The sequence below is a fragment of the Rutidosis leptorrhynchoides genome, chromosome 10 (assembly GCF_046630445.1).
Source record: "Rutidosis leptorrhynchoides isolate AG116_Rl617_1_P2 chromosome 10, CSIRO_AGI_Rlap_v1, whole genome shotgun sequence".
Lineage (NCBI taxonomy): Eukaryota > Viridiplantae > Streptophyta > Magnoliopsida > Asterales > Asteraceae > Rutidosis > Rutidosis leptorrhynchoides.
In genome coordinates, this window is record NC_092342.1 from 43,206,921 (window position 1) to 43,279,009 (window position 72,089).

General features: G+C 34.9%; 2 protein-coding genes across 2 annotated transcripts; both read left to right on the forward strand.

The window, feature by feature from the left end:
* The first annotated feature begins 1,337 nt into the window (after positions 1–1,337).
* On the forward strand, positions 1,338–10,173 carry LOC139873430 (uncharacterized). The gene is made up of 2 exons (XM_071861359.1): positions 1,338–1,766; positions 9,825–10,173. The coding sequence occupies exons 1-2, from the start codon at positions 1,478–1,480 to the stop codon at positions 10,058–10,060; spliced, it is 525 nt and encodes a 174-aa protein (XP_071717460.1). The 5' UTR covers positions 1,338–1,477; the 3' UTR covers positions 10,061–10,173.
* Positions 10,174–13,485: 3,312 nt separating this feature from the next.
* Positions 13,486–14,430, forward strand: LOC139870222 (uncharacterized). Its single transcript, XM_071858057.1, has one exon. The coding sequence runs from the start codon at positions 13,486–13,488 to the stop codon at positions 14,428–14,430; it is 945 nt and encodes a 314-aa protein (XP_071714158.1).
* The last annotated feature ends 57,659 nt before the right edge of the window (positions 14,431–72,089 follow it).

The window sequence follows — 72,089 nt, forward strand, 5'->3', positions numbered from 1 at the left end:
ATATGTAAGTAAGGCCATATTCTTAATGTATCAAGCATGTAATTTCATATGGTATTATCTTAGTCTATCATGCCTTTATTCAAGTACATTTACTCGTGATAGTTTCAATAAGGACATGATTTAAGACCGTTACAAGTTATCAAACTATATCATATGATTTGAATGTAAATCCATGTTGTTTGATTTTAGGGTGAATATTCATATGATTTTAAGAATGTAAAAGTCATCAAATATTTATGTGTTTTTGTAATGATTAGTTTTAAATCATATAGTGACTAATGGTGATAATTATGTTCAAATATGAAGGTCATTGAACCTAATTAATTAGTGTTTGGAAACCCATATAATATGCATTAGGTGAAGTTTCAATCATTAGTAATGTCATACCCTAATTGATCATTAGATTGAAAAACGTATGTTGATCAGAGAAAACTACGCTTGATTAGCGGCATAGCCGTGATGTTGACCGTATGTTACAAACCAAGCATGGACGGGTAATCCTGCGGTCCAACCGTGATGTTGATTGTATGCATGCTCTTTGTTAAAGCGACACGTTTTGGTTTAGTCATTGTGTGTTTTGGTTATTTGCTAGAGAAAATGTAGGTTCATGAACACACGTTTTTACGTTAATAATATCATTACTCAGGTTGAATGTCATCATTAAAACATCAAAACATAGATTAACGTTAGATTTTAACCAATAAAAATTGTATTTTATTACATTTTCTCTGAAACTAAACTTGAAACAATTAACAAGATGTATTTTTTTTTTTTTTTTTTACAAATATAAGAATTAATGTTGATTTACTCCAAGACCTTTAGTGAAAAAATATTAGCCACTTGCTCTTTAGAAGGCACGGTAACAATTTTAAGAACACTAGTTGCACATTTTTCTCTTACAATATATAATCAATTTCAAAATGTCTAGAAATTTTATGAAAAACTGAATTACCAGCTACAAGTCATGTATATATTCCAAAAATAACAAAAATAATATCCAGCCGACACAACTGAGATATACAGGAAGACCCCTCCAACTTTGACTATAAAGCATCCAAGCTCCTTTTCATTCAAAAAGACAGCAACTAAAGTCCAAATAATAACAGCAACAATCAACCAAACTCTACACTACTAGTCCTACACTCACGTAGATATGAATACGGATGATAAAATAATTTTCAGGTTTAGATTGTATTTCATAACACCTAGTAATATATTAATATAATAATTTACAAAAGTTGACAAAAGATAAAATACAACATATTAAATATAAATAATAATAAATATAAATATATGTCTCCTTTCCCTATATTGATTACACTACCTTTCCACTTTTCTTTCGTATAAAGTGATCATCATTATTTACATATATGGAATAACAGATAGGTCTCATATATCATCTCTCTCTATCTATATATAGCGTATCTAATTCCAACAATTTTAATGTGAGTGGGTGACTGTTTGAAACAAATTGGTTATGAAGAGTTTAAACGATGAAGGTTGTTTCTGTTATTTTCACCCAGATGAAGTGTTTGTTGGGGTGTGTCCTTCATGTTTATACGAGAGGCTAATTGTAGTTGCTGCTAAACGACGTCGTCTAACAACAACTGCCCGTCTTCGTTTTTACAAAAGTAATATTAATAGCTGCAAATCACGAATTAATCTCCCCAAGATGTTTGCTTTGATTCATCGGAAAACTAAGAAACCGCTTCTGGATCTCAAACTCGATGATGATGATGATGATGATGCATCAACCAATCATGATGGTACATATATATATTCCTACATCTTTAACATTTCATTTCTATATATATATATATATTTTTTTTGATGAAATACTATTTCAAAATCTGATACAAAGTAAATTTGATATAAATAATAGTTGGTCAGGGTCCGAGGTTGAAGTTATCTTTTAGGATGGTTGTAACTATTTACTTTTTGATTGTCTTATTTGTTTATAATATTGTTATCTTGCAATAATAAAAAAAAAATTACTCCCGTATTATTTTGAATAGTAACAGAGGACGTACCATAAAAATATATTGTTACTATGCATACTATTTTTCGCGTTTCAAATGCAAATAATTACACATACACCCGTCACAATATAAAGGACTTTTATAAGTGTTAACTTTTGGAAAAAAACTTATTTTCCAACTTTAACTTAATTTCATTGATAGAAAGAAAGGTTGAAAATTTAGCTAAAAAGGACTTGAAAGAATTAAAATTCAAAAATTTCTTAACTACATGCTCTTATATTTGATGATCAAAGAATTAAAGTCAAATCAAACTATGAAAGTATTTGATTACGCCATATGTTGCTCCCAAAATATCTACACTTTATTATTGAAAAAAACCAAATAGTAGTTACTCTTCATCAGCTAATGAACAATACCATATATATGAATATGACTAATATAATATTATAATATAACATATAAAGTATATAATTATATACTGTAATAATAATTGAAATAGAGGACATAAGTCAAAGAACAAATCTCAAAATATGATTAAAGATTATTAGCATTTTAATACGATATGGGGGGTATCAGGGATTATGATGAATATAGTAAAATCCAAGTTTCGTATCTTGTAAATCTCGTCATCCAACTCCACTCGATGATTACGAGACGGTACTCGTATACCAAATGCTAGTGTAAGATTGCTTGTCATGATGTCTTTTTTAAAGGAGTCTAAGTAGCAACTTGACCAATTTAATATTTAATGTGCGACTTCATATTAAATCCACGTAAAACGTAATTTCTTACTTTACATCATCAAACTATAATATACGATCTTTCAATTGTAATGTTAAATAATGTTAACAATTAACAAATTGCTCTATTAAACTTTTGTTTTAATATATAGTATGATATGATATGATGATATGATATGAAGTATGAAGTATGATATGATATGATGATAAATTATAGGGATGGCAATGGATATCCATAGATATGCACCCGATCCGATTCATTTGTAGTGGATATGGATGATGTAAATGGACGAATAATGGGTATGGATATGGATATGGATGATATAAATATTTCGTGGAGTGGATATGGATGACAATTTATCATCCATGGATACATCAATTACCACCCGAAATACAACTATAATATATACATATACATCTACATATCGATATACATATACATATACATATACATATAACCTATAAATTCTTAAATTATAGACAAAAATAAGAGTTATCGTAGCCACAAATATTAAATTATTACTAACAATATTAGAAGTTACATATTTAGATTAGTTAAAACGTATATTTACTTATATTATAAAGTATTTTGCTTAATTAAATTCACAATCGACGACAAATTACAATCAAAACATGCGCAAAACATGTGTAACAAACCAAAAACATAACGATTGAATAGTTATATTTGTTATAATCTATAATTAAATTGTCAAAAACCTCGTTAGATTGACATTTAGATTGATATCCAACGGATATCCATTAACCCGCTAAATTCAACGGATATGGATATGGACGGATGAACTTAAACTAAATGGATATGGATGATCGAAAATTAAATGGATATGGATGTGGATATGGCATCATCCGATCCATATCCGATCAATTGCCATCCCTAGATAATATGATATGATGGATGGGAGAATGACTAATTTGATTCTATTTGTAACTTGGTTTTCTATTTTGTTAAACATAGAGGTAGAATATCTATTAGTTAGAACTCTTAGTTGTTTAAACCTTTGTAATATAGAGGTAGAATAAACCTTTGTAATTATCTATTATAATTCTTTGATGGAGACTTTTTATATATATGTTCACTGTTAAAAAAACACTTAAGAGAAAAATGTTCATATTCTAATAAAAGTGAAAAAGTTCAAGAAGTAGGTTAGGCTTGATGGTGACAATCAACAACTGTTTTTTCTTTCTTATTTTTTAGCTTGTATTATCCTACTTGTTATAGTTATGATATTCTCACATGAAGTTCTAGGCTGAAACTTAACTAGTAATTTATCTTACTGTAATACTGAATGCGTAAAAAATGATCACACAATAATTGAGTTCGTTTGTGTACATTAGAATAAAACTAGAAAAAATCCGACCGCGCGTTGTTGCGGTTGTATTCGACGCGCGGTCCAATTTGGATATACGATGTCCGTTTCGCGTATAGTTAGTCGTTTTGTATATGTATATATATGTATGTAATATAACCCGAAATATTTTTTTTAACGATGTCCGTTTCGCGTATAGTTAGTCGCGTTGTGTTCGTAAAATTATTTCGAGTTGAACGGTGGTCTCGGAAAAATTTAACTCGCACCGAGCGTGAATATAGGGCCCGTTATTTAGTGTTTTTTTAACGATGTCCGTTTTGCATATAGTTAGTCCCGTTGGGTTCGTGAGATTTTTTCGAGTTGAACGGTGGCCTCGGAAAAATTTAACTCGCACCGAGCGAGAAGATAGGACCCGTTATAAATTCGGGTGGAGTAAGGTTTTTTTATTTTAATTAAATTATAAATTTACGTTTTTTACCCCTGAAAAAGTGTAAAGTTGAAGGGTTGTTGTGTAATTTGTGCGAAAGTTGGAGGACCATTTGTAGTGTGAACGCAAACTCAAAACGACAACGAGGTAAAACTGAAACGACCAAATTTGGGAGGAGGTTTAGTATGTAGAGGAGGTTTAGTATGTAGGAAAATTTGGGAGGAGGTTTAGTATATAAGATTAATAATAATAATTAATAATACTCACCTCCCCAAATAGTATGAAGAAAAATAATTATATATATATATATATATATATATATATATATATATATATATATATATATATATATAATGATCAATGAGGAAGTAACCAATCGGGGGGAAGCGGGGGGAAGCAAAAAAAAAAAATTTCGTTTTTTAAAAAAACTTTGTTCACGAACATTATAGATTGGATGAAAATAAGAACATTTAGAAAAGACACTTCGTGATGAATGTTATTATTTTGGCGGGAAAACGATCGACAAAAATAACATTCAAGATAATATTGTTCGTGAAGAATGTTAACGTTTTTTTTCTTCATGTTTTGTGAAATAAAATTTAGCCCGATTTAGAGTTTAGGGTTTAGGGTTTAGGGTTTGGTGTTTTGGGTTTATTCCATAAACCCAAAACACCAAACCCTAAACCCTAAACCCTAAACCCTAAACTCTAAACCGTTCGTGTTAAAAACTCAATCTAAATCTTAAATCTAAACCCTAAATCTAAACCCTAAACCCTAAATTTCTAAACCCTAATATCTAAACCCTATAAACCCTAATATCTAAACCCTAATGTCTAAAAGCTCAACATACGCTCGAAAAATACGATAATTGTTATATATTACTTCTTCGAGCGTTTTCCCGCCAAAATAATAACATTCATCACGAAGTGTCTTTTCTAAATGTTCTTATTTTCATCCAATCTATAATGTTCGTGAACAAAGTTTTTTCAAAAAACGAAAAAAAAAATTGCTTCCCCCCGCTTCCCCCCAAATGGTTACTTCCCTCTTGATCCTACTACTATATATATATATATATATATATATATATATATATATATATATATATATATATATATATATATATATATATATATATATACGAAATAATATATTATATACTTGAAATAATAATTAATGTAACAAACCTATCAAACATTTACTCATAAAATTCGATCAAAGATCTTTGTCTACAAATGCCACTACAAGAAAATCATTTTTTTCCGACACTGCTTTTACCGGCGATGCGATATAGTTGGTAAAGGTTACACTAAACGACAGAATAATAACTTTTTTACTTGCAGTTGGTCAAATTTTGACTGAAAAATTTCCCGATGAAACTTCCTCGGTAAATGATTTCATTTCGTAGAAGTTTTTGACTAAAAAGATGCCTCCAAACTTTTCCCGACGATTTTTCGTGAGAATGTTAACATCGTAGGGAAAGAAGTCAATAAGGTAGATTTAACAAGTCAAACAGGACCTACATGTAAGGATGGCAATGGATCGGATATGGATCGGGTGACGCCGCATTCATATCCATATTCATTTAGTTTTTGTTCATCTATATCCATATTCATATCCACATACATTAAATTTCAGTTCATTTATATACATATTCAGTGGATTAAGCGGGTTAATAAATATCCATTGGATATTAAAAAAATATTGTATCCTAATATGCGATGAAAAAACAAAAACGTAGTATATTAAAAATAAAGATACCATGAAAGGTTTAAAGTCTACCCACAAGAAAGTGTAAATCTTTATCGAAGATAGAACACAATTTGTTGAATTTACTATTAAACATAGATTATAAAAAACTAAGTATGTAATTTGTATGTTTATTTTGTTATATATACGTGTTTTATTGTAATATATCATAGTGATTTTATTATAAGATTGAAAGAACAATGTAAATCTAAAGGTAAATTTATTTATAATAGTAAATATGTAAGCATATATCTATATTTATATATTTGTATATGTATTTAGGGTATTAATGGATATATCCATGTATGAAACTTTTCATCCATATCCATATCCATTTAGGTTCATCCATATCCGCATCCATATCCATTTAAGTTCATCCATATCCATCACGAAGCGGGTGGATCAGATGGATATCCACATGATCGAGTGGCCATTGCCATCCCTACCCACATGTTATTGCAAAAACTAAACAGTGTCGTCGAGAATAAGTTTCCCTTACGAAGTTTTGCAGGTAACATATTACTGAAGACTTAGGGTTAATACCGACAATTTGTCGCCGACTCGCCGGCTTCTGTTGGTAAAAAAAAAAAATCCCCGTCCTTCTAGTGTGCTTTTCGTAAATAACCTTTTTCTTTATATTAATAAACGAGAAGTAGGCCCTACGCGTTTCAATACGTCTGTTGCAGTTGTTATTGACGGGAGTTTGTTGTCATAGCTAATTAATATATCATGTGTTTGCATACAGCTACAAACCATTTACACTCCATTCCATTCATTTACAACCCATTCATAATCCATTAGTAGTTACGAGTTATGGCTTTTTTAACAGCATTTTGTGATCAATCAGGGGGACTAAAGCACCTACGCGTTTATCCCCCGCAGTTGCATAACCCGCATCCAACTGTTGAATCAGGAGGAAACTCGGCCCAATCCGAGGGCATGGGAGGTAAAAGCCCCCTCCCCTACTGCCCCCGCAACGCGATGTGCGAAAGGCACCCTTGGGTGGAATTCAAGGGTTAATGGGCAACTTATGTTAATCATGGATAATTACAAAAGATCTAATCTCCAATTATTGCGCGCATAGCTTTGTTAAATTTTATTACGCGAAAATTCACTAAATTGTTTTAACTTTTTTACTCCTCAAATTTAAATTTAAAAAAGAGTTACTACGTATTAGTTATTTCAACAAGATAGGCAGGTAATGTAGATTTAATATTATGATAATTATTGGATATTTAGAAATAATCTAAGGATATAAGTCGTAAAATAATAAATCACTTCATAATTTTTGCTCAAAAACAAAGCTCCATTAGTAGCTCGTGGAAGCTCCGTTTCGAATATAATTTGTTGCACTTAACTCAAAAAATTATTTCTAATTCAACGGTAATGATGGTAAAACCCAACTCGTGACGAAGATTTAATCCCGGCAAAAATTTTCGTGAGTTTATTTAATAGGTTTTATATTAAATAAAACAATTACATTTAATACTCCCAAATTTAAGTTTTATACCCTTGAAAAATTACCCCTTACACCTCTAAAATTACATTTTTAATCCCTCAACTAAGTCATACTTTTTGAAAGGTTCCCCTCCTTAAAATAACATGCAAAAATTCCATTTTAATCCATGCTTTCCCTATGTTACAGGGAGTGTTAATTATATTGTGAAACTTATTAATGAATATTTGTAGTTAATTTATTTAAAAGACTAAAATGATATTAGATTTATCATTCCCTGAAATGATGCGTATGATCAAAAAAAGGACACGTGATGTGTTGGTTGAATGATGATTTTTTTTGGTTATATATACTTAGAGTAATTAATATTAAAATAAGAAATGTAAGAGTTAAAAAGTTTTTTAAGGAACATTTCTGAAGGTTGATATATTAAGATACATACGGGTGTTCATTTTAAGTTTAAGATATTAAAATTTCAATGAATGAAACATTAGAAAGATCAAGAATACATGACATACACTTTCAAAGTTGAGATTATGTGTTCTGATCCATAAAGTTGAAAAGAAAATTCCCCTCTTGGCCTTGAAGATTCACCGGCGATAATTTTAATCATTCGCAAAAAGAGTAGTCGCCCTAAAATTAGTCGGCTCGTAAAACAATTCGATACACATGTAAAAAGTATAAAATATAAATAAAGACGTTATTTTGACGAATATAACTGACGGAATATGGATCAAGAAAATAAGTAATGACATATGATGATGTTATAGAAATATTATGTTTTTTTTCAAGACTTAAAGGGTTGTTAGTATTGTTATTTTTCAATTTATATATATTGGTGTTAATATTATGTTTAAGAAGATATAAGTTGTTTTACTTCAAAAATGATATAAGAAATCGGGATTTATAGAAATAATAGATCCAGATAATTTTAGTTAAAAGGAAGATGTTATTGGATGAAAAGGAAATATGAGTAAGATAAAGTTGTTTTGAAAAGGAAGGATGCACATGGAGAATGAGTTGTGATGTGGGGCAAAAGAGAATGGGAGTGGGAGGGGTTGTGCTGTTGGGTGTTAGGAAGGGTGGGGCTAGTCTTTTAATCTAGAGATCAATGTTGTGAGCTTTTGTCGTTAAGGGCCCTATGGTATGGGGGTTTTATGTATTATGTATTATTATATTATCATTTTAACTCAGATAAAAATATTCTTATAATAAAATATAAGATATAAGATTTTGTTAACAACTTTTAGGATAGTATAACAGGGACCCCTCTCTCTTATTGAACAATGTCTACTCTGCTTACTTCGATTGTAAATACAGTTTTAGAAAATCTTAACGATCAACTACAATTTATTACCCCTTTAGGTGAAGAAGAGGATGACTTTGAATATACGGTCTTGTTAGTGCATATTTATAATCTCTAGCTCGATTGTAATTCAGTCATATTATGTTGAACTTTTTAATGGGACTTGTGAGTATTAAATGATTGATATTGTGCGTGAATGTGTTAATCAATAGTTAAACTGATCAGACAGTCGATTGAATGACAGAGTCAGTCGATCAACTGAAGACATTGTCAGTCGACAGTACAAGGTCGGTGTAAGTTGATCTTTGATCGACTAAACACGACAGTCTACCGACTGTCGCTGCGGACAATATAAATACGGGTTTCGTGTTTCTTTGTTAGTTTACACACTCCCACATAACCCGTTATTCGATTGAGTCTAGGTCTAGTTTAGTGTTTTTTCGTATCTAGATCGAGTCTAGATTGATTCTAAGGTCCAGAAACAACGTCTACACGAAGATATATATTTCATACCTGCGATGCGTTGTCACAACTTTTTCTTTGTAAAATCGTCCGAACCACTTATGTGGTACTTTGAGATGAAATGAGATTCTCTCCTGTAACATGACTCATTATTATGTTACTTTTTGTACACAAATATAATTTGATTTGAAAATAAATAAATAGAATACATGATGGACCGTCTATTTTTTCTCTCACAAAATCTTCTAACATGACTAGTCATGTTAATCGTAAATGGAGAGAATGTTTAACCCTTTGAGATTACTGTTATTCTTATTTTAATAATATGAAATCTGAAATCAGTTGACAACACATAGACGATGTCTTGTGGGCAATATTTGCAGACTCGTTCATTTCAATAAGGTTTGATGATAACAAAATTGTTGGTGCTTGGGAGAAAAAGAAAGATTGCAAGAGTGTCATGGAACATACAAGTCAACCACAATGGTCTTCGATTACGTGGCGGAAGCATATTGGCCATGTTTTTCACCTCATTAGATGGAGAAAATCAAATAGACAAGTAGGAAGAAGTGAAAAGGTGGTGAAAGGAGGTCATCCACTGAGAAACCTAACTGGGTAGTGAGTCATTTGATGATATAGATGACTTTTTAAAGTAAATTACGAATATGCATTACTCGTGGGATTTTAAATATTTTGAATAGAGATTTTGCATATGTTTTGTACACGTCATATGTTTTTTTTTTTTTTTTTTTTTTTTTTTTTGAAAGGCAAACTCACACAACCACCTAAATCTAACTCGAATATATACACCACGAATTGTCCTAAACATTACTCGAACCCTCAACCTCAAGGTTGTAAGGGTGACCTCGATACCGTCAAGCCATTGGCTCTTTGGTGTACACATCATATGTTGTTGGTATTAAGATTTCATTTGAACCGTAGGGAACACTTACAAGATAACTTAATCAAAGTGCATACATTTATATAAGTAAAAAATTCAATATTCTTAATAGAAAAAAAAAAAAACTATTTTATTTAACCATTTTATTTATGATTCACTTAGAGTAACAACAATGATGTTAAGGCATGTTTGGTTAAAAGCTTTTTGAATTTTAACTTCTAACTTTTAAGACAAAGTTAACTAATACGGAGCAAAAACTTTCATTTGGTTAAAAGAGATTGAAGCTTTTATAGAGAGAGAAAAAACTAAAAGCTAACTGAAGTAGCGTTTGAGAAAAAACTTGTAGTTTTTTGTCATTTACTATTTATTTTAATAGTTCAGCTACCCTGTCAAAGACATAAATAGATATAGCTTTTGGTCATTTACTCTTTATTTTAACAGTTCAGCTACCCGTCAAACACATAAATATATATAAAAAGCTAACAACTACCAGCTAACATCTACTAGCAACAAACTAGTAGCTACCCGCTAACAAATAAGGTGCTGTTTTTTTAAAGTTGTTTTTCCTGAAGATCTGCAGATCATGTCTGTAAAGAAGATGTGGCCTACAAGTCTGTATGATGAATAGTGAATAGTGAAGACTGCTTGTTTTAATGTCTACAGAATAACTTAATATTGTCTGCAGCACCTAGAAGCATATTTCTAGGTCTGCGAGTTCACAGACAGAATAAAACATTATTTTATCTCATGTCTTCAGAAAAACAAATAATCTGAAGTAAAAATGTCTGTGAGCGCACATACATAGACATAATAAGATCTGCAGACTAAAAAAACAGACGACGCCTAAAAGTTACTAGCTAAAAGCTACCAGCTAGTTTTACCAAACATACGCTAAGACATTCATAGTCATGTTAATCCAATAATGATTTAGCTTAGTACATCTATTTTATATGGAAGTTGATGAGGTGGGCTTAATTCTTTACGTATTTAAAAAAAAAAGTCCCTGGCGACTGCCGACTGTCGTAATCTATTCGTGCTTTTCTACTCTTCGATCTGTTCTGTGGTTGTGTAATCGGGTCTCCTCCCTCATGGGAAGAATTCTGGGGGAAAAAGAATAAAAAACCTCCCTCTACGGCAACGACATCGTCCTCTAGGGTTTTACGAAATCGTGTACTTGGTGGAGATATAGCCGATGTGGTGCCTAACGTTGGTATTCCTGATGATTCTTCATCGGAATCCGGAGAGGATCAGGTTTCCAAGCCTGATGTCGCTGATGCGCTAAAGGATGGATTGAATACGAATGATGCTGCTATTTACAAAATCGATGGGGATCATTCCACGTAGCCAATTGATATAATTGGTGGTGGTAAAGGGCTGCTGTCATCGTCTTCAAGGTCCATGAAGGTGCCGGATGGTAATCAGGTTGTAAACCCTAGTGCAGATGCTTCTTCTAGGATGGTAGATCAGAATGATGATCTACCTACACCTACTGGTCATACTTTACTGCCAGAAGGGTATCATGATCGGTCCTTATTTAACACGATCGTTTATGCTTAACAACGTGAAAGTAACCATATCTGATTGAAAAATGAGATACTTTGATGTGGTTTTGTGTTTTATAGGTGAGAAATGAAGTTAGTGCAAAAAGGTGCGAAAAACGGCATTTGAAGTCGAGTTGTGAAAAAGTTGGAAAAATCAGAATTTTTACACTGGAGAAAAATACGCCAGCTTTCAAGTTTTTTACGCCAGCTTTTACGCCAATGTTAATATGGGCGTAAATTACGCCAATGAAAGTTGCAAAATCAGGGAAAAAATCATTTTTGGGCGTACAATTACGCCAAGTTTTTACGCCAGTGCAAATATGGGCGTAAATTACGCCAGACATGGCATAAATTACGCCAATCCAATTTCGCTGATGCCGGATTTTGAGATATTTTTGCTTTGGGAACAAGTTATCCATTCCCTATATAAGGGAAACCCTTAGCCACGAATTGGGGATCTTTTTCCTCAGTTTTAGAGCCCTAATTACATACAAAAACATCACACAACATCATCAATCAAGGATTCAAGTCAAGATAAAAGGCGCGTTCATCATGATTCATCCTCCTATCATCATGTTCTTCATCATCATCATACTCGGCTAAGTTTTATTCTTTATTCCTTCCATTGAACAATTGGGTATTTATGATTTCATTCAAGTATTATGTAATTCATGATTTGTAATGAGAATTGATTTATGATTTATGAATTGATTAAGTAATTGTTTAATGCAAGTTTATTGATCTTTATTATTACAAGACAAGTTATTGTGATTTCATAATTGTTCTAAGTCCACATAGTGTTAATTTAGTTAGGGATAAAGACATTTGTATAAATTGCATAACTTGTGCTCATGATAATGTTTTTAATGAACCTAAGAACTCATGTCTATGTGACTTAAACGAAGCTTGATAAACATAGTGCTTGTTTGAATGAATTATACCAATTGGAATTTGGAAGGGATAAAGTTCTTTACCTATTGATCACAACACATCACTTTTAATTACTAGTTTCAAGCTCTTTTCTTAATCTTCATAAAGTTTAAGTCTTTTTCATTTAAAGTCTTTTAATTAGTTTGAATTTAGTTTTAAATTGCAAAACCAACTCCTGAAAATTGCTTGCTTTTAACCACAATCTCCCGTGAAACGAACCTTACTTGCCCTAACTAGTTTAAGGTAATTAAGTTATTTTTGGTTGGCCCTTCGACACCGATCAAATTTTGGCGCCGCTGCCGGGGAGTGTGCGCTTGATTGCAAGCTCTTATTTTTAATTGCTTTCTTTTAAATTTTGAAAAAGTCATAAAAATTATTAAACTTGAAAAATCCAAAAATATTTTCTTTTTGTATTTTGTTTACTTTGTTTACTTTAGTGCTTTCTTATTTTGTTCGACTTTACGCGTGGTATCTTTTGTTTTTGTGCTCGCAGGTTAGTGTTTGCAAACTCTAACGATGGCGGAAGGAGACACACGTGGGGTGGATTCGTACTACCAACCGGGTGATTACTAAGATCACTTGCCAATTGTTTATCCCGCTCCGAATGCGGATAACAACAGAAGATTTGAGGTTCGCCCTCAATTGATTTCTATTTTTCCAAACTACCGAGGTATGGCAACGGAAGAACCTTATGAGCATATCACCGAGTTCAATGAGATTTGTGCTACAAATCAGGTAAACGGGTTCACGGATGAAGAGGTACGCCTTCGCCTATTTCCTTATTCTTTAAAAGATAAAGCAAAACGTTGGTTTTTGTCTTTACCCGCCCGGAGTATCACTACTTGGGCGGTGATGAAAAAGAAATTCCTTGAGGAATTCTACCCGATAAGTAAAACTTCGGATATGCGTATGCAAATAAAATCTTTTAGACAATTTCCAGGTGAACTTTTTCATGAAGCATACGAACGTCTGAAGGAATTACTTCGATCTTGTCCTCACCATGAAATACCGAAATGGGAGCTTGTTAAAGTTTTTTATGATGGTCTTGACTCACAAAATAGACAATTCCTATTAGCGTCTAGTGGTGGTGTGTTTATGACTCGAAGTAGTGAGGATGGGTGGGCATTTTTCGAGCAATTGAGCAAGGGTTCAAAAACTCAAGCTTCGGTTGCACGGAAAACTCACAATCCTTCCCATGTTAACCACGTTTCTAACTTGGGAGGTTTGACTAGGAATTTAGAACAAGAATTAGATGAGATAAAGATGTTTCTTCCCATGTTTAACAACCCGAACCAGGGCGGTAGTGTTAATTCTGTGCAGGTTCGGGATGTGTGCTCAAATTGTGGAGATCCATCTCATTATGCAAACGGTTACAAAAAGGGGATAACATTAGGGATGGATGAGCAAGTGAACGAGTTTCAAGGGCGAAAATATGATCCATATTCCAACACCTACAACCAAGGATGGAGAAATCATCCAAACTTTAGCTCGGACAACAACCAATTCCAAAGGCAAAACCAAAACTTGTCTCAAAATAATCAACAAAGTCAATCCTCAAGCACGGATGCTAGGATGAAGTCATTCATGGAAGAGATAAAGAAGACTTTGGAAATTTAAAATAAGTCAATTGCGGCATTGGGTAAGCAAATTGGTCAAGTGGCGGAGGAAAAGGCAACACGAGAATCAAATACAATTCCGAGTTATACATTGCTTAACTCCAATCATGAATCACAAGGAAGAGGAAATGAAGTGAACATGGTGGGCACTTTAAGAAATGGAAAGGCATATGATAATAAGGTAAAAATGCCCATGAAATCAGAAATCAAGTATGGTCCAGGTAAGTCTCATACTTTACATGATTTGAGTAATAATGCTAATGAAGTTCCGGTGGATTTTGGGGTTGGGTTAAATGTTGAAAAACCGGTAGTTGAAAAGTTTGAGGAAATGGATATGGAGCCTGACACTATTCCATTTCCTAAGACTTTGGAGTCCCCTCACCAATTCCCTTATGGGAAAAAGGGACCAAAAACAGATGATATGTGGGAAACGTTTAAACAAGTAAAATCAATATTCCACTTATTGATGCAATCAAACAAATTCCTGCATATGCTAAATTTTTAAAAGATTTGTGTGTTCAAAAACGGAAACTCAATGCATCATTGCCCAAAAAGGTAAAATTAACTGAAAAAGTGAGTGCGGTCATTTCTGGTTCACTTCCACCGAAGTTTAAGGACCCGGGGACACCATTAATTTCGGTTACGGTGGGTAATGTTAATGTCAAAAAGGCTTTATTGGATTTGGGGGCTAGTATTAACATACTTCCATCAAGTTTTGTTGACCGGTACGAGTTGGGAACTTTAAAACAAACTGATATTCTCATCCAACTTGCGGATCGATCAATGAGAACTCCAAGGTGTATGTTAGAGAATGTGATTGTGAAAGTTGAGGACTTTTATTACCCCGTAGATTTTATAGTCATGGACATTGAGACCACTTTTAGGGAGACCCAACCAACGATCATTCTTGGTCGTCCATTTTTTGCCACAATTGATGCTCTTATCAATTGTAGAACTGGGGTTATGGACATTTCTTTTGGTAATAAGTGATCACGGATTAATATCTTTAATTCATTACATACACCGAATGTCCAGGATTGTTTTGTGTTGGAAACTAACCATGAACAGGTTCAAAAGTATGCACCGGATGTGAAAGAGAAAGAGGAGGTAAGAAAATTTAGTGAAGAGAGTATGACGAGTGAATTCATGGAATCTCAAATAAGAACTAATGTAGAAATTTTGATGAGTCAACAAGAGTCGATCCAAAATCTTGAGCGCGAGTTGAAAAATCTGAGTCAAGTTCTTGAAACCAAGTTGAGTTCGTCTATTACTACCACTTGTTCATTGCCGGTGAAGGAAACCGTAATGGCAGTATCCACATTTATTGGGGTAGATGAAAAAGTTTCTAAATGCGAAGAGGATGAACAATTGGTAACTCTGAAGACGATTAATCAAGTATCTAGTGATAATAAAATGACGAATATGTGTGTTCGGAATGGGTTTGTTGGTGCACTTGAAGAATCTAAAGAGTTCGATGGGAAGGTAGTCAAAGTAATGGGAGGAACCGTAGAAAAACTTGTTGAAAGGTTTGGAGGTCAGAAGATAAAAATGTATAAGAATGTAAAGGTGAATCCTCAATTTGATTATGAGGTGTCTTCCAAATTAGAGGATCTTGAAAAGCATAAGTGTGGGGGAGATAATGTAAACCCCCCACATAGTTCTGTGAGGCATGATAGTGAGCGTAAGGAATATGGGGATGACCAGGTGATTGATCGTTCTATGAGAAAATTACATAGAAGGGTCCATGATGCTAAGAGTAGAGGAGACAAAAGTTTAAGTAACCGTCTTGTGTGTAACTTGTCTCCTAAAGAAAAAGATAAATTATTTGAGTTAATGCAAGTCGCTAAGGAAGATGATGCATGGTTGGAGTCTAAGTTGAGAAAAGTTAGAGTTAATGAAGATTCTCACAAAGCGAGAGAAGGAGGAATCTTCTACAGTCCCGGAATTAGCTGAGGTAGAGAACGAGTCACGTGCACGACTCAGGAATAAAAACTGCACGAACTATGTGTAGAGTTTGTAAGTCTCCTTTATTTTAATTTTACTTTATTTCTAATTTATTTATTTAGTTAAATGAACTTTGTAGGTATGTCCACTGCAAGCCCTCACGAGACAAAACTCGTCCACCCGAGGGAATCGGGTGGTTTAAAGGCTTCTTGCACATGCTAAGTGCAAGCGGGATCCCTATGAAAGTGGGCTAGTTAGATTTTATGTTTTCTTTTGTTTTTGTTTTGTAAGAATAAAGTTGGATGGAAGGAAACATGTTATGTGATGAAATGGGGAGTCAGTGTGCTTGTTACGGTTGTTATGGAAGTTGATTTTATCCCCGGGTAATATTGTTCTTTTTCTTCTTCTTTTTGTTTAATTTCCTCACTTTTTCAATCGAATTAATTTAACATGCATACGAGGACGTAGCATGGTTTAAGTGTGGGGGGAGGAAGGAAATTGCACATTTGGCTTAACTTGAAAAAGTTTGTTGTTCAAAGGTTTTATGGAATAAATGGTTTTAAATTGCCCAGGTGGTCGAATTTTTTTTTGTTTTAATGCTATAATTGAGATGTTGACCCATGAGAGTACCCATAGTGATTAAGAATTAACTTGGAGTTTTTGGACTTGGCCAGTGAGGAATGATAGTATTAGGCAATCTATTGAATGCATTTGACCTTATTGACCTCGGCTAGTTAACTTTAAGAAATTGTATTTTCATGGAGAAAAGAAAGGATGAAAATGAGATCCCATTGTTGTATTCTAGGTAACATGAATGATAAAGAAACACCTTAGGATTAACTTGGTAAACCATTTTTTTTATTTTACACCCTTTTTAAGCCAGTCCACCCAGGTCGTTAGTACACAATTGTGTACTAGAATCAATTAGTTACCACTAGCAGCCTGAGCCTTTAGAATGAAAACCAAAGAAAAAACAACTTCCCAATCCTACCCTTAATTTTTGGTTATTGATGTCGAATTTAATCCTACTTTATCTTGCTTAGATTTGGTAACATTAGGTGGCAACGCAACTCATTTTTGCTAAGACATAATTGGTTTAAATTAGTATAGCAATTATAACTAGCTATCATACTATAGTGTTTGTGGCTTTTTGATTAGTTTGACTCAGAGTGGTTTCCTAGGTTCCACATTAGATTCCACGATTTACTCGCTAGTATGAAGGTGCTTAATAATGATGATTGTCACCAATGCAACACTTGTAGAGTTTACTCTTCCCTAGGCAAAGGTCGAAAGGAAGTACTTTATATCACAAGCTTTGACAATGATATTCACCACACCCAACACCCAACACCCATCATCTACATTATATATATATATATATATATATCATCATCACCACATATTCACCATTACATCCTAAATGTTCTTAATATGTTATATGTTGTGTGCTATCATGAAGAAAAAAAAAGAAAAAAAGAGGAGGAAGTGGAAGAGACGAATTTAAAAAAAATATGCCAAAAATTGTGAAACGATTGCCCTAAAAAGCATGGACCACTGAGGCATAGAAAGAAAAAATGAATGATGAAAAAGAGAGTAGAAGAAGAGTATGCCAAAAATTGTGAAACGAGTGCCTTATAAAGCATGGACCACTGAGGCATAAAATTCGTTCTCGTTGAAATGTCAAGTCAAAAAATACAAGACTTCTTATAACCTCACAAAAGTACCTACACCTTTCATGTGATGCCTCGTATAAATGGGCAATGTAACCAAAATCCACTTCATCGAGCTTGTGGTTTGGGTATTTCCAATTAGACTTAGGGGGTTCATTGGTGTCGGGACTTAGAACCTATGCACTTAGTACTAGTGTAGACAAGGGCATGAGTTTGGCTAGTTGAAAAGTTAAGGAGGACAAAAACACAAACATATGCATGATTCTAGTTATAGTTGACGTTCCGATTTAAATTAATTTTTCTTTGTATGAATGAGGGTCACGTTAAAATTTCTAAACCTTATAAAGTTTGATTGGTTCGACATTCGTAACCGTTTTATACCAATTTTTATTTGAGTAATGACCAACCCGATAAACTGAACCAGATGTAATTTGACCCATTTTGTGTTTCTTTTGACATGTTACTTAGGTACATTTGTATTTATTGTCTAAAAGATTAAGTATGGATCATGAGAAAGTTGTGGAGAATATTTGTTTTAGTTTAGTTCTAAGTTTTGATCCATTTGATGATTTGGGAAATGATTGAGGCTTATAATGTTATGCATAGCGTTGGAATTAGTAAGTTAAGGAAATGTCCTATGAGGAAAAGTTTTGTGATTGATGCATTGGAGGTTGAAAAATTGTTTGAGGTATTGAGTGATTGACCCGTATTACCTTTACATCTCAATTAATAGTTAAAATTGTTTTGCGAAAAGTTATTTGATTTAAGATCACCTAAGTATTGTTGTCTTATAGTTAAAAACAGATTTGCTTGAGGACAAGCAAAAGCCAAGTGTGGGGGGTTTGATCGGTCCTTATTTGACACGATCGTTTATGCTTAACAACGTGAAAGTAACCATATTTGATTGAAAAATGAGATACTTTGATGTGGTTTTGTGTTTTATAGGTGAGAAACAAAGTTAGTGCAAAAAGGTGCGAAAAACGGCATTTGAAGTCGAGTTGTGAAAAAGTTGGAAAAATCAGAATTTTTACACTGGAGTAAAATATGCCAGCTTTCAAGTTTTTTACGCCAGTGTTAATATGGGCGTAAATTATGCCATCCCGGCGTAAATTACGCCAATGTAAGTTGCAAAATCAGGGAAAAAATCATTTTTGGGCGTACAATTACGCCAAGTTTTTACGCCAGTGCAAATATGGGCGTAAATTACGCCAGACATTGCGTAAATTATGCCAATGCAATTTCGCTGATGCCGAATTTTGAGATATTTTTGCTTTGGGAACAAGTTATCCATTCCCTATATAAGGGAAACCCTTAGCCACGAATTGGGGATCTTTTTCCTCAGTTTTAGAGCCCTAATCACATACAAAAACATCACACAACATCATCAATCAAGGATTCAAGTCAAGATAAAAGGCGCGTTCATCACGATTCATCCTTCTATCATCATGTTCTTCTTCATCATCATGCTCAGCTAAGTTTTATTCTTTATTCCTTCCATTGAACAATTGGGTATTTATGATTTCATTCAAGTATTATGTAATTCATTATTTGTAATGAGAATTGATTTATGATTTATGAATTGATTAAGTAATTGTTTAATTTATTGATCTTTATTATTACAAGACAAGTTATTGTGATTTCATAATTGTTCTAAGTCCACATAGTGTTAATTTAGTTAGGGATAAAGACATTTTTATAAATTGCATAACTTGTGCTCATGATAATGTTTTTAATGAACCTAAGAACTCATGTCTATGTGACTTAAACGAAGCTTGATAAACATAGTGCTTGTTTGAATGAATTATACCAATTGGGATTTGGAAGGGATAAAGTTCTTTACCTATTGATCACAACTCATCTCTTTTAATTACTAATTTCAAGCTCTTTTCTTAAACTTCATAAAGTTTAAGTCTTTTTCATTTAAAGTCTTTTAATTAGTTTGAATTTAGTTTTAAATTGCAAAACCAACTCCTGAAAATTGCTTGCTTTTAACCACAATCTCCCGTGGAACGAACCTTACTTGCCCTAACTAGTTTAAGGTAATTTAGTTATTTTTGGTTGGCCCTTCGACACCAATCATATCATTCTCTTGATCCTTTTAATGAGTTACCTAATGTTAATCCTAATACTAATCCTAATATGGGTGACCAGATGAAAGATGTTAATCCTAATATTAATATGGTTTTTCATAAGATTGTTATCAATAGTAGACCTATAGCTCATATTAAATCGGTTGATAACGATGTTGAGTCTCGTTCTGAATCGGCATCGAATCTGTCTAAAGATAAAGGACTTGTTGAGAACGGCAATTATAATGATGATAAGGTCCTTAATGCTAGTGATTTATCGCCGGAAAATCATCTCGATAGCGTTAGACCGAAGGCATCTGAATATGAATATGTGTTCCCTAAACTTGATGATCATTGTAAACATCCACGTGATGGTGTAGATGGGATTGTGAACCCTCCTGCTGCAGGTGACAAGGACGGTTCAAAATCTTCTTACTTAGGTGCTTTTAATGGTAATCAAAACAAGAAGATTGTAAATTTTAGGTTTATAGAGCCGTCTTCTCTGTTGGAGGATGGCATTGATGTTGAGTTGCCATTAGCATCAGTCATGGAAGTGAGCGAAAGGTATAACAATACACTTTATGGTTATTTTCTTGGTAAACCAGTAGTATTTCCAGTTGTGAAAAATTATGTTACAAACGCATGGAAGAAGTTCTGTGGTGTCCCCAAAATAATTAAGGATTTAATTATGACAAAACTGTAATTTATTTGCACTAAAATGTTATGTGCAGCCAGCCTAAGTTTGTTCATGTATAGACAACAGATATTGCTGTGTCAAGTGTTTAGTTTGCTTCTTAGTCTACCAGCACAAGATAGACAGTAGTCTTCAATCAGCACATGATGTGTACCCAGCAATTCAAGAATATCAAGTGTCTCAGCAATGAAGAACCAGCACAGCTGGAATGCAGCTTACTACACAAGACAGCTATGCTCTATTACAAGCATAGTGGTTTCCTGAGTGGTCTACATCAATTGTACTATTCAACAGAAGTCAAAGACAAAGTTGAATAGAAAAGGACACGCGTCGGCGGCTGACAAGTGACCTTACAAGACCACATGGGAATGCAGAAGTTTAACGCATGTGCAGACATGTGTTATACTTTGTCAACGCCTAGGGAACACAACATTCTATTTGTTTAAAAAAATAGTGGTGCCAAACCGAATTGGGGTGTTCCTGCAAATAGCTACCAAAGAGGAAAGAGGAGAGCACGCTCTCTGATGCAGTTGTCCCCACAAGTACAGACATCTTATATACCAGTGGACAATAGAACCATTACACGTATAATAGAACTACTATAAATTGTTGTATCCACTATTGTAACAACTAGTGGTGTGGGTTTGTTTATTTAATGTCCAAAACGTGTAATAGCTTAGAACACACTCTGCAGCTATACTTAGGTAAATCTGTATCAACCAACTATCATTCCGCCAAGGATAGTTGTAATTCTTTGTGATTTAATCAATAAAGAATAACCGCTGAAAAATTACCTTTGACTCTATTTAATTTACTTGCTTGAATACTAAATTGTATTTAACTGTTAAGTTAATTAAAAAGAATTGTATTCACCCCCCTCTACAATACTCATGTTGTTTATCAAGGGACCAACAACTGGTATCAGAGCTTCAGTCTTGATAATTTAATATCTTGGATCTGAATTCTCTCATGGTTGCGTATTCAAATATAGCTTACCTTGAAAATGGCTCATCCAATAGACTACCCAAATTTGATGAAGATGAGTATGAAACTTGGAAGGCAAGGTTCATGCTTCACCTAGAGTCTATTGACCCACTCATGCCTGGTATTGTCACAGATGCTCCATTTGTCCCAACTGAGACTATTGATAGCATTCCAGCTACTGCTGACACTCCTGCCATTCCTGACAGAGAGGTTGTTCTCACTCCAGCCAAATGGGATGCTGAGGACAAATGTCGTGTTGGACTTGACCCTAAGATCAGAACTCTGTTAGCTATAACTTTACCTAATCACCTGTTCAAACTGATTAAGGGAAAACTGAATGCTAAGCTTATGTTAGACTATCTAGATGTTACTTATGAAGGCATGGATGAGGTTAGGCAGAACAAGATTATTGCTTTGAAAAGAGAGTATGAAATGTTCTTTGCCTATAAGAATGAGACCCTTAAGCAAACATTCATTAAGTTTAACTCCTTAGTTGCTGACCTGCTTACTTTGAAAATCACATATACTGATTTTGAACAAGTAAACAAATTCATTGACTCATTGTCTACTAAATAGAAACCAGTGACTGACCCTCTAAGAACCACCCAGACTTTAAAGAACTTTAACATGTCATCCCTCTATGGTACACTTTGGAACCATAAGAAGGCAGAAGCTAAAATTGAACTAAACTTGAAAGAAAACTTTAAGTCTGCCCCCACCACTTCAAAATCTTCTAAAACAGATGATACTGCTCTTATTGCTGCTGCTAAAAAGAAAGCTCAAAAGGCTTTACTGGTTCAAAAGTTGACAGCAGAAGAAGAGTCAGCTGAAGATGATGTGGAGAGTGGTACTGGGTCTGAAGAAAGCAGTGATGATGAAGATGATGTGGAAGGGTTTGCTGAAGGTATGGCTTTGCTGGCTAGGCAGTTCAAAAAGTTTAATCATAATAGAACCAGCAAGTCATACAAAGGGAGCAAGAAACCAAGTGCTAGGTATAGCAGCAAATTAGTCAAGAGTCCTAAATCTGAGTGTTACAATTGTGGAAAGGTTGGACACTTTGCTGCTGAATGCATGTCCAAGAAACCTTCAATCTCACATGCTAACTCTTTCTCAAAAGCTGATAAGTACAAGAACAAGTACAAAGCTATGAAAGCTCAGATGAAGGAAAATGCAAAGACTGATAAGAAGGGAAAGAAGCCATAAAAGGTTCTAGTTGCTGAGCATCATGACTGGGATGAAACCAGCTCTTCTTCATCTTCTAACAGTGATACTGATGATGATGATGCTGGTTATGCTTCTGGTAAAAAGCTGTGTTTGATGGCTAAGGAGGTCGAGGAGTCTGATGAGGATGATAATGGTAGTACATTTATGTCTGATATGAGGGAAGCTGACCTGAAAAAGGATTCACCTCAATGGAAACTGAAATGCTGTATAAGGTTGATAATTTTCAAACTTATACTGATGATGAAAAAGTTGAAATGTTTGACTACCTAAGAGTTGATCTATGCAGAGGCAGTAAACGTGAAGAGGTTTTGAAAAATGATAACAAATCTTTAAATGATAAACTTAAAAGCAAAACTGATGAAATTAAGATCTTGAAGGATGAAATTTCAAAACTTGAAAAACAAATTTTGTTTTAAAGTCTCTTCACGTTGAGGCAGCAGATGTTAAGAACCAGCTAAACGACCTCAAGAAGGTTGTTGCTTCATGGTGTACATCTTCTCAACGCACAGATAAGTGTGTAAATGAGCAGGTGCCTGCCCAAGTGGAAGCCTTCTTTGCTGGTGACTATGCTGCAGCTGCTGCTCTTGCAGAAGTTACTTACATGGACCCCATTCTCGAAACTGATCCTGAAGCTGTCTTGCCAAATACTTTTGCCAAGATAGCTAAGGGTAAAAAGGTCTTAACAAATAAGTTTGTCAGACCTACAGAGACCCACCACCGTCCATGAAAGAAATTTTGGAGGATGAAGTAAAAGCCAAGGAAACCAGTACTTCAATTGATGAAACTACTGATCCCTCAAGCATTTACTATATGACTCCAAAGAAAAGACGTATTAAAAGGGAAATCACTGAAAACAACCAAAGAAAGTCAAAAACAATTGATTCCCCTTCATGTTTAAATTCTACTAATGCTGAGCCAACTGATGAAAATTTACTGGTCAACCAGTAGCTGCTGACAAGCCAGCAAAATGCAATATTGGCATGTTGAAGGCAACAATCAAGATTCACACAAATTGTCCGGTATCAGCTGATGGGTCAGTAACTTCCCACACTGGCTCGTCGAACAACAAAGGCAAAGCAGTATACTATGATTATGGTACTGGTTCTAAAAGGAAATGTAAGACCCAAATTATTATTGTACAGCAGTGTAATTATAGTACATAAAGTGTGAGAACACATTGCAGTTAAATAGAGGTCAGAACCTGGTCAGACACCTCATGCGCATCGCGCAGGTGTAAGTATGCGTGCCGCGCACTTCTCCTGTGCACAGAATCCTGCTTTTTAAAATAAAGTTAAATGAAGGGCAATTGAGTCTTTTTGCATGGAGTCGGGTTTAGGCCTTTATTGGCCAGTTTTAGGGTGGTTGAAACACATTCAACACGACCACCAACCTTATCTTCAATCCCAAATTAAGTTCTAGAGTAAGAAACACTTGGTGAGAGAGAAAGCTCAAATCAAAGAGGAAGAAGTTGATTTCGGGCCAAAACGCGTGTATTAAAGTTGTTCATCTAGCCCTTAGCTACGTTTTGGTTGTAGTGGTATGCTCTAACTTTGATTTCCTTACTTTGATTTATATAAGGGTTAGGGTTTGGGTAAATGGTGAACATAAAGCCCGTATATGGTGATTTTGGGTGTTCTTGGGTAAGATTGAGTCACGAGGACTCAATAGTAACTAGCCTAGGGTTTCAAAGTGTAAATTGGTGGTTATGAGTCATAATTGGTTAGTTAATTACTAGCACACATAGTTATTAAGCAAGTGGATGTTAATTGAGTTAGTGGATGACCCAAAATGGGTGTGTTGACTTTAAAAGTGGTCAAATGGGTAATAATTGACCTAGTTGGGAAAGATGGGTATGAAATACCTTAATTGTGTATTAGTTAGTGTTGTTGGACCTTAATCACTAGCTTTTAGTGATTTATGATGGTCCTGACCTTAAATGGACGATTTTGGTAAAAATGGGGCATTTAATGCTTTTAAGTCATTAAATGTGCATGAGTAAATTATTGGTGGTTGGTCCAACTAGTTTGTGTGTTGATTGAGTACTTATTGTATTAGGTACTTTGCTTTGAAGATTGCGGAAGTATAAAACCGTCACCGAATCGTTAAGGTGAGTGGAATAATTATATGCGTAGGTATATAATGTATTTATTTGTGTAGCGTGAGATGTGAAGTGTCGATGTGCTAAGACACCACGTTCACGTAGTGAGTGAAGTGTCAATGTGCTAAGACACCACTCCAAGTAAGATGTATGACGGGTGAAGTATCGATGTGTTAAGACACCACTCGGGGTGAAGTATCGACGTGTTAAGATGCCACCCCAAGTAATACGAAGAGTGAAGTGTCGACGTGTTAAGACACCACTCGGAGTGAAGTATCGACGTGTTAAGATGCCACTCCAAGGACTATCACGGGTGAAGTGCCGATGTGTTAAGACGCCACTTGGGGTGAAGCATGTGTTAAGATGCCACCCGTGGGATTAGTGTACGACGTGTTAAGTACTCTAATGGTTGTTATGAACACCGATGGGAAATTCGAGTACCATTCCTTGTATGATTGGTTAACCATGGTTATGTTGTGTAGTATAGCATAGTATATCGTTCATGTTACATGCTATTGTTTTGTGCTAGCTCGTGATATCATGGATTTAACATTTGTACTTTGAGATGGTGTGCTAATTTAAAATGCTAGCGTGTATGAGGTATTTGTGTAAGTGATTGCAAATAAGAAGGTTATATATGTACGTGTATAATTATTGTATTCACTAAGCATTTTGCTTACCCTCTCGTTGTTTACCTTTTTATAGGCTCCGGCGTGAACAAGGGAAAGGGTATTCGTTTGGACTAGTGATCCCGCTTTGTTATGATAGGAGAATCTTTTGGGAGTATAGCTTTTTGAAGTTTGACCGAGATTTGGGTAGTTTAACCCCCAAACATCATGCTCTAGTGTCGTTTGGAATTTAAACTAATTTGGTCGAAACTTGTATTTGTACGAAACTCGTAATTCGGGCATATGTGGGCCCGGTGTTGTAAAACTTCTTTTATTATTGGAATGTGTTAGTTTTACGTATTATAAAGTGTTGTGGAAAGCATTTCGTCTAAAAGTGTCGGGAAGTGGGAGATCTTTAAAAGAAATATGGAAAAATCGGACAGAAGCTGAAGTGCTTCGTGCGTGCCGCGCACAAGAAGGGTCGCGCGCCGCGCACCCTTCTGTTAATAAATTTTTTTTTTTTGGTCTGATTTCGGTTGGTTATTGGGTTGGGTTGTTACAAGTGGTATCAGAGCATGGTCTAAGGGATTTAGGCGACTTGAGATAGGTGCCTAGACTTAGACTTTATTATGTATGCGCTTTATGCGGGACTTGTAGGAGACGAGTCAGACCGGGGGTTAGTGCCTAGGTTTAGGTGAACTAACTATGCACTAATTGTTTTGTGTTGTGTTTGCAATCATCAAGCGAGATAGACGTTGTACTAGCAAGTTAATGCGATATGCTCGCGTAACAATGATTAGCTACCATTGTTACAGGTTCAAATCGTGTCAAACAAGCAATGTACGACGATTGTTGAGCAAGATGGGGCGGTGAGGTGTATTTGTATATACTTGTTATGTCTTTTCGTTTCATGGTTTAACCTATTTTCGTTTTATAGAATGAAGATGAGAAACGGACATGATACCAATGAAGGAGGTACGAGCGAGTACTCCGAGTTTACGGCCAAGGTTGAGGCCATTTTGAAAAGGCATCACACGGCCTTCCTTGAGGACGTTAGGAAGAAGATTCTAGATTTGATTAACGAGCAAGTAGTCAACCTAGTTAAGGAACAAGTGAAGGTTGTTCTTCACGAAGACAATGTAGGGAGGCGGGACTTCTATTATAAGAATTTCAAGGATTCTCAACCTCCCACCTTTGAAGGTGAACGGGGCCCACTTAAGAGTTCCCGTTGGATCTCCGATATGGAGGGGGCTTTTCATACTTGTGAATGCCCTCTTAATAAGAAGACGAGGTATGGTTGTAGCATGTTAAGGGGTGATGCCAAGTTGTGGTGGGACACGAAAATCCAACTTTATGGTGAAGAGCAATGCATGGAATTCACTTGTGATGAATTCAAGGCGGAATTTTTCAAAGAGTATCGAACTTCGGCCGATCTTACTAGACTTAAGGATGAGTTGCGTGCCTTGAGACAAGGGTCGATATATTTGAACACTCTCAAATCCGTTTTCTTGTCAAAGACCCAATTTTGCCCGGAGTATGTCGGGAATGATAAAATGTTGAAGGAAGACTTCTATCGAATTTTAAACGACAACTATCAAGAGAAGATTAGTGTAACCACGGTGAAGACTTTTAATGAGTTGTTCGATATGGCCAAAGGTTTTGAGGCGCTCGTTTTAAGAAAGAGTGGCTTTACTTTTGGCAAAAGAAAATTTGAGGGTTTGAGTCAATTGAACTTTTCGAGCAAGAAGAACAAGAAGGGTTCCGAAAGTGTTGGTAGTGTGAAGAAGAGTGCTTCCGGGGGTTTTTCTTATTCGTGCTACAATTGTGGACAAAAGGGGCACATGGCTCGTGATTGTCCGAATCAACCCTCTACAAACAAACTTACTTGTTTTAATTGTAACAAAGAAGGGCACCGAAGGACGGAATGTCCCGAGTTGCGGGGTGATCATGTTAAGAAGTTGGAGAAAGCGGCGGGTACGGCTCAGGGGTGAAATTATTTAATGACTAATGATGAGGCCAAGCAATCCAACGAAGTTGTCTCAGATACTTTCATGGTTAACTTTAATCCGGCAAGGATACTATTTTATAGCGGTGCTAATTTATCTTTTGCGTCACCAAGATTTGTGCCTAAGCTTAATAAGCCGCTAGCTAAGTTAAGTCATCCGGTAGAAGTTGAAATAGCGGATGGCAAGATGGTGCTAGGGGTTGAAGTGTGTAATGATTGTAATGTTGTGTTTGGTTCCGAAACTTTTAAAATCAATCTTATCCCGATGACCTTGGGTGAGTTTGATATTGTTGTTGGTATAGATTGGCTCGATCGTTATAGAGCCGATATTGCATATCATGAAAAGTCTATTCGTGTAAAGACCCCAAGTGGGGGAGAGTTAATTATTCATGGCGAGAAACGTAGAAGACTTGTGCCATTATGCACTTATGCACGGGCACGTCATTTCCTTAGTGGTGGTGGCATGACTTTTCTTGCTCATGTAGTTGATACTCGTGAAGACCCACCATCCATTCGTGAAATTCCGGTGGTTAGTGAATTCGAAGACGTTTTTACGGATGAATTACCGGATGTTCTGGAAGAAAGACAAGTTGAATTTCGCATTGAGTTGGTTTCGAGGGCTACTCCCATTGCTAAAACTCCTTATCGTTTAGCACCAACGAAAATGCAAGAGTTGTTAAATCAAACCCAAGAGTTGCTTGAAAAGGGTTTTATCCGACCGAGTGCTTCGCCATGGGGCGCTCTGATTTTATTCGTGAAGAAGAAGGATGGTAGTATGCGGATGTGCATCGATTATCGGGAGTTAAACAAAGTGACGATTAAGAATCGTTATCCATTGCCTCGGATTGTCGATTTGTTTGACCAACTCCAAGGTGCGACGTATTTTTCTAAAATTGACTTACGGTCCGACTATCACCAAATGTGGGTCCGTGAGGAAGATATTGAGAAAATGGCCTTTCGAACGCGTTATGGGCATTTTGAATTTGTAGGTATGCCTTTTGGTCTTATGACTGCACCGGCGGTATTCATGGATCTTATGAACCGAGTGTGCCAACCTATGTTGGAAAAGTCGGTAATCGTGTGTCATTGACGACATACTTGTCTATTCGAAGAGTATGAAGGAACATGAACACCATTTGCGGGGTGTGTTAAAGACATTGTGGAAGGAAAAGTTGTATGCTAAGCTCTCCAAATGTGAATTTTGGCTAAGGGAAGTTCAATTCCTTGGTCATATTGTGAACAAGGATGGTATTCAAGTGGATCCGTGGAAGATAGAGACGGTGAAGAGTTGGGAACGACCGACTACGCCTACGGAAATCCGAAGTTTTCTCGGATAGGTCGGTTATTATCGTCGGTTTATCCAAGACTTTTCTAAGATCGCTTCTCCATTGACGAAATTGACGAGAAAGAATGCTAGATTTAATTGGAAAAATGAGCAAGAGATTGTTTTCCAATTGTTAAAAGAGAAGTTGTGTCAAGCTCCGGTGTTAGTGTTTCCAGAAGGTGTAGAAGATATGACATTTATTGTGATGCTTCATTAAATAAGCTCGGGAGTGTTCTAATGCAAAGAGGTAAAGTTATCGCTTACGCCTCTCGATAATTAAAGGAGCACGAAACGAGATATCCGACTCATGATCTTGAGTTCGCTGCGGTTGTGCATATATATATATATATATATATATATATATATATATATATATATATATATATATATATATATATATATATATATATATATATATATATATATATATATATATATAGTGTTGAAAATTTGGCGCCATTACTTGTATGGTGTTAAGTGTACGATTTATTCGGATCATAAGAGTTTGAAACATCTTTTTGATCAACGAGATTTGAATTATCGTCAACGTAGATTAATGGATGTGGTAAAAGACTATGATTGTGAAATCTTATATCATCCGGGCAAGGCGAATGTAGTCGAGGATGCGTTAAGTCGAAAAAGTCAACACCAGGTGATGTTAAAGTAGAGGGGTACGAAATATATTATATTTTTATTACGAAATACGATACAAATTACACAAGTTTTAATTATTTATTTACAAATGGGATATACCTAAACTCTGCTACAACACTATAGGCAGTGTACCTAATCGTAGAGTAGTATAGTTTTTAGTAAGTCCGGTTCGTTCCACAGGGAGACGGCTTATTTTACAATATATTTTTATATAACTATATTTGTACAAAATATAAATATATATATTACAATTATTATTATTAAAAAAAAGGGGGTTTTACCGTTTAATAACTGGTTTGTCGATTTTATATTTTAAGCGAAGCGTAAAGTAAATGACGATATTTAACTAACGATAAAATAAATAACAATAATTAAAATAACAATAAATAAAAGTACGAGGAAATATGAAATAAATATATTATGCTTATTTAAACTTCTGTACTCATGATATTTGACGTTTTGATTTTAATTTATTACCCTGGGTTAATTGTTCTTTGTCCTGAATTATTTGATATGTCCATCCGGTTTTGTCCATAATAGTCCATCGGTCATAATTATAAAGTGCGAGGGTCTTCACCAAATTAACCTTATATCCGAAGTCAAATATTCCAACTAATTGCGGACTTAAACTGTAATAAGGTTTTAATACATTGTTAATGATTACACCAGGTTATCGACTGCGTGTAACCTAAGGTTTTAATACTTTATTAACAATTACACCAATTTCCCTTGAATGTAATCCACCTCTGTTTTAATGAGTCCATTGACTATTAATCCATCCCCGTGTCCGGTCAAATGAATAATTATTAGTATTTATACATATCCCGCTCACCGTACCCAGTCAAGCGTATGTGGTTATATATAAATACGTCAAATTATAAATCTCTATATTAAATGAACGAGATATCATTTAGTTAATATAAAGCCCATTAATAGCCCATAGTCCAATTTCCACAAGTGTCGGTCTTTTGTCCAAACCCCAATTATGGTCCAAAGCCCAATAACCCCTTCTTAATATTTAGCTCAACATCACGATTACTTCGGCTCAAATAAGCATAATAATAACTTAAATATGAGACATTAATTTAAAAAGGAAGAACATGGCTTACAGTGGTTATTAATCGCGTAGTGTTACACGGACAGAACTCCGACTTTAAAACCAGTAATTAACCGTTACATTAACTAAACTAATCTAATATAAAATTAAACTATATATTATATATATTATATATATATATATATATATATATATATATATATATATATATATATATATATATATATATATATATATATAATAGAGAGAGATCGATTGAATTCGTGTGTAAAACTCGGCAGACTTCGTGGCCTTTTATAGGCAGATTTTGAAATTGTGTGCTCCGCGACCGCGGTAATTTTGTGCCTTGGAGCTCTGCGATTGCGGAGGTTCGAAATCCAGCTCATCCAATAAATACAAAACGTGGGCTGCTGAATAAATATATAATATAATAAATATATAATTAATTATATATTAGATTATATTCTTGTGCATAGTTGACTTGTAATTTTAGCTCCGTTGAGTCGTACGTTGACAGTTGGTTTATGTCCCGGTTCCGGATTTCCGAACGTCCTTTCGTACGCTTAGATATCTTGTACTTTGCGTTTCGCGGCTTGTACTCTTGTCATTTTTAAACGTTTCTCATCAATAAATTGAACCACTTGGATTGTATCTTGTACATTTGAGCTTTTTGGTCATTTTCTTCTTTAAATCGTCGTTTTCTTCTTTTGTCTTCGCACTTATTTATTTAAACGATTATTACATAAAAATAGAACAATAGTAACTAAAAGCTTTACATATTGGAAGGATATTGATACTAAATATATGTTCATTTAGAGCACTATCAAATATCCCCACACTTGAACGTTGCTTGTCCTCAAGCAATACAGAACTTGAAATTAAATCACATTTCACTCGAATCACTTTTTTTATTCTCACACTTTGTACAACAGTGATTTTAATACGGCGGTATAAAAAATTATAGTAACGATGTGGTTTACAGTCCCACATGACTTATAAAAATTTAGATCCTTTAAGAAAATTGGATCTTTATGAAAACATTTGATCTTTTGAAAATTCAAGCTAGATTTTACCCTAGACAAGTTTTCCGGAATAACCCTTCACCGGTGTTTGAAAAAAATGTTTTTGTGGGTTTTGTGGGTTTCAGATTTTAAAATTTTAGCTCAAAACTCGTGGTTTTGTGTCATCCACTTGCTAACCTTGTATTAGGAAAGCAACACGTCCAGTATACTTGCTCCGTATATTACCTTTTGGTAAACTACCGTCCGATTGTAAAGGAAAGTGTTGAACAAGCAACTGTTAAGGCAATGTCTAATGACATGCTTTTGATTATGGTCCACAACGTGTCGAATGCAATTACTATCCTTTGTAGGAGAAATAGCAAAGATCACCCTATAATTTTTCGGTCTGGCACAAGGTCCTGTCTTCGACCATGCTATGCAACCAACGTTCTTATGGTTGACACCCGATTTGGTTCAGGTGACCTAATGAATTTCAGGTGAATTCCTAGGATTTTACGTTCAATGGTAATGAACGCATTGAAAATAAGTTTTCAGAAAAACAAATCGGTTTTAATTTGATCAAAATATTTTCTCGTTCAAGCTCGAGTTTAGATATTATTGAATTCCGTGAGTTTGTAATTCTCAATCTTTAAGGTCAATCTCAAGGATTGAGTATTATCAGGCTTAAAAGCTGATTTTTAATCTTTAAGGAGATTATCCTTTCTGGGGGTCTGATTCATTAGTCTTATTAAGCTAATTTGCACGGGGCCCTCCCCATTTTACGAGACAGATCCTCTCACAGATAGGATAAGTCTGACCACTTGGCGACCCTGTTTGATGCTGAGGTCCGTGGATTTCCTGCTGATTTTAGAGATGACTTTTCTAAATTTTTCGTCAACCTACAGCTGGTCTGGACGACAACTTCCTGACCTAAATCAAGAAGCGCGTGTCTTTTTGGGAAGACTTTACTTCCTTCATTCCTTTTTTTGGAAGACTTTATTTCCTTTTAAATCAAGTGGCACATTTCTTTCAAATATATTATTAGAAATCGGGTAAAACAGTTAATTTTGTCCAAAACAAAAGCACCTGAAATAACTTTACAAAAACATGTGATAGATAGTTTTTAATTGAAAAACTTGGTACATTCTCCCCATACTTGGCTTTTATTTATTTTTTCTTTGCCTTTTTATTCTCCTATTTTCCATTTTAAATGAATTCAAGCATTTTAGGTTGTTTCTCAATTTATGTCCTTTCCTAGGTAACGATAATTTCGGTATTAACACCTAGTTTCATAGTTCATAAATATGTATAAACATGATTTTGAATTCATTTAGTTGAAATTTTTTTAAAATTTCACAAAATTTGGCAATTAAACTAAGTGTAATCCTGAGAGAATTTATAACCCTTCCCCACACTTGAGATCATGCAATGCCCTCATTTGCATGAAATCAGACTATAATTATAAATTCATGAGGGTGATTAGTGTAGAAAAGTGATTAAAAATACCCAGTTTGTAATTACTAAGCTCGTCGAATGATAGATGGCGCGCCTCATCGTTCATTAATTTTGTTATTTTATCACTCATGTTTTCTTCAAAAATGGTTGCTTTTCTGAACTGTTTGCTAATCTTTGAAAATGCGTCTTTTACCCTAACTTATCATACATTTTTGTTAACGAGTTATGCACTAACCCGAACCCCTAATTTAACGTTAAGTAGGGTTAGACTTCCCCACACTTAGCTGACGACATGTGAAGTCGGTAGAATAAGTTCCAAGAATTAATATTTTGAGCCAGTTATTTACATCTCCGGTGGTGTATAATATATCAATGGGTTTAAAGTTGTAACAACCCAACCCGTAATCCATACGATAATTTTTTTTTTTATACAACACAATTACACACCAAATAAATATGTAACCCATTTCACGAGTTCCATTTAAAACGCACAACAATTAAATGTTTACAAAAGGCACGAGGGCCACGAATAAAGTTTAGTACAAGTTTGACCCATTACAAATGATTGTTTACAATCCAAACGACACTTCGAGCATGGTTTGGGACTAAACTACCCAAAACATTAGGCCAACATCAAAACTCCAACAAAGCATCATCACGGGACACCTAATGTCCGATAACCCCCTTGCCCTTAACTGCGCCTGCATCTAAAAAGATAAACAACGAGAGGGTAAGCTAACGCTTAGTGAATGCAATAATTATACACATACATATATAACCTACTTACATGCAATCACATACACAATTACCTCATACACGCTAGCAATTTAAAAGACATACCAACGCAAGGCATAACACTAAATCTCCAAGACCACAAGCTAGCACAACGATAACATATATAACTCGAATAATGTGAAAACACCACACAACAAACACATAGCCATGGTTAACCAATAGTACAAGGAATGGTACTTCGAATTTCCCATTGGTGTTCCCAACAACCGTTAGTGCACAACAAATTATAACACTAACCCCGGAATGGTATCGATCACCCGAACTTTAAACCCACCCGTCACGCGTAATGTGGTATCGAACGCCCGAACTTTAAACCCACACTACATGCCCACACACATATATGACATGGCATCGAATGCCTGAACTTAAACCCATATCATATATTGACCTGATGTGGTATCGACCGCCCGAACTTAAACCCACATCGAATCTCGTACAAGTAAATACATTATATACACATATGCATAATCATTCCACTCACCTCAAGACTCTTGTGGAAGCTAACCGAGCTTGCAAACCTTCAATGTAATGTACCTATTACATTATGCATTTTATTAACATACAATCTAGTTGAATTAAATGCCAACTTCTAACCCATGAGCATTTAATGACCCGATTGCATTAAATGACTCAACTACACCAAAACCGCCCATTAATGGCCACGCCTCGTCATAGATCACTTAAGGCTAGTGATTAGGGTCTATTAACATCAACTAACATAACCTTGGTGTATTTCATAACCATTTCACCCGATTAGGTCAACTAGTGCTCTTTTGACTCTTTGACTCATAAACCAAGTCAAACTTACACATTAAAAATTCTTTCATCCTTTTAAAAGTGCATTAGTGACTAACAACATCACTTAGCACTTACAACCTTAAATCACAAGACCAAAACCTAGATAATAGCTATTTAGGGTTTCCTTTTAACAATCCAACCCAAAATCCACCCATTTAACCTTCAAATGGGTCACACAAGTTCCATATGAACCAAACCCTAGCTTAAACTAAATGAAACTCAAAACTTAGAGTTGAGACTTACCAAAACTATCCTCTTGTAGCTAATAACAAGGAGAGCAACTTTAATTCTTGCTTCTAGGATTGATTCACAAAACTTCACCTTCAAATCTTGAGTTTAATCTAAGTGGGTTTTAGGATTTGAGAGGAAAATGTGAAAGAAAATGGAAAAGAAATAAGAAATGGAGAACAAGTGGCTGATATTAAAAGCTCCAAACAGATCTACACGTAAAAAGACCAAATTGCCCCTAAACCTTATTTAATTTGAGCAGAATTCGGAGTCTGAACTGCAGGGATGTCGCGGCGCGGCGTCATTCGTCGCGGCGCGACGAATCGAAGGAAAAATGATCACTCTTAACCCTCTTTCTGATCCTGGTTTGCTTCAAAGGTCGCGGCGTGGACCCGTTTGTCGCGGCGCGGCGTTAGCCTAGGTCTGGTCACTTCGACAATTTAACATGAATCAAGGGTTCAACAACTAGCACACCTCATTCACCCTTCCTATGCACGTCTGAACTTCAACCTTAAGTCTCACACGACTCAACGCCATCACGTCACATTCATATACGCGTACACGCACGCATTCGAATATACACATATATATATACACACATATACATATATGCACTTACACCTAACTAACACTTTAGTTCATTTAATCACATGACGAATAAGTTATAAGCGTACTATTGATTAAGTACGTACCTTTAGACGCGCACGGGAAAACGGGGTGTTACAACTCTCCCCCACTTAAATCGGAGTGCGTCCTCGCGATCCAAGCCGCATGACACGAGGGAAGGTAAACCAACACGAATTCTTCGGGCTCCCAAGTAAACTCGGAACCTTTACTACGACGCCATTGGACCTTAAAGGTCCTCACCTCTTTGTTACGCAACATTTTTAACTTCTCATCGAGTATAGCAATCGGCTCTTCAACGTATTCTAACTTGTTGTTTAACTCAATTTCGTCTAAAGGCATCCATGAAGAATCATCCGCAAGACACTTACGGAGGTGGGAAACATGAAATGTGTTATGGATCCCCGTAAGTTCTTCGGGTAATTCCAAACGATACGCGACTTCACCAACACGAGCTAAAACCTTAAACGGCCCAATAAACCGAGGAGCTAACTTTCCCCGTTTTCGAAACCGAATGATACCCTTCCATGGCGAAACCTTAAGCATCACCATATCGCCTTCTTCAAATTCGATCGGTCGCCTACGTTTATCAACGTAAGACTTTTGTCTATCTTGCGCCGCCTTTAAACGAGCCCGAATCATATCGATTTTGCTATTTGTCTCCAATACCAAGTCGGTGCTCCCGACTTCCCTTTGACCCACTTCACCCCAAAAAATCGGGGTTCGACACCTCCTACCGTATAACATCTCATATGGTGGCATTCCAATACTAGAGTGAAAACTATTATTGTACGAGAATTCCACCAATGGCAAATGTTCGTCCCAACTACCGCCAAAATCAATAATACACGCACGTAACATATCCTCCAATGTTTGATTCGTACGTTCGGTTTGACCATCCGTTTGAGGATGATACGCCGTACTCATATTCACTCTCGTACCCATGTCTTCATGAAACTTCTTCCAAAATCGAGAAGTAAAATGCGTGTCCCGATCCGAAACAATAGACGCGGGAACGCCATGTCTCGATATCACCTCTTTAATGAACATCTTCGCGATTGCCTCCGACGAAATTGCTTCTTTAACAGGAAGAAACAACGCACTCTTCGTCAATCTATCGACAATCACCCAAATAGTGTCAAATTGGGTTCTGGCCGTTTTCGGCAACTTGGTAATAAAATCCATGGTAATATGCTCCCACTTCCACATCGGAATTTCTAGCGGTTGCAACTTACCATACGGCTTTTGGTGTTCGGCTTTAACTTGCAAACACGTGACGCATTGCTCAACATACTTAACAACGTCGCGTTTCATGCCCGGCCACCAATAATCTTTCTTCAAATCATGGTACATCTTCATCGCACCCGGATGTATGGAATACTTAGACTTGTGCGCCTCATCAAGAAGCACCTTTCGGAAATCACCCATCTTAGGCACCCGCACTCTTTCTTGAAAAGACAATAAACCACGCGAACCCATCGTAATGAATTCCGATTGCCCCACAATTCATTCCGCATGCTTGTTGTGGACGTAAGCCTCTATTTGAATCACACCAAGTTTTTCAAGAAAATCGTTAGTAATAATCATACGTAACAATCCCAATCGTAACGCCGGGTGGTGACTCTTTCGGCTTAACGCATCCGCGACTGCATTCGCTTTGCCTGGATGATAAAGTATCTCACAATCATAATCCTTCACCACATCCATCCATCTATGTTGAAGATAATTCAAATCCCGTTGATCAAAAAGATGTTTCAAACTCTTGTGATCTGAATAAATCATACACTTGACACCATACAAGTAATGGCGCCAAATTTTCAAAGCATGGACCACCGCCGCTAATTCGAGATCATGAGTTGGGTATCTCTTTTCATGTTCCTTTAATTGGCGAGAGGCGTAAGTGATGACTTTACCTCGTTGCATTAGAACACACCCGAGCCCATTCAAAGAAGCATCACAATAGACCGTCATATCAACTACACCTTCCGGCAATACTAAGACCGGAGCTTTACACAATTTCTCTTTCAACAATTGAAAAGCGATTTCTTGCTCGTTCTCCCAATTGAATCTCGTATTCTTCCTTGTTAACTTAGTTAATGGCGAAGCAATCTTGGAAAAGTCTTGGATAAACCGACGATAGTAACCGGCCAATCCGAGGAAACTTCGGATTTCCGTAGGCGTAGTCGGTCGTCCCCAATCCTTCACCGTCTCTATCTTCCCCGGATCCACTTGAATACCATCCTTGTTCACAATATGGCCAAGGAATTGAACTTCCCTTAGCCAAAATTCACATTTTGAGAATTTAGCATACAACTTCTCTTTTCTCAACGTCTTCAATACTTCGCGCAAGTGGTGTTCATGTTCCTTCATGCTCTTAGAATAGACAAGAATATCGTCAATGAACACAATTACCGACTTGTCCAACATAGGTTGGCACACTCGGTTCATAAGATCCATGAATGCTGCCGGTGCATTCGTAAGACCAAAAGGCATAACCACAAATTCAAAATGCCCGTAACGCGTTCAAAAGTCCGTTTTCTCAATATATTTCTCACGGACCCGCATTTGGTGATAGCCGGACCGTAGGTCAATTTTTGAGAAATACGTCGCACCTTGGAGTTGGTCAAACAAATCGTCAATCCTAGGCAATGGATAACGATTCTTGATCGTCACCTTGTTCAACTCCCGATAGTCGATACACATCCGCATACTTCCATCCTTCTTTTTCACGAATAAAACCGGAGCACCCCATGGCGAAGCACTCGGTCGAATGAAACCCTTCTCAAGTAACTCTTGTATTTGATTCAACAATTCTTGCATGTCCGTCGGTGCTAAACGATAAGGAGTTTTAGCAATAGGAGTAGCCCCCGGAAGCAACTCAATGCGAAATTCGACTTATCTTTCCGCCGGAACACCCGGTAACTCATCCGGAAAAACATCTTCAAACTCACTTACCACCGGAATTTCGCGAATGGGTGGTGGCTCATCACGAGTATCAACAGCATGGGCAAGAAAAGCCATGCCACCACTAACAAGGAAATGATGTGCTCGTGCAAAAGTGCATCCCGGTACAAGTCTTCTACGTTTATCACCATGAATAATTAACTCTCCCCCACTTGGGGTCTTCACACGAATAGATTTTTCATGGCACGCAATATCGGCTCTATTATGATTGAGCCAATCCATACCAACCACGATATCAAAATCACCCAACGTCATCGAAATGAGATCAATATTAAAGTTCTCGGAACCAAACACAACATTACAATTCTTACACACATCAACCACTAGCACCGTCTTGCCATCGCTATTTCGACTTCTACCGGACGACTTAACTTAGCTAACGGTTTATTAAGTTTAGGCACAAATTTTGGAGACACAAACGATAAATTTGCACCGCTATCAAATAGAATCCTTGCCGGATTAGAGTTAACCATGAAAGTACCTGAAATGAATTTGTTGGATTTCTTGGCTTCGTCATTGGTCATCAAATAATTACGTCCCCTAGCCGACCCCGCCACCTTCTCTATCCTCTTAACTTGATCATTTCGGATATCGGGGCACTCCGACTTTCGGTGCCCTTCTTGTTGACAATTGAAACATGTGATCACATTAGTACGCGGTTTTGGGCAATTACGAGAGTAGTGACCTTTTTGCCCACAATTGAAACAAGTGACCATGTGACCACTAGAAGCACCCTTCTTCACTCTACCGACACTTTCAGATGCTCCCTTACTCTTCTTGTTAGAAAAATTAGAAGCTTCAAACTTTCGTTTACTTGGCGCATAACTAACCGGACTTGGAGCTTGCACTTCAAACCCCTTCGCCACCGCCAAAAGCTTATCAAAGGTCTCAACATGACCAATACTAATTTTACCCTTCAAATCATCTCTAAGGGTCGCATGAAAGTCTTCCATTAACAATTGATCATTCCCTACATACTCGGGGCAAAAACGCGCTTTGGCGAGAAAGTTGGTTTTAAGGGTGTTTAGGTCCAAAGACCCTTGACGCATGTTTCTTAAATCATTGCGCAATTTGGAAAGATCCGCTTGCGTACGATATTCAAGGAAAAACTCCTTCTTGAAATCCGCCCAAGATAACCCCACAAAAGCCGCATCACCCACCATATCAATCTTGCCATCGAGCCAATATTTAGCATGGCCCCTCAACAAACTAGTAGCAAGCCTTGTTTTCTTTTCGGGAGGGCACTCGGTCGTGCAAAAACAACCTTCAACATCGGAAATCCAAGCCGCACTCTTCATGGGGTCGGGATCCCCGTGAAAGTGAGGAGGCTTAGTCACCAAGAAGTTCTTATAGCTAAACTCCAACTCGCCCACATTTTGAGGTCTAGGAAACCTCCTTTCAACTTCTTCTTTAACGGCATTAGTCATCCGTTCTTGAATCATATCGACAATTTGTTCCGAAACCGACTCTTCGAATATTTGTTTAACCCTTCGTGAGAAAATGGAAACATAGTTTTCTAAAGCGGTCTCAATCTTGGTAGTCATCTCATCTTCCTCCACATGAGAGGTGTTCCGTTTCTCGTCTTCATTCTAAAGATTAAAAATGGATTAGACATCTCCAACAATTTAATACACATATATACCTATGCATATGACCGCACACACATAACATCTAGCTTGATACTTGTCCCACATCCTTGCTTGACTTGACTTGCAACCGTAATAGTGGTCGCGACTCACTATTACGCTCACATGCTGTGCCATGCTCAAACGTGTCACAACCATCTTGATCGATGTTCAAAACAACAACACATGATTAGTAACATCATAACATAACATAGTTGTCCACTTATGCATCAAAGAACTAATCAAACCCCGCACTGGCCCGTAGTCCTACAAGTCCTGCATATAATTCCACAACACAAAAGTCTAAGTCTAGGCGCCTATCTCAAGTCACCTAAATCCCTTAGACCATGCTCTGATACCACTTGTAACAACCCAACCCGTAATCCATACGATAATTTTTTTTTATACAACACAATTACACGCCAAATAAATATGTAACCCATTTCACGAGTTCCATTTAAAACGCACAATAATTAAATGTTTACAAAAGGCACGAGGGCCACGAATAAAGTTTAGTACAAGTTTGACCCATTACAAATGATAGTTTACAATCCAAATGACACTTCGAGCATGGTTTGGGACTAAACTACCCAAAACGTGAGGCCAACATCAAAACTCTAACAAAGCATCATCACGGGACACGTAATGTCCGATAACCCCCTTGCCCTTAACTGCGCCTGCATCTAAAAAGATAAACAACGAGAAGGTAAGCTAACGCTTAGTGAATGCAATAATTATACACATACATATATAACCTACTTACATGCAATCACATATACAATTACCTCATACATGCTAGCAATTTAAAAGACATACCAACGCAAGGCATAACACTAAATCTCCAAGACCACAAGCTAGCACAACGATAACATATATCACTCGAATAATGTGAAAACACCACACAACAAACACATAGCCATGGTTAACCAATAGTACAAGGAATGGTACTTCGAATTTCCCATTGGTGTTCCCAACAATCGTTAGTGCACAACAAATTATAACACTAACCCCGGAGTGGTATCGATCGCCCGAACTTTAAACCCACCCGTCACGCGTAATGTGGTATCGAACGCCCGAACTTTAAACCCACACTACATGCCCACACACATATATGACATGGCATCGAATGCCCGAACTTAAACCCATATCATATATTGACCCGATGTGGTATCGACCGCCCGAACTTAAACCCACATCGAATCTCGTACAAGTAAATACATTATATACACATATGCATAATCATTCCACTCACCTCAAGACTCTTGTGGAATCTAACCGAGCTTGAAAACCTTCAATGGAACGTACCTTTTACATTATGCATTTTATTAACATACAATCTAGTTGAATTAAATGCCAACTTCTAACCCTTGAGCATTTAATGACCCGATTGCATTAAATGACTCAACTACACCAAAACCGCCCATTAATGGCCACGCCTCGTCATAGATCACTTAAGGCTAGTGATTAGGGTCTATTAACATCAACTAACATAAACTTGGTGTATTTCATAACCATTTCACTCGATTAGGTCAACTAGTGCTCTTTTGACTCTTTGACTCACAAACCAAGTCAAACTTACACATTAAAAATTCTTTCATCCTTTTAAAAGTGCATTAGTGACTAACAACATCACTTAGCACTTACAACCTCAAATCACAAGACCAAACCCTAGATAATAGCTATTTAGGGTTTCCTTTTAACAATCCAACCCAAAATCCACCCATTTAACCCTCAAATGGGTCACACAAGTTCCATATGAACCAAACCCTAGCTTAAACTAAATGAAACTCAAAACTTAGAGTTGAGACTTACCAAAACTATCCTCTTGTAGCTAATAACAAGGAGAGCAACTTTAATTCTTGCTTCTAGGATTGATTCACAAAACTTCACCTTCAAATCTTGAGTTTAATCTAAGTGGGTTTTAGGATTTGGGAGGAAAATGTGAAAGAAAATGGAAAAGAAATAAGAAATGGAGAACAAGTGGCTGATATTAAAAGCTTCAAACAGATCTACACGCAAAAAGAGCAAATTGCCCCTAAACCCTATTTAATTTGAGCAGAATTCAGAGTCTGATCTGCAGGGATGCCGCGGCGCGGCGCCATTCGTCTTGGCGCGATGATTCGAAGGAAAAATGATCACTCTTAACCCTCTTTCTGATCCTGGTTTGCTTCAAAGGTCGCGGCGCGGACCCATTTGTCGCGGCGTGGCGTTAGCCTAGGTCTGGTCATTTCGACAATTTAACGTGAATCAAGGGTTCAACAACTAGCACACCTCATTCACCCTTCCTATGCACGTCTAAACTTCAACCTTAAGTCTCACACGACTCAACGCCATCACGTCACATTCATATACGCGTACACGCACGCATTCGAATATACCCATATATATATATACACACATATACATATATGAACTTACACCTAACTAACACTTTAGTTCATTTAATCGCATGACGAATAAGTTATAAGCGTACTATTGATTAAGTACGTACCTTTAGACGCGCACGGGAAAACGGGGTGTTACAAAAGTTTAGACCCACCCGATCGTCACTACTTAATTCCTTTTTAATTGTAGCTTTTAGTAAATGGAAATGTCTCTTTTCTGGTTCTTGGTCAAATGGATCGTTATACACCGACATACATATTTCTTTAGGGTGGACAATTCCTAACATTTCCTTCCGTTCATTCTCGGGATCAAAGTTTTCACCTTTATTACCCAATTGGGTAAAATTTGAGGTGTCGTTATCTATTACAGCTCGTAGTTCATCTTCGGTAGATGACTCATCTATTGAGAATATTGGGTTGAAAGGTTGTGGAATGGTGAATTTCGGGATCGAAGCAAATTCTTCTTCTTTAACGGTCCTTATCGATCCCACCACTTTGGTCTCGGGGGTAAAATTTTCAACGTTATCGTTTTTCCAAGAGTACCAATTTGTCACCCTTACTTCTTCTTTATCCATTGATGGATCGATTATTTCGTCGGTAGAGGTTAATGTGTCGGTATGTTGTGAAATTGGTAAAATTGAATAAAAAGTATCATCGGAATAATTGGTGATTTCGGAGCTCTCGAATTCATCAAAATTCGATGATATGAGATTTTCTTGCAAAATACTCCTCAGATTAATAGGTGTGTAATCTGATAGAGTTTCAGCTTGCCTATTTGCGAACTCTCTCATTTGTTCATTTTGAGCGTCAAGTTCTTTGAGTTTGATTTTCATAGAATCTAAAAAATTTTCAGACACATAATTTTTCTCGTCCTCTGGTTGTTGAGTTTGGATATATTCTTGGGAATAATCCCAATTTGAATTGTATTCCTCATAATCATTCCATTCAGGTTCCATGTGTGCATAATTTTCCATAGGAATGTAATAATAACATTCCCATGTTGAGTGATAATTTCCACAAATTTCACAACCAGTTATTGATTCGTCATTCATGATCCAAGATTGACCGAACGAATTGTCATCAACACTCGTTTGAGAATATTGATTTAATTGATTTTGGATTTCAAAAAGAGTTTCCATAGCCTTGTTTTCAAAATTTTCCATTTTATTGCGATGGCCAAATTTTAGCTACAATGTGGTGCATTCACTAATTATCCTATTAGATATAAAACTAAAAATTATATATAAGTTATCAAATTAATAGACTTTTTTGCTTTTGCCCACGTTTCGAATAGCCAAAAGATGCAGCAGGGAGCCAGGATCCTTTAAATCGGAATATCCACAACTCAGCCACTAACAAATCCAACTATTACTACGAAGCAGAAAATTTTAGATGTCTATTAATTCAATCGCTTACAATAATTTTTCGTCGAAATTTAAAGAAATTTAAAGAAAATTCTATGTCCTAAAAACTAGAGCGTAGAAATGAAAAATAAAAAGCGCGTCGAAAAACATCGAAAAATAAAAATAAGAAAGAAAAACGTCGAAACTTAAAAGTCTAAAAATTAAATCTAAAAAGTTGCGCCTAAAGGTATTAAAACTTAAATGCAATTCTATTTCGAAAATGGCAATTACTTAAAAGGCACTAAAATATATAAACGGCGTTGCAAAATTCTAAAGCGCATAAATCTTAATTCTAAAGAAAAAGCACTTAAGGGATTTTACGGCAAAGCATAAAGATCTAGAAATACTACGGCAAAATACTAAACTTAAAACTATATAACGAACGACAAATATAAAAATTACGAATTAAACGATTAAAAGATAAAAATTATAAAAATATATAAACTAAAATGATAAAAATAAAATTAATATAAAAATATTATTTTTATATTATTATTATATAAAAATATTATTCTATATAACGAACGACAAATATAAAAATTACGAATTAAACGATTAAAAGATAAAAATTATAAAAATATATAAACTAAAATGATAAAAATAAAATTTATATAAAAATATTATTTTTATATTATTATTATATAAAAATATTATTCTATATAATTAATAATAATATTTAGACTAAAAAATACGAATTATATATTAAGAATAAAATTAAAAACTAATTATTGATTAAAAACCCTAATTAGGGTAAATAATAATAATAAATATTAATTAAACCCTAATTCTGTAATTAATGCGTACTATGTTTAATTGTGTTGGGTTCGGCTGTTGGGCCAAAAACAGACTCGGCCCAATGCAGTTTTTAATTATATTTGGGTTTCGAAAATAATCTGACCCAGTTTGAATTTTTTTTTTATAGTTTTATAAAATAATAGATAGAAAATAAAAATAAATTTATATTTTAAAAACTTAATAAAAATACTTTTTATAGATAAACTCTTATATATATATATATATATATATATATATATATATATATATATATATATATATATATATATATATATATATATATATATATATATATATATATATATATATATATATATATATATATATATTTTATTTTTAAATTTTTTTAACACTAAAACAAAATATTTTTACGAAATAAGAAATAATATATTTTTACAAAAATATAGTTTATAAAAATATAGCGTTTTTCACCGAGTCCCTGGCAGTGGCGCCAAAAACTTGATGTTAAAGCAGAGGGGTACGAAATATATTATATTTTTATTACGAAATACGATACAAATTACACAAGTTTTAATTATTTATTTACAAATGGGATATACCTAAACTCTGCTACAACACTATAGGCAGTGTACCTAATCGTAGAGTAGTATAGTTTTTAGTAAGTACAGTTCGTTCCACAGGGAGACGGCTTATTTTACACTATATTTTTATATAACTATATTTGTACATAATATAAATATATATATTACAATTATTATTATTAAAAAAGGGGGTTTTACCGTTTAATGACTGGTTTGTCGATTTTATATTTTAAGTGAAGTGTAAAGTAAATGACGATATTTAACTAACGATAAAATAAATAACAATAATTAAAATAACAATAAATAAAAGTACGAGGAAATATGAAATAGATATATTATGCTTATTTAAACTTCTGTACTCATGATATTTGACGTTTTGATTTTAGTTTATTACCCTGGGTTAATTGTTCTTTGTCCTAAATTATTTGATATGTCCATCTGGTTTTGTCCATAATAGTCCATCGGTCATAATTATAAAGTGCGAGGGTCTTCCCCAAATTAACCTTATACCCGAAGTCAAATATTCCAACTAATTGAGGACTTAAACTGTAATAAGGTTTTAATACATTGTTTATGATTACACCAGGTTATCGACTGCGTGTAACCCAAGGTTTTAATACTTTATTAACAATTACACCAATTTCCCTTGAATGTAATCCACCTCTGTTTTAATGAGTCCATTGACTATTAATCCATCCTCGTGTCCGGTCAAATGAATAATTATTAGTATTTATACATATCCCGCTCACCGTACCCAGTCAAGCGTATGTGGTTATATATAAATACGTCAAATTATAAATCTCTATATTAAATGAACGAGATATCATTTAGTTAATATAAAGCCCATTAATAGCCCATAGTCCAATTTTTACAAGTGTCGGTCTTTTGTCCAAACCCAAATTATGGTCCAAAGCCCAATAACTCTGTCTTAATATTTAGCCCAACATCACGATTACTTCGGCTCAAATAAGCATAATAATAACTTAAATATGAGACATTAATTTAAAAAGGAAGAACATAGCTTACAGTGGTTATTAATCGCGTAGTGTTACACGGACAGAACTCCGACTTTAAAACCCGTAATTAACTGTTACATTAACTAAACTAATCTAATATAAAACTAAACTATATTATATATATTATAAATATATATAATTATATATATCATAGAGAGAGATCGATTGAATTCGTGTGTAAAACTCGGCAGACTTCGTGGACTTTTATAGGCAGATTTTGAAACTGTGTGCTCCGCGATTGCGGTACTTTTGTGCCTTGGAGCTCCGCGATTGCGGAGGTTTGAAATCCAGCTCATCCAATAAATACAAAACGTGGGCTGCTGAATAAATATATAATATAATATATATATAATTAATTATATATTATATTATATTCTTGTGCATAGTTGACTTGTAATTTTAGCTCCGTTGAGTCGTACGTTGATAGTTGGTTTATGTCTCGGTTTCGGATTTTTGAACGTCCTTTCGTATGCTTAGATATCTTGTACTTTGCATTTCGCAGCTTGTACTCTTGTCATTTTTAGACGTTTCTCATCAATAAATTGAACCACTTGGATTGTATCTTGTACATTTGAGCTTTTTGGTAATTTTCATCTTCAAATCATCGTTTTCTTCTTTTGTCTTCGCACTTATTTATTTAAACGATTATTACATAAAAATAGAACAATAGTAACTAAAAGCTTTACATATTGGAAGGATATTGATACTAAATATATGTTCATTTAGAGCACTATCACCCGGCGATACGAGTAGGATCGTTACGCATGATTATTACAAACGATTTTCTTGTAAAGCTTGGTGAGATTCAAATTGAAGCTTTTGTTAATAATAAGCATGAAGAACGAATCGTGGGGCAAATGGAGTCTATTACTTTAGGCCCGCATGGTTTGTTGTCCTTTCAAGGACGGGTGTGGATGCCTAAAATGGGTGATCACCGACGATTGCTACTTGACGAAGCACATAAGTCAAAGTATTCCATTCATCCGGGCACGACAAAAATGTATCTTGATTTGAAGAAAGAGTATTGGTGGTCGGGCATGAAACGTGATGTTGTTAAGTACGTTGAGCAATGCGTCACGTGTTTACAAGTTAAGGCCGAGCATCAAAATCCGTATGGTATGTTACAACCGTTAGAAATTTCGAAATGGAAATAGGAGCACATTACTATGGATTTCATTACCAAGTTACTAAAGACGGCGATAACCCAATTTGATACGATTTGGGTGATAGTTGATCGATTGATGAAAAGTGCTTTGTTTCTTCTCATTCGGGAAACGATATCGTCGGAAGCTTTGTCGAGGTTGTTTAACAAGATGTGATATCGAGACACGAGGTTCCTATATCTATTATTTCGGATCGGGATACTCGTTTCACATCTCAGTTTTGGGAAAAGTTTCATGAAGATATGGGTATACAATTGAGATTGAGCACGGCGTACCATCCTCAAACGGACGGTCAAACCGAACGTACGAATCAAACATTGGAGGATATGTTACGGGCGTGTATTATCGATTTCGGTGGTAGTTGGGATGAGCACTTGCCTTTGGTGAAATTCTCGTACAATAATAGTTATCATACTAGTATCGGGATGCCACCTTATGAGATGATTTATGGGCGGAGGTGTCGAACTCTGATTTATTAGGGTGAAGTGGGACAAAGGGAAATCGAGAGTACCGATTTGATTTTAGAGACGAATAGTAAGATTGAGATGATCCAGACTCATTTGAAAGCGGATCAAGATAGACAAAAGTCATATGCTGACAAACGTAGGCGACCGATTGAGTTCCAAGAAGGTGACATGGTGATGCTTAAGGTTTCGCCATGGAAGGGTATTATTCGGTTTAGAAAACGGGGAAAGTTAGCTCCTCGGTTTATTGGGCCATTTAAAATTTTAGCTCGTGTTGGTGAAGTTGCGTATCGTTTGGAATTATCCGAAGAGATTGCGGGGATCCATAATACATTTCATGTTTCCCATCTCCGTAAGTGTCTTGCGGATGATTCTTCATGGGTGCCATTAGACGAGATTGAGCTAAACAATAAGTTAGAGTATATCGAGGAGCCGATTGCTATACTCGATGAGAAGGTTAAATGGTTGAGAAATAAAGAGGTGAGAACTTTTAAAGTTCAATGGCATCGTAGTAAAGGTTCCGAGTTTACTTGGGAGCCCGAAGAGTTTGTGTTAGTTTATCTTCCCGCTTGTCATGCTTCTTGGATCGCGAGGACGCGCTCCAATTCAAGTGGGGGAGAGTTGTAAGACCCAAATTATTATTGTACAGCAGTGTAATTATGGTACATAAAGTGTGGGAACACAGTGCAGTTAAATAGTGGTCAGAACCTGCTCAGACACCTCGTGCGTGCCGCACAGGTGTAAGTGTGCGCGCCGCGCACTTCTCCTGTGCACATAATTCTGCTTTTTAAAATAAAGTTAAATGAAGGGCAATTGAGTCTTTTTGCATGGAGCCGGGTTTAGGCCTTTATTGGCCAGTTTTGGGGTGGTTGAAACACATTCAACACAACCACCAACCTTATCTTCAATCCCAAATCAAGTTCTAGAGTGAGAAACACTTGGTGAGAGAGAAAGCTCAAATCAAAGAGGAAGAAGTTGATTTCGGGCCAAAGCGCGCGCATTAAAGTTGTTCATCTAGCCCTTAGCTACGTTTTGGTTGTACTGGTATGCTCTAACTTTGATTTCCTTACTTTGATTTATATAAGGGTTGGGGTTTGGGTAAATGGTGAACATAAAGCCCATATATGGTGATTTTGGGTGTTCTTGGGTAAGATTGATTCATGAGGACTCAATAGTAACTAGCCTAGGGTTTCAAAGTGTAAATTGGTGCTTATAAGTCATAATTGGTTAGTTAATTACTAGCACACCTAGTTATTAAGCAAGTGGGTGTTAATTGGGTTAGTGGATGACCCGAAATGGGTGTGTTGACTTTAAAAGTGGTCAAATGGGTAATAATTGATCTAGTTGGGAAAGATGGGTATGAAATACCCTAATTATGTATTAGTTAGTGTTGTTGGACCTTAATCACTAGCTTTTAGTGATTTATGATGGTCTTGACCATAAATAGACGGTTTTGGTAAAAATGGGACATTTAATGCTTTTAAGTCATTAAATGCGCATGAGTAAATTGTTGGTGGTTGGTCCAACTAGTTTGTGTGTTGATTGAGTACTTATTGTATTAGGTACTTTGCTTTGAAGCTTGCGAAAGTATAAAACCATCACCGAATCGTTAAGGTGAGTGGAATAATTATATGCGTAGGTATATAATGTATTTATTTGTGTAGCGTAAGATGTGAAGTGTCGATGTGCCAAGACACCACGTTCACGTAGTGAGTGAAGTGTCGATGTGCTAAGACACCACTCCAAGTAAGATGTATGACGGGTGAAGTGTCGATATGTTAAGACACCACTCGGGGTGAAGTATCGACGTGTTAAGATGCCACCCCAAGTAATACGAAGAGTGAAGTGTCGACGTGTTAAGACACCACTCGAAGTGAAGTATCGACTTGTTAAGATGCCACTCCAAGGACTATCATGGGTGCAGTGTCGATGTGTTAAGATGCCACTCGGGGTGAAGCATCGACGTGTTAAGATGCCACCCGTGAGATTAGTGTACGACGTGTTAAGTACTCTAATGGTTGTTATGAACACCGACGGGAAATTCGAGTACCATTCCTTGTACGATTGGTTAACCATGGTTATGTGTTGTAGTATAGCATAGTATATCGTTCGTGTTACATGTTATTGTTTTGTGCTAGCTCGTGATATCGTGGATTTAGCATTTGTACTTTGAGATGGTATGCTAATTTAAAATGCTAGCGTGTATGAGGTATTTGTGTAAGTGATTGCAAGTAAGTAGGTTATATATGTACGTGTATAATTATTGCATTCACTAATCGTTTTGCTTACCCTCTCGTTGTTTACCTTTTTATAGGCTCCGATGTGGACAAGGGAAAGGGTATTCATTTGGACTAGTGATCCCGCTTTGTTATGATAGGAGAATCTTTTGGGAGTATAGCTTTTTGAATTTTGACCGAGATTTGGGTAGTTTAACCCCTAAACATCATGCTCTAGTGTCGTTTGGAATTTAAACTAATTTGGTCGAAACTTGTATTTGTATGAAACTCGTAATTCGGGCATATGTGAGCCCGGTGTCGTAAAACTTCTTTTATTATTGGAATGTGTTAGTTTTACGTATTATAACGTGTTGTGAAAAGCGTTTCGTCTAAAAGTGTCTGGAAGTGGGAGATCTTTAAACAAAATATGGAAAAACTGGACAGAAGCTGAAGTGCTTCGTGCGCGCCGCGCACAAGAAGGGTCGCGCACCGCGCACCCTTTTGTTAATAAAATAAAATTTTTGGTCTGATTTCGGTTGGTTATTGGGTTGAGTTGTTACAGGAAAGCTGCCCTTAAGGGAAAAGCTAAAGTGAACCAAATTGTGAAATCATGTGCTGAGTTATCTATTACTGAGATAATGACTGTCAAGTTTGACCAGCTCATAGCTGCCATATCTGAAAGTAGACCCGATCTTACTGCACCCATGTATTCAGTGTATGACCAGTCACCGATACCAAATGTGAGAAAATGCTACAAGTTGGGTAGCAAGTTTCACTTAGCCAACCGGTGTACTTTAACCCTAACCCTATCTGCTGCTGCCTCTTCAAGCAAACCAGCAGACAGGAAGAGATCATCAAAGATGACCCTTCTAGAACCCATCCTTGGATGGGTTCCCATAAAGAACTAATCTCTAAGCTACTATGCAGGGCATTCAAAATAAGCTAATCTGGTATCTTGATAGTAGTTGTTCGAGACATATGACTGGATGTAAGTCCCTACTGATGGACTATCAAGAAAAGGATGGTCCAGTTGTATCATATGGAGATAATTCGTTGGGTTACACATAGGGTTTTGGTACTTTAACAAATGGGAATGTTACATTTTCAAATGTAGCATATGTCGTTGGGCTTAAACACAATCTACTCAGCATAAGCCAACTTACAAGCAATAGTAAGATAGTCCAATTCAGAAGGAAAATTGGCACTATTTTCGATAAGACAGGGAAGCCACTGCTGACAACAAAAAGACATGAGAACATGTATCAAATTGACATGAACACAGCAGTCACAACAACTGATACTTGTTTTTACTCTAAGGCAGTAGACAACCTCAAGTGGTTATGGCACAAGAGACTCTTACATCTCAACTTCAAAGATATTCATAAGTTATCTAGTAAAAGTTTAGTTTCTGGGCTACCCACAATGTCTTATGTGAAGGACAGATTGTGTCCTGGTTGTGAAAAAGGGAAGCATTACCATGCCTCATTCAAGTCAAAGCAGATTTCATCTGTTGAGAAACCATTTCACCTATTTCATATGGATCTTTTTGGTCCTGTTAATATAGCCAGCTGTAGTGGGAAGAAGTATACACTGGTGATTGTTGCTGAATATTCCAGATACACTTGGGTATTCTTTTTGAAGCAAAAGAGTGAAGCAGCTGATGAAATTATCAATTTTATCAAAAGAATGGAACTACTGAATGGGCAACTAGTGAAGCAGCTGTAACATCCCGTCTTTTTCTGTTTACTTTCCGTTTAATTATTCTAAAGTCTGTTATGTAATTATAATATCTTCCGTTAATACGCGTTTTAAAATATTTCGTTTAGGTAATTCACGCACTCATTTCAAACTTGAGGGACTAAACTTGCCAAGAGGCCAAACTTGTGACTAGGTCAAATGGTCAACACCATCTCCTCCATTTATTTCATCCTCTTTTTCTTTACTACTTCCAACTTTTCTCTCAAACCTCCAAATCAAAGATTCATCATCTATTTTCAATATAGCAATCAAACATAAAAACAAATTACATATTTGGAATCCTTGCATCTTCCTCTTCAATTCCATACCGATTTCATCTAGTTTGTGTAACTTTCTAAAATCACTAGATTCTTTGTTCTTGATGTTTTTACTTATAAAAGTGTTAATTAGTGTCTATGGCTCAAGTCTAACATGAATATATGATTTGTATGCTTGTTCTTGTCATTTTGATGTAACTAGCTTAAACTTAAAATGGGTGTGTTTGATCTTGAGTTTTGGTTGATCATATGTTGTTAGATGTTAAAAGTGCATTATTAAATGTGTTACTAGCATCACTAGCTTTAATTTGGTATGTAAGTTGACTTGGAAAAGCCTCATTAACATGATTAAGGATTTTATGATTGTTAGTTAGGGTTTGGTGGCCTAAAATGTGATCTTTGATGCATTAAAAGCCTTGCAATGTTGTTTGTAAGTGTTTAGTAGTAATGTATGCGTAATTACCTATGAAACGACGTATTAATTGTGTGTATTAAGCTCCCGAATCATATTATGCATTTTGTGAAATTGAAACCTTGATAATGAACCCTTAATGATCACTTGACGAGAATTCGGTTATTGTAAATGATATTTTTGTGTGATGAAAAGTGTTTAGTTGTATTCCTCGTTAAATTACCTTTCCAACGATATAAGATACGTGTTTTGAATGTTTACGGTTCATTAGTTATGGTTGTTTGAAGTTGGATTCGTGCATTAAGTGTTCAAACTGCCCAGATCGCTGAACAGATACATGGAGCGGCGCTCCAATACTTTGAGCGGCGCTCCAAACCCGGCTGTCCAAAATTTCACTTTTTCGTTTAATTCTAACTATGCTACGCACCTCCGATTAACATGAAACTTAGCCAACATGCTTATATATGATTAAAAACCTCAGAAAAATAGTTCGGGACCCGACCCAAACATGTTGACTTTTTCATTGACTTTGACTTGACCAAAGTTGACTTTTATTCAAACTTAACCAAACACTTATGCAATCGTTCTAACATGCTTTTATACTTATATCTTGCATGAAACTTGACAACGTGATTCACATGTCATATATAATCGAGTCGTAACGAGCCATAGGACTAATTGAACGACTTTGACCGACCGTGATTACCGTTATTGATACAATCTATTTGTTTAGGTCAAGACTAGCATTGTTCTTTGCACACGTTACTTTGTGAAGTACCTTTTAAATCGTGCACTCAAGGTGAGATCATAGTCCCACCTTCTCAACAACTTTTATTCTTTTAAAACATGGGATGAGAAACATATACATTTATGCTACTTACATTTATACTTTGAACACAAGTACGAAACAAACATTTCACGTGAGAGTTTGAACGAAAATCCTCAATTCAATTATCATTAGTTACACTTGCGGGTGTGAGCGTGAACTTTTGTTGTATGGATCCATGCGGGCTAGACGTGCCCTCATTCGAACAGTTCGCTACTGATAGTTAAAGCTAAGGGGTATAAAATACTATTAAAATTTACAAGAAAATACTATTAAATACGATACAATTTTACACAAGATATTTATTTATAGATTGAATATACTTAAACCTTGCTACAACACTTATAGGCAGTGTACCTAATCGTACAGTAGTGTAGTTTTTAGTAAGTCCGGTTCGTCCACAGGGAATCTTTTAAACAAAGCTTAACGCTATATTAGTTTTAATTTATAAAAATACAAATATATATATATATATATATATATATATATATATATATATAAGTAATATTATTATTATAAAGGGGGGTTTTTACCGTTTAATGACCGGTTTGTCGATTTTAAAAAACTTTAGTCGCAGTTAAAACCTAATGTAAAATATTAAATAAATAAAAGACTTAATTTAAAGCGTAAAATAAATAACGATAATGAAATTGCAATAAATAAAAGTGCGATAAAATAAACTTGCGATAATTAAAAAATGCGATAATTAAAAGTGCAATTCAATACAATAACAATAAATAAAAGTGCGATAATTAGAAGTACAATTAAATATAAAATAAAGGAAATTAAATATGAAATAAAAGAATTATGCTTATTTAAACTTCCGTAATCATGATGTTTGACGTGTTGATTTTAGTTTTATGCCCATGGGTTAATTGTTCTGTGTCCTGGATTATTTAATATGTCCATACGGATTTGTCCATAATAGTCCATCAGTCATAAATATAAAGAGCGAAAGCCTTCGTCAAATTATTCTTATTCCCGAAGTCAAATATTCCAACTAATTAGGGATTCGAATTGTAACAAGGTTTTAATACTTTGTTTAATGAATACACCAGGTTATCGACTGCGTGTAAACCAAGGTTTTACTACTTTGTTAAAAATTACACCAATTACCCTTGAATGTAATTCACCCCTGTTTCAACAAGTCTATTAACTATTAATCCAGTTCCGTGTCCGGTAAAATGAATAATTATTGGTATTTATAGATATCCCGCCCACCGTACCCAGTCAAGCGTATGTGGTTATATATAAATACGTCAAATTATAAGTTTGTATATTAAATTAACAAGGTATTGTTTAGTTAATATAAAACCCATTAATAGCCCATAGTCTAATTTCCACAAGTGTCGTTCTTTTATCCAAACCCCAATTATGGTACAAAGCCCAATTACCCAATTTTAGTAATTAGCCCAACATCATGATTACTTCGGTATTAAATAAGCATAATAATAACTTAGCTACGAGACATTAATGAAAATAATATAAACATAACTTACAATGATTAAAAATATCATAGCGTTACACGGACAGAATTTCGACTTACACCCTTACAACATTTGCTAACGTACCCTTATTATTAGGATTTAAAATTAAAATTAAAATTAAAATATAAATTATATATATATATATTTACGTATATATTGAGAGAGAGATAGATTATGGATCTTTTTTTACGTCGAATTGCGCTGGCTTTTATAGGGATTTTCAAACTTTGGAGCTCCGCGACTCGCGGCCCTTTTCTTCTTCAAACTCCACAACTCGCGGAGTTCGTAAAACCAGCTCACACCATTTTGTCTTTTAATTTGCCGACGTTTTTTAAATATAATATAATATATATATTAATTTTAAGAATTAATTATATATTATATTATATTTATGTGCATAGTTGACTTGTAATTTTTAGTCCGTTGCGTCGAGCGTTGAGAGTTGACTCATGTCCCGGTTCTGGATTTTCGAACGTCCTTGCGTACAATTTAATATCTTGTACTTTCCGTTTTGAATCTTGTACTCTTGTAATTTCGAGACGTTTCTTATCAATAATTGGAACCTCTTTGATTGTATTTTGTACTTTTGAGATTTTTAGTCGTTTGCGTCTTCAATTCGTCGAATCTGTCTTTTGTCTTCACTTTTTATTATTTAACTGAATATCACTTGTAAATAGGACAATTGCAACTAAAAGCTTGTCTTTCTTGAGGAATAATGCTATGAAATATATGTTCGTTTTTAGCATTATCAAATATTCCCACACTTGAGCGTTGCTTGTCCTCAAGCAATATAGTCTTTGAAATACTAGAATCACTTCTTTATTCTTCACACTTTGTACATCAGTGATTTCTTTACGGCGGTATAAACAATGGTAGTAACGATGTGGTTTACAGTCCCACATGACTATAAAAATTTAGATCCTTTAAGGAAATTGGATCTTTATGAAAATATTTGATCTTTTGAAAGTTAAATCTAGTTTTTACCCTAGATAAGTTTTCCGGAATAACCTTCACCGGTGTTTGCAAAATATTTTTGTGGGTTTGGTGGGTTTTAGATTTGAAAGTTTTAGCTCAAAACTTGGGGTTTTGCGTCACCCACTTGCTAACCTTGTATTAGGAAAGCAACACGTCCAGTATACTTGCTCCGTATATTACCTTTCGGTAAACTACCGTCCGGTTGTAAAGGAAAGCGTTGAACAAGCAACTGTTAAGGCAATGTCACCTGACATGTTTTAATTATGGTCTATAACGTGTCGGACGCAATTACTATCCATTGTAGGAGCAATAGTAAAGCTCACCCTTATAATTTTTCAGTCTGGCACAAGGTCCTGTCTTTGACCATGCTATGCAACCACCGTTCTTACGGTTGACACCCGATTTGGTTCAGGTGACCTAATGAATTCCAGTTGAATTCCTAGGATTTTACGTTCAATGGTAATGAACGCATTGAAAATAGGTTTTCAGAAAACAAATCGGTTTTAATTTTGATCAAAATATTTTCTCGTTCAAGCTCGAGTTTAGATATCATTGAATTCCATGAGTTTGAATTCTCAATCTTTAAGGTCAATCTCAAGGATTGAGTAATATCAGTCTTAAAAGCTGATTTTTGATCTTTAAGGAGATTATCCTTTCTGGGGATCTGATTCATTAGTCTTATCCAGCTAATTTGTACGGCGTACTCCCCATTTTACGAGATAAATCCTTCTCATAGTTAGGATAAATCTGACCACTTGGCGACCCTGTTTTATGCTGAGGTCCGTGGATTTTCTGCTGATTTTAGAGATGACTTTTCTAGATTTTTCGTCAACCTACAGCTGGTCTGGACGACAACTTCCTGACCTAAATCAAGAAGCGCGTTTCTTTTTCGGAAGACTTTACTTCCTTTTAAATGATGGAATTGATTCATCGTGTAGATCCATCTTTCTTACAGTAAATCGGGTAAAACTTTTTAGTTTAGTCCAAAGCAAAAGTATTTTGTATCTTTAAAAATATGTGACATATGTTTAAAATAACTTGGTAAATTTTCCCACACTTGACTTTTATTTTCCTTTTTATTGTCCTCTATTCCATTTTAAATGAATTCTAACATTTTGGTTTGTTTCTCAATTTATGTCCTTTCCGAGGTAACAATAATTTCGGTGTTAACACCTAGTTTTATCGTTCATGAATATGTATAAACATGATTTTGAGTTCATTTAATTGAAAATTTTGAAAATTTTTACTAGAATTGGGTAGTCAGTATATAAGACTAGGGCTGTTCTTTATTATCAGAGAGCACTAGATTCTAATACAACTACTGCTTTACTAGTATTTCTAATGGTAACCAAGTGTATAAAGTAAAAATTTTAAAAATAGAATTTAACCCCTTCCCACACTTAAGATCTTGCAATGCCCTCATTTGCAAGAAATCAGTAACAATTTAAATTGTTGAGGGTGATTAGCGTAGAAAAATGATTAAATTTTACCAAAGTTTCCAAACATATTGTTGTTTGTGTTGAATGTTAAATGGTGCACATCATTTGTTCATTCCGTTTTGTTGTTATTTCACATATATTTTGCATCTTGTCGTCAAAATTAGTTGCTTTTGCTGAACTTAATGCCAGTCTTTGAAAATGCGTTGTTTTACCCTGTTGTGTACATAAGATAAACTGCAAACATATATACATATTTTTGAAGTTTGGTATATTACCCCACATTCAAAAATTATTAAAATCTAATAATAATAAAAGTTAGAAAATTATAAAAACTATTACAATATCAACATAAGTGCTAAATGTAGTAACATTACAAAAATAAAATAAATAAAACTAAATAAACTAGGGTTGTTACTGATACCAGTAGGGGTTTCATACATAACCATATGTGTTATAAAATGCTTCAGCTGGGTTATAAGTAGGATACGGTGGTTGCATCTCTATAGACCAGGGAGGAAATATGGGCGTTGGAGTAGGAATATAGTTTCTACCTACATGTTGGCAATGAGCTATGATTTGGTTTTAATGAACTTGCCAATCTTCAAATGCTCGATGTCTAGCATTTTGATAATGCTAAAAACGAACATATATTTCATAGCATTATTCCTCAAGAAAGACAAGCTTTTAGTTGCAATTGTTCTATTTAAAAGTGATATTCGTTTAAATAATAAAAGGTAAAGACAAAAGACAGATTCGACGAATTGAAGACGCAAACGACCAAAAAGCTCAAAAGTACAAAATACAATCAAAGAGGTTCCAATTATTGATAAGAAACGTCTCGAAATTACAAGAGTACAAGATTCAAAACGCAAAGTACAAGATATTAAATTGTACGCAAGGACGTTCGAAAATCCAGAACCGGGACCAGAGTCAACTCTCAACGCTCGACGCAACGGACTAAAAATTACAAGTCAACTATGCACATAAATATAATATAATATTTAAATAATTCTTATAATTATTTATATATTATATAAATAAAATAAACCGTCGGCAAGAAAGACTCCAAACTGGAGTGAGCTGTATTTACAAACTCCGCAACTCGCGGAGTTTGAAGGCAAAAAGGGCCGCGAGTCGCGGAGTACCCCTGAACTCAATTCCCTATAAAGCCAACCGAATTCTGATCATTTTTACACATTCATATATTCATCTCTCTATCTATATCGTAATATTTATATTTATAATTTATATTTTAATTTTAATTTTAATCCTAATAATAAGGGTATGTTAGCGAATATTGTAAGGGTGTAAGTCGAAATTCTGTCCGTGTAACGCTACGCTATTTTTAATCATTGTAAGTTATGTTCAACCTTTTTATATTAATGTCTCGTAGCTAAGTTATTATTATGCTTATTTAATCCGAAGTAATCATGATGTTGGGCTAATTACTAAAATTGGGTAATTGGGCTTTGTACCATAATTGGGGTTTGGATAAAAGAACGACACTTGTGGAAATTAGACTATGGGCTATTAATGGGCTTTATATTTGTTTAACTAAATGATAGTTTGTTAATGTCAATATAAAGATTTACAATTGAGCGTCCCTATAAATAACCATTTACACTCGATCGGACACGATGGGCAGGGTATTTATATGTACGAATAATCGTTCATTTAACCGGACACGAGAATGGAATAATAGCCACTAGAATAATTAAAACAGGGGTGAAATTATGTACAAGGACACTTGGTATAATTGATAACAAAATATTAAAACCTTGGGTTACACTCAGTCGACATCCTGGTGTAATTATTAAACAAAGTATTAAAATCTTGTTACAGTTTAAGTCCCCAATTAATTGAAATATTTAACTTCGGGTATAAGGATAATTTGACGAGGACACTCGCACTTTATATTTATGACTGATGGACTGTTATGGACAAAAACCAGACGGACATATTAAATAATTCAGGACAAAGGACAATTAACCCATGGGCATAAAACTAAAATCAACACGTCAAGCATCATGATTACGGAAGTTTAAATAAGCATAATTCTTTTATTTCATATTTAATTTCCTTTATTTTATATTTAATTGCACTTCTAATTATCGCATTTTTATTTATTGTTATTGTATTTAATTGCAGATTTAATTATCGTACTTTTTAATTATCGCAAGTTTATTTTATCGCACTTTTATTATTTGCAATTTCATTATCGTTATTTACTTTACGCTTTAAATTAAGTCTTGTATTTATTTATTATTTTACATTTGGTTTTAACTGCGACTAAAGTTTTAAAATCGACAAACCGGTCATTAAACGGTAAAAACCCCCCTTTATAATAATAATATTACTTGTATATATATTTGTATTTTTATAAAAGTAAACTAATATAGCGTTAAGCTTTGTTTAAAGATTTTCCCTGTGGAACGAACCGGACTTACTAAAAACTACACTACTGTACGATTAGGTACACTGCCTATAAGTGTTGTAGCAAGGTTTAAGTATATCCATTCTATAAATAAATAAATATCTTGTGTAAAATTGTATCGTATTTAATAGTATTTCCTTGTAAAATTTAATAGTATTTTATATACACCTCGCGAAACATCAAGTTATTTTTGGCGCCGCTGCCGGGGAACGCTTAAAAGCCGGAAGCGCAACGCTAATATAAAAAAAAAAAAGCGTCAAGTTTTAAACTGTACCAGAGTTGAATTTTGGAACCCCGCGACTCGCGGGGTTTGCTGCTTGGAATACCGCGACTCGCGGAGACACTCTGACACACGTGACAGAACCCTAATTTCACATTAATTACGGATTTTATTATTATTATTAATAATAAACCCTAATTAGTTTAATTATTATAATTAGTTTAAGTTTTTTAAATTAAATTCTATTTTAAATTTTAATTAGTTTTATTATATATAAAATTAATAGTTTTAATAAATAATTAATATAAAAATAATATTTTTATAAAAATTGTACTTTTTACAACTTTTTGTATATTTTTATATTTTGTCCCTTTTCAATCGTTTTAGCGTAATATTTGTATTTTTAGCTCATATTTAGTTTTAAACTTAGTTTTTGCCATAGTTATTTTTACTTCTAGATTTTTAGGCTTTGCCGTAGAATTCCTTAAGTGCTTTTTCTTTAGACTAAGATTTAGGTGCTTTAGAATTTTGCGACGCCTTTTTAAGTTTTAGTTTCTTTTTAAGTTATTTCCATTTGGGATTTAGTTTTTCCTGTAAGCTTTAATATTTTTAGACGACTTTTTCCTATGTATCAATTATCATTCCAATTAGTAATCTCAATTTGCGATTATAATTTTAAGTTAGTTGTAGTAATAAGGTTAGGTTAGTCAAGTATTTTTAAGTTTTATAAGTTTCTTTTATTTTTCCGTCACCCTTTATTTTTCAACCATTTTTCTTTTTCGACCTTTTTCGACGAACTCTTTTTCTTTCTTATTTCTCGCTATTCTAGTTTTAGGACATAGATTTTTATTCTACTTCTTATCTAAATTTCTTAAAATTACGAAAATTTATTTTAAGTGGTTAAATTAATAGACATCAAAATTTTCTGGTTCGTAGTAATAGTTGGATTTATACGTGGACCGGGTTATTGGAGCCAAACAGTCCTCAATTATATTGAGACCAAACGAATCCTGCCCCTCTGCTGCATCTTTTGGCTATTCGAAACGTGGGCAAAATCAGAAAAGTCTATTGATTGGATAACTCATTATAATTTTTCTTTCCTTTTAAAAACTAATAGGATATTCAGTGAATGCACCGAGCAAGACGTTCACCACCTTTTGTACGTTCACCACCTGTAACTAGATCAAGACATTTAGCAAATATTACCACCGTTGATTTTTCTTTAGAATCGTCATCCAGTCGACCAAGTACTCCAGTTCAAATTTTCGATAATCCATTTTTTGAACCCAACCTCACAATTGAGAATCCGGAGAATATTCAGGAACGATTCATAGATCCTGAACCACTAAAATTCCTCCGGAACCACCAATCATTCAAACAGAGATTGTTGAGGAACGAACCATAAAATCAGAATCCTCTAGTGATTCCGATTCAACAAATTCAATTATGGAGAATCTGGAACCTTTAAGTATGGAAGATCGAATGAGAGCTAAACGCACTGGCCAAGGTCACGCAATTACTCATCCAGACATTAATGCGCCAGATTATGAAATCAAAGGACAAATAATACACATGGTGACTAATCAATGCCAATTTAGTGGTGCGCCGAAGGAAGATCCAAATGAACATCTACATACCTTTAATAGGATCTGCACACTATTTAAAATCCGAGAAGTGGAGGATGAACAGATATATCTCATGTTATTTCCCTGGACTTTAAAGGGAGAAGCCAAAGATTGGTTGGAATCGTTACCTGAAGGGGCGATTGATACATGGGACGTTTTAGTTGAAAAATTTCTTAAACAATTCTTTCCTGCATCTAAAGCCGTAAGACTTCAAGCAGAAATTGTTACGTTTACACAGAAGCCGAATGAAACTCTATATGAGGCGTGGACTAGATTTGGAAAGTTGTTAAGAGGATGTCCGCAACATGGTTTAGACACCTGTCAAATAGTACAAATATTCTACCAAGGATGCGACATCACTACAAGGAAAGACATAGATATAGCAGCTGGTGGTTCTATTATGAAGAAAACCGAAACTGATGCTTACAAAATTATTGATAACACTGCTTCCCACTCACATGAGTGGCACCAAGAAAAAGATATCGTTAGATCATCTAAAGCAGCTAGAGCCGATTCTAGCCATGACTTAGATTCCATTTCCGCAAAGATAGATGCTGTCGAGAGACGAATGGAAAAGATGACTAAGGATATTCACTCAATACGAATTAGTTGTGAGCAATGTGGAGGACCACATTTGACAAAAGATTGTCTCAGTATTGAATTAACAATAGAACAAAGAGAGAATATTTCATACATAAACCAAAGGCCTGGAAATAATTATCAGAATAATTATCAACCGCCAAGACCGATTTACAATCAAAACCAGAACTATAACCGAAATATTCCATACAATAACCAACAAGGTCCTAGCAATCAACAAGTATCCAACAATACTTACAATCAGCAAAGACCTAATTTTCAAAACAAACCACCACAACAAACCGATGATAAAAAGCCGAATTTAGAAGATATGATGACGAAGCTAGTTAAAACTCAAACGCAGTTTTTCACATCTCAGTAACAAACTAATGAACAAAATGCTCAAGCATTTAGAAATCAACAAGCTTCTATTCAAAATCTGGAACAAGAAGTAAGTAACCTAGCAAGGTTAATAGGTGAAAGAAAATCGGGAAGTCTACCTAGTGATACAAATGCTAACCCCCGGAATGAAACAGCTAAAGCCATTACCACAAGAAGTGGTACAACACTTAAACCACCTGAAATACCTGTAACTTCTGATGAAGCTATTCCTACTCCACAAGAACCACAACCTAATCAAGATAAGGAAAAAGAACCGGTAGTTGAAAAGGTTAATGAAGATAACACAGTTAAGGCTAAACCTTATGTTAAACCATACCAACCACCACTTCCTTATCCGAGTAAAATGAAGAAAGAGAAACTTGAAGCCGAGCAATCCAAATTCTTGGATACGTTTAAACAGATAAATGTAAATCTTCCTTTCATTGATGTGATTTCAGGAATGCCTAGATATGCTAAATTCTTGAAAGATCTAATCTCAAATAGAAAGAAAATGGAAGAACTCTCGGCTGTTACTATGAATGCTAATTGTTCAGCAGTGCTGTTGAATAAGATACCAGAAAAATTATCTGATCCAGGAAGTTTCACAATTCCATGTTTTCTGGGTAGTCTTAGTTCAATAGAAGCATTGGCAGACTTAGGTGCTAGTATAAATCTAATGCCGTATTCACTATACGCTAAACTAGACCTTGGAGAATTGAAACCAACCAGAATAAGCATACAACTAGCCGATAGATCAATAAAATATCCTAGAGGGATAATGGAGAACATGCTAGTTAAAGTTGGTACTTTAGTATTTCCAGTAGATTTTGTTGTTCTGGACATGGAAGAAGATTCTCAAGTTCCTCTTATATTAGGAAGACCATTCTTAAATACGGCTAAAGCAATGATAGATGTATTCGGTAAGAAACTGACCCTAAGTATAGAGGACGAGAGTGTTACCTTTTCAGTTGATAGAGCAATGCAACAACCACAATCTGTAGATGATACATGTTATTATATTCAAACTATAGATGCACATGCAGAATTATTAGAAGAATTTCCAGAATTACAAGGAACAGGAGAATGTTCTTTAGGAGAAGGTAATGAACCAATTGATGAAGCTGAAATGTTAGCTACACTTATAGCTAATGGATATGAACCAACAACAGAAGAAATTCAAATGCTAAAAGAAGAAGACAGATATCGATACAAATCATCGATAGAAGAACCTCCGAAATTCGAGTTAAAGCCACTTCCAAATCATTTGGAATACGCTTATTTACATGGTGAATCTGAATTACCTGTAATAATATCGTCTTCTCTTACTGAAAATGAGAAATCACAACTCATTTCTGTGTTGAAAGCTCATAAACCAGCCATTGCATGGAAGATTCATGATATTAAAGGAATAAGTCCTTCGTATTGCACACATAAAATCCTTATGGAAGAAGGTCATAAAACGTATGTGCAACGCCAACAAAGACTAAATCCTAATATGCAAGATGTAGTTAAGAAAGAGATTATTAAACTTCTAGATGCAGGTTTAATTTATCCAATTTCTGATAGTCCATGGGTAAGCCCAGTTCAATGCGTGCCTAAAAAGGGTGGCATGACTGTCATTACAAATGAAAAAAATGAGCTTATTCCTACTAGGACTGTAACAGGATGGCGTGTATGTATTGATTATAGAAAATTAAATGACGCCACCAGAAAAGATCACTTTCCCTTACCTTTCATAGATCAAATGTTGGAAAGATTAGCCGGAAATAGTTACTATTGTTTTCTAGATGGATTTTCCGGATATTTTCAAATTCCAATAGCACCCGAAGATCAAGAGAAAACCACATTCACGTGCCCTTATGGTACTTTTGCTTACAAACGCATGCCATTTGGACTTTGCAACGCCCCTGCAACCTTTCAAAGGTGTATGATGGCGATTTTTCACGACATGATAGAAGAATGCATGGAAGTTTTCATGGATGACTTTTCAGTCTTCGGTGATACATTTGAATCATGTCTAGTTAATCTGGAACGAATGCTTATTAGATGCGAACAATCAAATCTAGTACTTAATTGGGAGAAATGTCATTTCATGGTTAAAGAAGGCATCGGTCTTGGTCATAAAATTTCAAAAGAAGGAATTGAAGTGGATAGAGCTAAAGTAGATGTAATTGCTAAACTTCCACATCCCACCAATGTTAGAGGAGTTAGGAGTTTTCTAGGGCATGCCGGTTTTTACCGATGTTTCATAAAAGATTTTTCTAAAATTGCCACTCCTATGAATAAACTCCTAGAAAAGGATGCTCCATTCATCTTTTCAGATGAGTGTATCAAATCTTTTAATATTCTTAAAGAGAAACTCACTAATGCTCCGATCATGATAACACCAAATTGGAATCTACCATTTGAACTAATGTGCGATGCAAGTGATTTTGCAATGGGAGCCGTTTTAGGACAAAGGATTGAAAAACGATTTCAACCTATATATTATGCTAGTAAAACGTTACAAGGAGCACAAACGAACTATACAACTACTGAAAAAGAACTCCTTGCTATTGTCTTTGCTTTTGACAAATTTCGATCATATCTCGTTCTAGCAAAAACGGTGGTCTATACCGACCATTCTGCTCTTAGATACCTATTTTCAAAACAAGATGCTAAACCAAGATTAATCCGTTGGATCTTACTCTTACAAGAGTTTGATATTGAAATCCGAGATAAAAGAGGAGCAGAAAATCTCGCCGCTGATCATCTTTCTCGTCTTGAAAATCCTGAGTTAGAAGTTCTAAATGAATCGGCCATACAAGACAACTTTCCTGATGAATATCTATTGAAAATAGATTATAAAGAAATTCCATGGTTTGCTGACTATGCAAACTATTTAGTATGTGGATTCCTTGAAAAAGGATTATCGTACCAAAGACGAAAGAAATTCTTCAGTGATATAAAACACTATTTTTGGGAAGATCCACATCTGTTTAAAAGTTGTCCCGATGGAATAATATGCCGATGTGTATTTGGAGATGAAGCTAAAAAATATTAAACCATTGTCACACCGGACCAACAGGAGGGCATTATGGGCCTCAACTAACAGCAAGAAAAGTTTATGATGCTGGATTCTATTGGCCTACAATTTACAAAGACGCACACCTTCTTTGCAAATCCTGTGATGCTTGTCAAAGGGCCGGAAAAATAAGTGAACGTGATGAAATGCCACAAAATGTCATACAAGTATGTGAAGTATTTGACATTTGGGGTATTGACTTTATGGGTCCATTTCCAAAATCTCATAATAATCTCTATATTCTCGTAGCCATTGATTATGTATCTAAATGGGCGGAAGCACAAGCTCTCCCAACTAACAATGCACGAGTTGTAGTCAACTTTTTAAAACGTCTTTTTGCAAGGTTTGGAACACCGAAAGCTTTAATAAGTGATCGGGGTACTCATTTCTGTAATAATCAACTTGAGAAAGTTCTTAAAAGATATGGAGTAACTCATAAAATCTCCACCGCATATCATCCACAAAAAAGTGGACAAGTTGAAAATACCAACTGAGCTTTAAAACGTATTCTAGAGAAAACCGTAGGATCAAATCCGAAGGAATGGTCCATTAAATTAGAGGATGCACTCTGGGCTTTTAGAACAGCCTACAAAACTCCAATTAGAACCACACCTTTTAGAATTGTTTATGGAAAAGCATGTCATCTTCCAGTAGAAATTGAACACAAAGCATTTTGGACTTTGAAGACATGTAATCTTGATTTACATGAAGCTGGACGTCTACGATTAAGTCAACTAAATGAATTAGAAGAATTAAGACATGAAGCATACGAAAATTCGTTAATCTATAAAGAAAGAACGAAGAAATGGCATGATAAAAGAATCAGAAGTTCAAAAGAATTTAAAGAAGGAGACAGAGTTCTTCTTTTCAATTCACGATTCAAGCTATTTCCTGGAAAATTGAAATCAAGATGGTCTGGACCGTTCATAGTTAAAAGAGTTTTCCCATACGGAACGATAGAATTAATAAATTCAAATGGGATTGAATTTAAAGTTAATGGTCACAGAGTTAAACACTACATAGATAGTCCGATGGAAGTCGACAACGAAGTTAATCACAATTTCGACACCACAGCTAACTAAGTGTGGGGAGAATCAAGTCTTTAAAGGATAATATGTATTTCTGTTAGAGTTAGATTGTCTATTTTCGTATAGTTCTCAAAAATGGAACCCGAATGGTCTTTCCCTAGCAGACCCTAAAGAACTAGTCTTCTCCCCCCATTCTGAATTTTTATTTTTTTAGGTTTTTACAAAATGAAGACTGCCTGTGAACTAAACCATGGTCTAATGCTACACGCTTTGATCACTAAACGTAATAATGACACACTTCCGAGTGAAATAGTATCAGTAATCAGAGAAAGATTGGACGGAGTTAGAAAAGAATCCAGATGCGAAGATAATAAGTTACAATTTGGTAAAGGAAAATCAAAATCCACAGCGAAAAGAAGAGCACGACACCTAGAAAGATGTCACAAATGCGGAAAATGGTCACATGGAGGTAGATGTTCAAATAATCAAACCTATTCAAACACCGAATTTGTTACTTTATGCAGAGACGGACCGTTCATATGTTTAGAAGAAAAGACACTGAATGCTCGAGGTTACGCCTATGTAGCCATGGAAAACCAATTAAACCGACTATCTTATGAATGAGATAGATCATATAACTAAGAATACTATCTCACAGGTAAGTCTGTACAGTTTTTTTTATTTTTATTTTTAACCTTTCGATAATAAACGCTAATTTGTTCGCTATAAAGTATTAAATTGGTATTGAATAAAATTAGGTTTGGCGACCGAAATTATTGATATCATACAAAAATTTATTACATCACTGCGAAATTTAACGTTTATTCTTAAGGTATAAATATCTTTAATCAATCAACACAAAATATTTCAAAAATTCGTCATGAGTTAAATTAGGTCTTGGAAGCGAAATTATTTTACCGAAAAGAGGGGCGCATATTTTTGATAATATTTGATTGATTAAAGTGGGATAAAAAGCCAAAAATATTTTTAATTTTATTTTTACCATGTTTATAAAATTAATATATAAATCTTAAATTAATATTGTAAACTTTGTAAAAACAATATTTTTAAAATTGTAAATATTTGAAAAATTAATATAAGTTTGGTGTGAATTTATAATATGAATTTTTAAATTAAGTTTGGTGTGAATTTATAATATGAATTTTTAAATTAAGTTTGGTATGAATTTTTAATTTTTAAAATATGAATTTTATTTTTATGCATTTTAAATTTTAAGTTTGGTGTGAATTTTTAATATTAATTTTGAATTTTATATTTAAGTTGTGTGAATTTAAAAACAAAAATTTACTTTATCTCATTAAGTTAAAAATATGATTTTTAAAATTCGTCGTGAGTTGAAGACTAGGTCTTTGAACCGAAATTGCTTTACCCAAGGAGGGACGAGAACTTTTATTATAATTATTTTTAATCTTATTGAATTAAAATATGCCAAAAACATTAAAAAAAACCCCAAAAATCTTAGCTTTTAAAACAATCACTACAAAACGACAAATTTTAAAATTTTGTCGAAGGACGGACTAGGACATCGATCCGAAACGACCTCGTCCTAAATAACAAGGGAAACAAAATTTTAAAATTAATTACTTAATTGTTTTAATTAGTATAAGATGTTATATAAAAAAAAAATACAAACTCCGCGACTCGTGGAGTTTGAAGGTCCAAACACCGCGACTCGCGGAGGGACCAAAACCCAGAAAAAAATAAAACGTAAAGAACAGATCAGTCCACACTACCACCCACACATACAGCGAAAATACTGCGAAAATAACCCTCAAAAACCCGAAAAAATACCCCCAAAATCACAATTTTTAACCGTTAATCATCAAATCTTTTACTAAAATCATGTTGAGAAGGATGCTATCAAGGAATTACTCAAGAAAAATGGTAAATTTCTACACCTAAACACCATTTAATCCGAAAATTAGTGTTCTAGAGCAATTTTTTTCCCAATTTGATTTTGATGCTTTTTAGTGTAATTATGCTTAAATTGTTTATATATTATGCTTGTATAACCTAGATTGATGCTATTTAACATGATTAGAAGCCTTAAACTTCAAATTTAGAGTAATCTAGGGTTTGTGTTCTTGAGCAAATTTGGGGCTTTTGATATAAACAGGTTATGGCCAATTTTTGTAATGAATTGTTGCTAAATTAAGTAGTGTAACATGTTTAGGTAGTTAAATGATCCAAACTGTGACGATCGCTCCAAATCCATATGGACGAACACGTCATTCATTGATTTCATTGCGAGGTATTTGACCTCTATATGATACGTTTTGTAAACATTGCATTCTTTTGAAAAGGCATACCATAAATGAATATTTAATTCCAAGGTTTTCGACATCTGATGATTTCTACATATAGACAATCACCGTAAATAATAGTTTACAATAATACTTCCGTTGACAATGCAGTCAAAATAAGGTACATGGTGATGAATTGGTGAATGCAACGTTTTCTTGAAAAATATGCCATGTAAGATTCCATGCACATAGCTTGTCTATCATATAAGCAAACAGCGGAAGACTTCTAGGGAACCTGAGAATAAACATACTAACAAGTGTCAACACAAAGGTTGGTGAGTTCATAGTTTTAGTGTTTCGCATAATCTGCATATAAAAGTGGATAACAAGATTTCAGTTGTTTCATCCAGAAACGTTTATCAAAATATTCTACGAAATTGAGCACCCTGGTAACTAAACTTAACGTATATATAATTTGTACCCTTTGTATAATCATCTTAATAATACACGCAAACCAACGTGTACGTTTCTCAAATAGCATACGTCCGTTAAAAGGCTAGTGCTCTAGCTCGGACGGGGATATCAAGCCCTATGGATCCATATACAACTAATCGCGCCCACCAGTTCTTATAACTGGCAGTTACTAGTTACCAAAGCTAAGGGATTTTTGGTTTAAACTCAGTGTAGAATTAAGTATGTACTTGTATCCATTGCGTTTAGAATAAATTGCATGTATTCTCAGCCCAAAAATGTATTGCAAAAGCAATTAAAAAGGGATCATATGAAACTCACGCATATAAATATTGTAAATCAGTTAATAAAGCATTTGCATGTATTCTCAGCCCAAAAATGTAAAGGGTAAAAGGGATCATATGAAACTCACGCATATAAATATTGTAAATCAGTTAATAAAGCATTTGCATGTATTCTCAGCCCAAAAATGTAAAGGGTAAAAGGGATCATATGAAACTCACGCATATAAATCTAGTATTTTCAGTATTTATAAACAGTCGCATGTATTCTCAGCCCAAAAATATATTGAGTAAAAGGGATCATATGAAACTCACCTTAGCAGCATATAAAGTCGTTCACCAAAATGTGATCGAAACTTGGATTACCAAATAACCGTAGATCTCAACCTAGAGAACATATGTTGGTCAATAAATGTCTATCAAGCTAGGTCAGGTCATAGTGTATAACAATCCTAATGCTCGAGATCGACATATAATAGTTATCCAAAGTCGTTTCAAAAAGTCAATTTTGACAATAGTTCAACAAAACGAGACGTGCCTTATATAAGGATTCATTTACTCGGTTGGTAATATTTAAAAGTTCACTTTATCAGTCTCGTAAACAAGTTGTTTAAATCTTAATTGCAGATTAAAAGGCAATTTCAATTAACGTCAATCATAATTCAGTTGATCATATCTTTTAATCCGTTCATCGAAACTATTCGATATCTAAATGAAAAGTTATTGATTTTTCGCCAGCTTTCCAAAAACATGTATATCATATACCTTTTACCAGTAATATATGTATTTAATTATTGATTCATTATAAACTGTTTAACGACAAAATTTAGCATACAAGCCGGTATAAATATATATACTCGAGCACTAGACATGGATACACAACTAATATATAAAAGATAAAATATGAGTGCTTACGTATCAATATTGAGATTCAATATTGTAGGAAAGTACGTAGACGTAACGGAGATGATAAACACTAGTTTAACTCACGAGCAAAACCCTCAAATCTTACCCATAACCTCCTTAGTAATAACCCATAATTTCCTTAGCTCTAGCTTGCTCGAAAACTCGTTTTGAAAGTGACACGCTCATAACCTCGTCGTAGTATTTTAAGTGATATAATTAGTAATAATAATAATACTACTAATAATAATAAAATAAATAATAATAATAATCTTAATAATAATAATAATAATAATAATAATATTAATAATATTAATATAAATAATAAATAATAATAATATTACAGAGGGAGTAGTATGTGTAAATAAAACTCGTGCAAAAACTGGACTTTTATAGGCAACTTTTTGGAATCTGATGCCCATGCGATCGCATGGGTTTTATGCCTATTTGCCATGCGATCGCATGGCCGTCAGATCCAGCTCACATATTTTTTGTAATTTTGTTTGTCGACATAATTTAATATAATATATATAATATATTTAATTTAAATAATTAATTATATATTATATTAAATTCACATGCATAGTTGACTTGTAATTTTTGTTCCGATAAGTCGTACGTCATCACTCGACTTATGTCCCGGTTCCGGTTTTTCGAGTGTCCCTTCGTACGTTGAGAAAACTTGTACATTACGTTTCGCGACTCGTACCTTTGTCAAAATATAGTCTTAAATTATTCCTAAACTATACCACTCAAAGTATATCTTAAACTTTCGAGTATTTTGGTCATTTACTTCTATAAATCATCGTCTCGTTATTTGTTATTATATATATAATAACAGATTGTTTTATGACCAAGTTAATATTATATTTAAATATATATATTCAATATTTAATAAACACGTTTTTAAAATATATAACACAGGTTATTCATATATCTAATTCCAACAGTTAATATTCCTTATTATTGTATGTGTCCAAGTTACGTTATTTAAACAAACACTTTATCATTTGTTCCGAATACCGTTAAAAATGAATAATTTCTCAAATCAACGTGGACCTTTCAATAGAGACCCGTAATGATATCATAATCCTTAAGAGACTCAGTAAATGTCTTTTACTTGAATCGTTTGGCATAATCTTTTAACTCCGTAGTTAAATATATCAATCAGGTAATCAATCAAATAAGATTAATGCACAGTATCATATACCCAACACTTAGTTACGTTTTCAAGTTATAGTATATGTATCTATTTACATATAATTATTCATGCATCATCGTGAATAAACGAAAGGTAATTGAATAGTTCAAGAATTTTGAGATTCAGTTTAACAGACTTTGCTTATCGTATCGAAATCATATAAGATTAAGTTTAAATTTGGTCAAAAATTTTCAGGTCATCACAGTACCTACCCGTTAAAGAAATTTCGTCCCGAAATTTGAGTGAGGTCG

Coding starts and splice junctions, on each gene's coding strand:
- LOC139873430 (XM_071861359.1), top strand. CDS start 1,478: ATGAAGAGTTTAAACGATGAAGGTTGTTTCTGTTATTTTCACCCAGAT. Junction 1,767..9,824: donor TGCATCAACCAATCATGATG/GTACATATATAT, acceptor CAATATTTGCAG/ACTCGTTCATTTCAATAAGG.
- LOC139870222 (XM_071858057.1), top strand. CDS start 13,486: ATGGCAACGGAAGAACCTTATGAGCATATCACCGAGTTCAATGAGATT.